The 62,590-nt window shown below is 40.0% G+C and overlaps 5 protein-coding genes across 6 annotated transcripts; 3 read left to right on the forward strand and 2 right to left on the reverse strand.

The window, feature by feature from the left end:
- The first annotated feature begins 3,878 nt into the window (after positions 1-3,878).
- On the forward strand, positions 3,879-6,642 carry PMT5 (polyol/monosaccharide transporter 5). The gene is made up of 3 exons (XM_077377184.1): positions 3,879-4,115; positions 4,620-5,161; positions 5,393-6,642. Exons 1-3 carry the CDS (start codon positions 3,962-3,964, stop codon positions 6,290-6,292), a joined length of 1,596 nt encoding a protein of 531 aa, XP_077233299.1. The 5' UTR covers positions 3,879-3,961; the 3' UTR covers positions 6,293-6,642.
- A 6,492-nt stretch (positions 6,643-13,134) lies between these two features.
- On the reverse strand, positions 13,135-20,385 carry PBRP (plant-specific TFIIB-related protein). The gene is made up of 3 exons (XM_077377185.1): positions 19,533-20,385; positions 14,012-14,170; positions 13,135-13,919 (listed from the first exon to the last, which is right to left on the reverse strand). Exons 1-3 carry the CDS (start codon positions 20,103-20,105, stop codon positions 13,266-13,268), a joined length of 1,386 nt encoding a protein of 461 aa, XP_077233300.1. The 5' UTR covers positions 20,106-20,385; the 3' UTR covers positions 13,135-13,265.
- An 839-nt stretch (positions 20,386-21,224) lies between these two features.
- Positions 21,225-21,737, forward strand: LOC143875669 (uncharacterized). Its single transcript, XM_077377275.1, has one exon. It carries the CDS (start codon positions 21,225-21,227, stop codon positions 21,735-21,737), a length of 513 nt encoding a protein of 170 aa, XP_077233390.1.
- A 3,087-nt stretch (positions 21,738-24,824) lies between these two features.
- LOC143875593 (uncharacterized) lies at positions 24,825-25,769 on the forward strand. Its single transcript, XM_077377189.1, has 2 exons — positions 24,825-24,967; positions 25,048-25,769. Exons 1-2 carry the CDS (start codon positions 24,914-24,916, stop codon positions 25,585-25,587), a joined length of 594 nt encoding a protein of 197 aa, XP_077233304.1. The 5' UTR covers positions 24,825-24,913; the 3' UTR covers positions 25,588-25,769.
- A 528-nt stretch (positions 25,770-26,297) lies between these two features.
- Positions 26,298-58,460, reverse strand: LOC143875592 (protein ESSENTIAL FOR POTEXVIRUS ACCUMULATION 1-like). Of its 2 annotated transcripts, none has more exons than XM_077377187.1 (10): positions 58,221-58,460; positions 49,504-49,592; positions 48,357-49,274; positions 48,139-48,253; positions 47,853-48,044; positions 46,713-47,561; positions 43,676-46,523; positions 27,404-27,600; positions 27,240-27,299; positions 26,298-26,995 (listed from the first exon to the last, which is right to left on the reverse strand). In XM_077377187.1, exons 1-10 carry the CDS (start codon positions 58,288-58,290, stop codon positions 26,607-26,609), a joined length of 5,727 nt encoding a protein of 1,908 aa, XP_077233302.1. In that variant the 5' UTR covers positions 58,291-58,460; the 3' UTR covers positions 26,298-26,606. The 2 variants fall into 2 exon arrangements, with proteins under 2 accessions (XP_077233302.1, XP_077233303.1); XM_077377188.1 differs by having other exon boundaries at positions 27,404-27,597; positions 58,221-58,459.
- Between the last annotated feature and the right edge of the window lie 4,130 nt (positions 58,461-62,590).

The raw sequence follows: 62,590 nt of genomic DNA on the forward strand, positions 1-62,590 counted from the left end.
ACCATTATCCTTCTCCTGATTAATGATGGTTGTCTTTACGTCCGACAATGTGAACAAATAAAACAAATGGAAATTGTTTCTTTATTAGAATTATTTAAATTATTCTATTTATTTCATGTATTTTTTGGGAGTACCCATGATAGTATGGCTGTCCTCCATTAAATTATTGATGAAATCATTCTAATAATAAGATGCAACAATATCATCTCCATGCATATGTGCATGGATTAACGATACAACTAAACATATGTTATATCAATTATTATTATTATTATTTGAATGGCTATTAATTAAATGAATAAAGAAACAGACCAGGAAGACTCCGGCGATCGAGATGATTCGAGATTATCAATACAAAATAATAATAATAATAATTAATCTTACACTCTTAGCTAGAAATGCTTAAAACATACTTATTAAACTAAAATTTCCTAAAATCTATAATAACTAATAATCTTTATTTTGGGGAGACTAAAAAAGATCTCTCTCTGTCTTTCTCCATAAGAAATCCACAAGAGGAAAAAAAATTATTTCCCTCAGTTGCACTCTCCAACGCCACAAAACACATCCAAGAGATATCCACTACACTTGGTTGTGCATTCAAAAAAGAAGATAAAGGTTTATTTTTCTTCTCTCATTCCATCAGGCAAAAAAAATGTGAGTCAAAGCCCTGCACTTATTATCATTTTTTTTTTTTCTCTATAATCTTACACAATGGAGCATGATCTAGCGTCACTATCATTCACACAAGGACTCAACTCACTTCTTCATCAATTCTTGGCAGATCCACTATCAACTATTAGAAGATTGTATTCCAAGGATTAGAGAAGTACTAAACTCTTTTTATTTATTTATATGTAATAAATCTTTATTTTCTTATGATTTCTTTAGTCTTATTTGATTCAGGCATTAATCATTCAAGAAAATTTTATTTATTTCATTATTTATTTATAAATGAAAGTCAATTACATATAGTTATCATTGAAACACATACATTTGCTTTGAATTTAATTAGAAATATTGTTTCGGAGTTTAAATATTCCTAACCATTTCCTAATATTCCTTGCATGAAATTAATTGCTTAAAAATCAATTAATTTTAAATTATTATTTATTTAATAAACCTTTATAAAGAAAATTTGTTTTTTTAATGGCATAAAGAAAATTTGTTACATTTAAATAAAGGAAGCGATATATCTGCCCCTTTTGATTACTAGGGACACCCAGTGCCAGTGTACATGGCAATCAGGCCCATTGAATTCTTCTTACGCCAAGTACATCAGCACCACTTTAGTCATTGATACACTGGCTCCGGGTGTCCATGGTAATCAAAAGGGGCGGATATATCACTTCCCTTAAATAACTTTTATTTTATTATATTTATTGTTAGATCATCACATAAGCATATTTATTAATATATTCATTTAAATATCTGTTTTCTTTTAATCATTGCTTATATATTATTCAGTAATTGATTATATCCGTGTTTAATTATCTTTAGTCTTTAAATATTGCTTTGTTGATTAATAAATACATTCTATCTAGTACTATCATCTATCTCTCTGTACATGTGCAATGTTATTGCTCATATATATTATTTTATTTCCTAATCACATTATAAGTTTTTCATTTGTATTTTCAATATTTGTGTTACTATCCTTTAGAAATTCATTTAACTCTTCATTTCCATCTAATTATCATATCCATTGTGTAATTAATTAAATTTATCTTACTTTTTACTCACCAGATAGAGGATATGTATGTGTTCTTTTAATAATGTTCTTATATTATAGTCATGCAAGATACTTTGGAATCCCTATTTGCTAATTGAAGGGTAACAAGAAAAGGGGAAATAAGATATGTTTGAAAATTTTAGTTGGAGGTTGGAGAAAAGGGTTCCAAAGTCTCTTACTATATAATCAGCTATTGAGAAAGGTCACATTGACCTCATCTCTCTTACTTTGTGTAGCTATAGATATGGTCCCATGTCTTTCTCACTTAGGAACGGTAGGGTCCACATTGAGATCGGAGCCATCTATTTTGACCATTGGTGAGAAATAAGACCACTGGGAGATGTTGAAAATCCAAGGAAGTATGTCCACGCATCACTTCCTTGTTTCTTTCTTACTGTCTTCTTTGATTCTTGTGATGCTTGGTCCTTTTATTTAGTCCATGTGAAGAAGACTGAGCTGGGATACATAAAGTTGTGGTCCTTCTGTTTAGCAAAATTACAATGATCTCCTTTGATGGGGATTTGATAGTTTCTCTCTCACCTTGCATTGTTTTTTTTTTTCCGAGACTTTGTGGGCCCAAGGTAAATGTGGCACATGTGCATGCTGGTCATGGGCATTGATAAGGGAGGCACCACAATTAAGTTGCTAAACGAGCTAGTTCCACACGAGTCGATTTAACCAGTCTCTTGATTAAGCTTCTAAAATAATTATTTTCCTTGTTAGCCGTTTGGATAGATGGATTTTATAATCCAGGATTGTAAAATCCTATACAAAAATCCTGGTTTTAGCTTGTAAAATTCAGGATTTTACAATCATGGCTTATAAAATTCATCTATCCAAAGGGTCTCTTAGTGATTTTCTTAATGAATTCTAAATTATTATTGAGGAAGATCATTTAAAGATTGAAAAAAACATCTTATCTTTTTTGGTTGGAACCAAGACAGAAGGAACCCTTTGGATAGGAGTCTCACCAAACCCTGCTTAAATAAAAGATTATAAAAATTGAAAAGGTAAATGGTATATCATCTCCCTTTTCTTCCCCAGGCCACCTCCAATTGTAAAAAGAGTAGTCATATATAACATTTTTTTTTGTGTGTGGACGGACGGGCGGGTGTGTGTGATAGTGGTCGGTTGGTGGGGGGGAGTCAAAATCACCCTTAAAAGCTAGCCTTTAAGGGGAGGGTGCCCAAACCCTTATAAGCCCATAGGTACACCGGGGTCTCCGAGACAAAGTTTTAAATTTCGGTTTCGGGGGTAATTTCGGACCTAGCTGTAACAGAAATTTCAGTCGAAATCCTGAAATTTCAGCCAAAATTCGGTAAAGATGCTCGAAATTTTGAATTTTTGGGCTGAAATTTGGGAAATGAATTAAAAATTAATATTTTTAAAAAAAAATTCGCTAAAATTGACGAAATTGACGAAATTTGGTATGTTTCGCCAAATTCTGATTTCGGTTGTTTCAGTTTCGGTCTTGACCGAAATCTGAAATTTCAGATATCGGATAAAATTTAAAACCTTGCTCCGAGAGTATTTTACCATCCCCAAAGGTACTACGGGGTTACCGAAATCTTCCCCGAGGGATTTTCTATCCTCAGAGGCACACCGGGGCTACCACGCCCCGGCACCGAGGCCGAGGTAAAACTCACCCTTAAAAGCTAGCCACCATGGGGAGGGTGCCCAAATCCTTAAAAGCCCATTCACATCCTTTCAGTTGTCCGAAATGGGATCTTTTGCTTTTGCGTGGGATCATTTGGTTTTGCATTTGGTTTTGCTTTGGCAATGAGTCAGAAAAGGATCAATTAATTAGAAGATTCTAATTATCTAATGATTCTAATCAATTAGTGAGCCGACCATCCTCCTGTCTAATACTGGAAGGTCCACAGTTGATATGATGAATGATTGCTTTCCTGGAAAATACTCTGGAAAATACCCTAACGAGTGACAACTCATAGTATGAACGTAACGTAAAGACAAAAAGGTACAGAGTGACAGAAATGTCTACACCTCAACTGCCTAAGTCAGAAAATTGCATGGACAAAGGGTATTTCTGTTAATGCACATTCTAATTTATCTAACCTTGCTTAAGCCTCATATTACGGTATATTAGGTTGAGTAATACTCCCACGAGTGACTTGAGCTTTGTCTATTTAAGCTCTCCAAGGAGTGGCCGTGGCTGCTTCAATATCTCCCCTTTGAAAAAAAAAATCTCTCTTTCTCTACAAGGAGATTATGGGAGACCGGAATGACCAGAAGACCGCCGATTCCGACGCATCTCGGAACTCAATTCCTGCAGGGAAGGCACCGGAGAAGAAGCCAGGAAGGAACAAGTATGCCATAGCATGCGCGGTCCTTGCTTCCATGACTTCCATTCTCTTGGGTTATGGTGAGTTTTTTTTTTTTTTTTTTTTTGTAAGGTGAAAAGAAATGGGGGCCGGGTTTTTTTTTTTTGGTGGTTGTAGAAGAATTCAAGCTTTGTAGCTCTAGAAGAAAAGTTTTTTTTTTTTTCTTTTGGTTTTCCTTCAAACAGGTTTTCTCTTTTATTTATTGAAGACTTGAAGCTGTATTATACAATGTTTCTTCTTTCTCTGAATCTCTTTCAGATCTCAAGGCTATTTATTCGTCTTTTATTTTATTTTATTTGGAAATTATTTTAGTATTGTACTGTAATATATGCCAAACATTTGAATCTCCGTTATTTTCTTGACTTACACCTATCTTTTTCTATTTTTCTTTTTGGTTCTTAATTTAATTTTTTAACATGGATTTCTTTTTAAGTAATTGTAAAATAAAACATACTTATTTTTTTAATCTTTTCCTTTTCTATGCTTATTTTATCATTGATACAAAAAAATGTACTGAATCTCTCTCTCTTTTTGGTATTGATCAGATATTGGTGTGATGAGCGGAGCTATATTGTACATCCAAGATAATCTAAAGATAAATGATCTTAAAGTACAATTCCTTGTGGGTAGTCTTAACGTCTACTCTCTATTTGGATCGGCAGCCGCCGGAAGGACATCGGACTGGATCGGCCGGCGATACACTATCGTGTTTGCGTCTGTAATCTTCTTTTTCGGAGCACTAATGATGGGCTTTGCACCTAATTATGCCTTCCTAATGGTCGGAAGGTTTGTGGCGGGCGTTGGCGTTGGCTATGCTCTCATGATCGCACCCGTCTACACTGCCGAGGTTTCCCCCGCCTCTTCCCGTGGTTTTCTCACCTCCTTCCCCGAAGTATTCATCAATGGAGGAATATTGCTCGGATATGTCTCGAATTATGCTTTTTCAGGCCTCCCAGAGCACATCAACTGGCGATTGATGCTCGGGCTCGGTGCAGTTCCATCAGTTTTCTTAGCCATCGGAGTCCTCGCAATGCCCGAGTCCCCCAGGTGGCTAGTTATGCAAGGCCGGCTTGGCGATGCCAGACAGGTAGGGTGAAACAACCAATTACTCCAAAAGCTTAAGCTGTTACAGTTGGTGTTATTTAATCATTTATACTTTTAACTCTCCCCCTCATGTGTGGCCCTCCTTTTTGGATTGGCCGTATGCATGGATTTTAATATCAAGGAATTGCTGGGTTTTGAACTTAGGACACAACCAATTACTCTGAAAGCTTAAGCAGTTAGAGTTGGTGTTATTTAATCGTTTATACTTTAACAGGTCCTTACCAAGACCTCCGACACCAAAGAAGAAGCCGAATTGCGGCTCGCTGACATCAAAGAAGCTGCCGGAATCCCTGAAAATTGCATTGACGACGTGGTCTCCGTCCCAAAACGAAGCCACGGGGAGGGTGTTTGGATGGATCTCTTGATTAGACCGACGCCAGCAGTCCGCCGGATCCTCATCGCTGCAGTCGGAATTCATTTCTTCCAACAAGCCTCCGGCATAGACGCGGTCGTCCTCTACAGCCCTCGTGTCTTCAAGAAGGCCGGAATTAAGGGAACCAACCACCTATTAGCTGCCACTGTGGCCGTCGGGTTCACAAAAACATGTTTTATCTTGGTTGCTACATTTCTACTAGATAGAATTGGAAGGCGGCCCCTCCTTCTAACTAGCGTCGCCGGAATGATTGCCTCGCTTGCGGGATTAGGGTTTGGATTGACGATAATCACTCATCATCCCGACGAGAGGATCATTTGGGCGATCGTACTTTGCATCGTAACAATCTTAGCTTATGTATCGTTCTTCTCGATCGGCCTCGGGCCAATCACTTGGGTCTACAGCTCAGAGATCTTCCCGTTGAGGCTACGAGCGCAGGGAACTAGCATGGGTGTGGGAACAAATCGTGTGGTCAGCGGTGTAATCTCTATGACCTTCTTATCTCTATCCAATGCCATTACTATCGGAGGGAGCTTCTTTCTGTTCACTGGCATCGCCATAGTTGCCTGGATTTTCTTCTACACATTTCTTCCTGAGACTCAAGGCAAAATCCTAGAAGATATGGAGTCCCTCTTTGAGAAGCCTAGGTGGAAATCAAACGTGAACAAAGAAGCAAACACTGGAGAAGTTCAGCTTGGAAACACTGAGGCTGCAAGCAACAAGGAGCATGTTCACCAGTAAAGGTTGAGACCTGTGAGGGTATTTTGGGAAATTTATGTACATTTTATATAAGGGGGGTGATATATTCGCCCCCTTTTCTTCCCCGGGCCACCCCTTCTAGTGTATTTATGACTCCCTCTTTACACTACAAGGGGTTGGCCGGAGGAAGAAAAGGGGTGAATATGTCATTTCCCTCAATATAATCATGCTTCACTTACATTATGCTTTTAGTAGTACTGAATGTCTGAAATTTATGAAAGAAGAGGCAAAATGGGAAATATATTCACGGGGTGGTAATGTGGTTTCATGTGAATGAAATAGACAGATAAACCCGCGTTGAAAAATGGACTAGAAATGGGCTTTTCCTCGTATTTTACCATCTGTTGTTACTTCCAGCCTCTCCTTCCTTATCTTTTCGCTCATTCATTGGTGATTGGTTCATATAAAATCTCAATAAAGAGATACCGTGGAAGAGACAAAAGACTTTTACACGTCTTTGGAAAATTGATTGGGCTTTGTCTTTTTTAAAATCTGTCCTCCAGGAAACTGTTTTATGGTCGATGATGGGTTTGCATTTCTCTTGTTCTACCATTCTTACCAAATATTAAATCAAGGGAAATGATATCTGTCCCAATTTCAATAAACATGCCGCAAGTGTTTCAATAAACATGCGCTCCACTTGTTTGTCGTGTAGCATTTAAAGGGTTTAAAGAACATTTTGAGAACCGTAATATCCTCTGAAATCCCTTAAAATACTACACCTTGTTTATCCAGACACTTGGGCGCAGATATCATTTCCCTAAATCAAAGTAAAATAACATAAATTCCTTTTCCCCCTTGCCATTTAATACTCACATGACAGACCTTCGACTGTGAATTAATCAAATTCGAGTTTTCTTCTATGACTTTTGACTTTCCTCACACATAAAGAAGAAAAAGGAAAGAAAAGAAACGGGAATATATTTTTCTTTGGAAAGTGACTTGTCCAGCGTTTGGAGAACTCATTTTTCATGAAACTGAATTCTGATGCCTCGAGCCCAATTGGGAATGGCATGAAACTGAATTCTGATGCCTCTCTCACCGGCTCAGAGGCATCCATTGGAGGGCTGCTTAGAGACTCTATGGGAAATATCATCACCATGTTTTCTGTCCCCCGAGACCCAACGACCATCCAAGAACTCGAGCTCCTTGCCATTCTTCAAGGTGTATCACTAGCTGGGTCCATGCAGGTTTAAGACCTTTGGATTGAATCTGATTCTCTCCATGCTATTAACAGCATTACTGGTCTGTTTCCTTGCCCTTGGAAGAGAAGAGGGGCCTTAGCTGAGATGCATCGAATCCTCTATAAATCTAAGTGGTGGAAGGTCACCCATATATGGAGGGAAGCCAACAGGGCTGCGGACATGCTTTCAAAAGCTATCTATCCTTATAGAGGGACTTCTCTATCTTCTTCGCATCTCCCCTGAGTTGAAGGCCATTGCTACTGAGGACCAGGCTGGGACCTCTTATGCTAGATTGTAATTTGTAATTTGTTTTTTCTTCTTTTCTTTCTCCTGTACCTGGTTGGGTTCTGCCTAACCCCACTCACTAATCAAAAGGAAAAAAAAAAAAAAAAACTCATTTTTCATGGTTTTTTCCATGTTTTTAAAGGAAAATTGCAAACATAGTAGACAATGGAATTTTATTTTCTATGGAATGATTTTCATAAAACAAATTATTTTTCGTACTTTCTTTTCGTCAGATTAAGATTTAATATTTGACGGGTCCATTGGCTATTGGCGATTTAGGTTTTATTGAATACTTGTCCACTAGAAGCACATTTATGTCCTCTGGTTGGTTCATTTTTTATGAAAAACAAAACTAACGGCAGTGAATTTCAATTTGTATCCATTTGAAAGCTTCATCCTCACTAATATATGTGTTTTCCATTTCATTCTGTTTTGCATTGCAAGAATTTTCTCGAATAAGTTTGAAAAATAAGACTTTTTCGGAATTTTCCGTTTCCATTGTTTGATTTACACATGAAAAAAAAGTGAATTGAACCATTGAGTTCACGTTTTATTTAGGACATTCAATTTATAATGGCATCCCTCAAAATAAGCCTTAAATCTACCATTTCCCTCTAAACTGCGGAATTGAAACAACAACGATCTTAAGAAAGAAATATTACATAGCAAACAATTTTTATCAAAGGAATTTATATGTTATTATGTTTTATATGGTGATATGCGTTTAATGTATTCAAATATATATTCTACAGATTGAAAAAAAATTCTAAATGTGGAATACCTTCTAAACCCAAAGATGTTTTTTTTTTCTCACATGTACGAAGAAACCTTGATAAGTAAGACATCTTTATGAGCCCGATAAAGAAGCTAAATTGCTAATTTGTCTTTATGGATCTTAAAAATGGCATATGCGGTGTGTCATGGGACTAGAATTATGAAGGTCGCTTGTTGATCAAACAAATCAATGGTCTTGATCATCCATGTGGGACCAAGTTTGATCATTAAGACCATATCATAACAATGATTATTTGTGTATTGATGGGTAAGCTGGGGTTAGGCAGACACCTACCCGATATGTTGGACTAAAATTGAAAGAACTACATCCGAGTGAGTGAAGGGTATTCCCGAGGAAGCCCGCATTATATATGGCTATGTATTGATACTAATGAATTAAATGATTTGAACAACATGGTAGTAACGCGGCGCACCCCCCCCCCCCCCCCCCAAGTTTATTTAAAACCTTATAAATACAAATCTCGCCATATACATTTATACTATACAGGAATCAATGGTGATGATCATTGGCATCTCATATCTCCTATTTTCATCATTTGAATTTCCTAAAAATATCATTCATTATACCAATTTGTATACATAGGAGATATGAGATTCCAACGGCATCTACCCTCAAGTAGATGTTAAATCAAAACTAAGAACCGCCCCCTCAAAGTATAATCTTATTTGTGTTTTCTCATGTTGAGTAATCAAAATTATAACCATCTACTTGAATAATTTTTTTGACCTATAGTATGACCTGCCCTTTAATTATTTTGTTTTTTTGTTTTTTAAGAAACCCTAAATTGTTCGTCATGACCTTTATTTCTTACAAATCACGTATTCTCAAAGAAGGCAAGCTCCCCATCAAATATATTGGTCTCCCCCTTGTGACTACTAGACTTACTGCAAAGGATTGCCACCCATTGATTACGAAAATCCGAAATAGCGTAGCTCTTTGGAAGAAAAATACCATGTTTGCTACATCATTGGCAAGGCCATCTGGAAACCCTCCCCTAATGGGCAGTTCTCCTCTCGTAGTGCATGGGATCAGGTGAGACTTCAAAATCCTGTAGTTCCTTGGGCCCATTCAATATGATTTACCATGTCTGGTGAGAAAGAAACAGAAGAGTGTTTGAACAGAAGGAGACTCACAGCAGCACACCCTCTGTGCCGTTCTTATCTCAATACAAGAGAGGATCCTCCACCTCGATGAGATCCCCTCTGAAAGGCATCGCCAAATTGCCTCCAACTTGGAGCTTCCTTACTTGTGCTCTCATTTGCTAGCAACAAGATGTAGGGATTCGGTATAATAAGATAGATAAATCACGCGGGCCCAAAATTTGAAACAATGTAGCTGGGTTCCTCCAGAAACTGAATTTGTCAAGATAAACCCAGATGCATCTTTGATGGAGAACCAAGCTTCCATCAATGTTCTACACTTCAACTTAACCTGTTCAAGATCTGAACCGTCCATCATGTAGGCCCTATCATATATATGTTTTGGGCTTCGATCAGCACTTCTACAGTCTTACGCAGCCCAACACTCCACGTCTCATTGGGACAGCCTCCAATAGTGTTGAAGAACATCTAGTCGATTTCGAAAAACTCCAATATTAGGCGTTACAACTTACAAATCACAAAAAACGAAATGATATTTCTGACCCATTTTTTTCCTTGGGACATACTCCACTAGTGTAAAAGAGTAGTCATATATACACTAGAGTGGGCTCTCTCTCTCTCGCCTTTCTTTTTCCCTCTCCTTCTCTCTCCCTCTCTATCTTCGACCCTCTGGCCGCACATCTCCACCTCGAGGATCGAAGAGAGTTTTCCCTTTCTTTTTTTCTGGTAAGTAAGCTGGGGTTTCTTTTTTCTTTTTCTTGGTATAGTAAAGTTTTCCCTTTCTTATCCCTCTTCTTCTTGGGTTTTTCTTCTTCTTCGTCTTGATGAGATTTTATAATTTTTTTTGACAGCCTAATGGTTTTTCTGCAATTGCATATTAAATTTATTTGTGTTTTACTCTGATCACGTTAGTTTCCTGTGGTCTCCAAGGCCTTTCTTTCGTGTCCTACTATGATCATGCTATTTTCTGAACTACAATAGACTTTTTTTTTTGTTAATGGTTCCGCAGGAACAGACATTGTTCATGGGACTCATTAATTTTCTGAATTTTTATTAGAACTATCATTTTCATGAATATGGATATCTTGTTAGAGTAATTAGGTCAAGCAAGAGGTTGCTTGAAGCATTACACCCAAGGTATCTAATTTGGAATACCAAGTTTGTTGCCTCCAGCCCCTATATATATTAGATACACTAGGATTTTAATAGGTTAGTGGGCTCTAGCCCAAATAGGCCCACTACACCGGTCCATTATCTTATTGGGCTTATATTAGAACATACATGGGTTATATTATATACCAAACAATCTCCTCCTATATTCTACATATAGCACAATCCAATAGATAGATAGTGTAATGTTCGAAACAAAATATTGAATCATCCAACAATCAATGATATCACTATAATACTAATGTTATCACCATATTGTTGCATAATACTAATGTATTATAGTGATAACATCACTTAATAAAAAATTAAAAAAACAATGATATCACTATAATACTAATGTTATCACCATATTGTTGCATGATTCTTTTCTTTTTAATTGCTCTTGAAATAATATCCTTTAATCTATTTCCATTTCCCTGAAAACCTGAAAGATCATTGCTGTCCTGCTACTTAATTTTGTTGATCTTCAAGTGGTTGGTCTGTCTAGTGTTCTATTTGAACCAGCCAAAAGGAAACCCGTTTCTAATTTTTCAGTGATTCTCATGAAGGATAAAGTTTTATAGCCATTTCTTGACATTTCAAGGATATATTTAGGGTGAAATGAATTCTCATGGACTAATAATTTTATAACCGCTTCTATTTTTCTGTCCTGGTACTTATTTGTTGATTAGGAAAACATGTTTAGGGTGAATTGAATTCTTAGATTTTTTCGTTATTGAATTCATCACTGATTTATCTTAGGTGTTTAGGTTATTGAATTCATCACATACCATATTCAAAGAACTCCGAAAGGTTGGGGCACTCGCTTTCCCAGCAAGTTGGGATCTGTCCCCTTTCCTGTTTTGCGCTGCACAAATACTCGAATAAATCATTTTCGCAATTGGCATCATAGATAGAACTAAAAAGTCATCAATTCGTAAAGCATACGGGGCTTCGTGGAAGCCTTTCAAACTCCCTGTTCTTAAGAATAATTGATAAATTAGTTTTGAACTTATTTATTTCCGAACTGAATTAAATCAGTTTGCAGCAGGTTTATATCAGCTTTGGATCAGGTTTGTTATGTTTTTAACAGGTTTAAATCAGTTTTATTACTTCTGTAGCCCGTTTAAATCAAGTTCAGTTATATATCTGATATAGTTTTAAGGTTTATGATGAATAAGGCCAACAGGTTTAAGATGAATTAAGACCGCAGGATTAAATCTGCGTTAAAAATCAGACCCAACCCGACACGTGAAACTATCTTGGGCTCAACATGTTTTCATCATTGTTTACAGAGATTTTAATTCGTCCTTCTGGTTTATTGTTTTCTTATGCGGCTTCTTTTTTTGTTGTTGTTGTTGAAAGATAAATAACAATCCTTATGCAGGTTCTTTGGAGAAGTCTATTAATTAAGATTGTTTGTTTCACTGTATTTTTTTTGTTTGGTAGATGTTTTTTGCACACCATCTTTGCTGCTTAGCAGCCCATTGCAGATTTTTCTGATGCTAAACTGACATTGTGGAAAAACTCTGATCAACAGGACTTGTTTTCACACCAAATTACAGCGATATAGGAGTTTCTGTTAAAAGGTCCTTGAGAGTCCAATCTTTTTTTTTTTGAAAAGGGTAAGAGTCCAATCTTATATTCCATTTGAAGAAGAAAGATGGAGATGGAGAAGAAATCGAAAGGAGAATTCCTCAGTTACGACATAATTGAAGTCAATATCCTTCCTCTCCTCCCGGTTGAGTCACTCTCCAGGTCCAAATCCGTATGCCAAAGGTGGAACACACTAATCTCTTATATCTTGCCAACTCCCCCAAATCTCATACACTATGACTTCAAAATTTTGACATTCCTAGGCATGCCGAACTTGTTTCTCGATTTCATTCCTAGGACTGCCATATAGTATCTCTATCCATTTAGGCCAGAAAAAACAATACTTCAAAACTGTTACACAATCAGAGACCACAAGCTCACAATAACAATACTTTAAAACTCTTACACAATCAGAGACCACAAGCTCACAATACACACTACAATTTTTTTTTGGGAAATGATAACACCCCCCCAAAAAAACCCAACGGTTTCTATGAGAATGGTTCACTGCTTGAGGATAAATTCACGCCCTTTAACATTTTTCTTTAACGGATAACGTTAAATGGGGGGATTTTATCCATCCGGGTGGGGGGGGGGTGATATCATTCCCCTTTTGTTTCAAGATTATGCACGATTGATGAGCATCTTACTGCAGCTAGGTACCCTAACGGACCAAACAATTGAAACACCACTACACAGGAAAAAAACAGAACGAGAGAAAACTAGAAAGCAAAAGATCAAATAACACCCCAAAAACATATAGACAGTGAAGCCATACAAACAGACATCATTGAAAACTTCAATGAAAGAGTCCTCCCTTATGTACCAGCAACCATTCGAGAAATTCAGGGACAATGTGAGTGCAGGTTAGTTCCATCGGACTCCTCGCCTCTGTTGGGAATCCCAACACCTTGAGGCCCCCCTCCAAAACTGGGCACCATCTGTGGCTGCAAGAACTGAAGATAAGGAGGTCTGGATCCCTGAGGAGCATGAAACAACCATGGGTTTGGATTCCCATCGGAAGCAGAGGAACAAGAAAATGGAGCTGCCTTTTGAGTACAATTACTACTATTTTGGTCTCTATCGACACGCTGTAAATCTGAAGTGTTAGACTGTGCTTCATTAATATCTATGCCTCGGTCAGTCTTCTGATTTTTATCTGGTTGAACACTCAAAGGAGAAGAAATTTCAAGTGTTTCAACTTTAGGAGTCGAAGAACGGCATGAAGGGATAGTAGTTGTGGGGAATGCCTTCTCTGGAGGAACGGCTGGAGTGTAGTTAGGGGGGAGCAGATCGTCCCAATTCTCCAACAGCTCTTTGTAGACTTTACGTAAAGTAACCTCAGTGAGACCCGTTACTTTGCAGATCTCAGCCTGGGTTTTGCGTTTGTCTTCTAGTTGGCATGCAAGATATATCGCTGCCGCAGAGATGCTAATCGGATTCCTACGTGTGCAGAAGCATTTGTTGATTACGACTTCTCCAATGTGTGTTGCAAGGTCCTGAGAAGATCATAATAGAGTTACATGCTTATATGAGCGAGGTAAACAAAACTGTTATGCATTTGCAGTGGAGTCATTCTTATGGGAGATACCCGAGCAGATTGGTTCAGTTGGAGAAGACTGCAAAAGCGCGGCATGTGAACTGATATTGAATTGCTATTAATGGGTTGGCCTAATTTCAGGGCTTCACCGAGTATTTTGATGTACTTTCCGATCTCCTTCTGGGGAAGGTTGGCCGCAGTAGAGATTTCCTGTTAACAGAGGAAGTGAGCTTGGATATATGGGGATTAACTAGGGAGTGGACAGTAGTGATGTTGAGATGCATCAGGTCAGCCACTAAGCTTCACAAGGATATAGAATAAATTTATGGCATGCTAATCAAATGAGAACCTTTCCTTTCTAGATGTAGTTCATAATTCAAGGAAAAAAAAAGATGTAGTTATGGTCCCATTCATACAGAGATGGAAAAGAATAATTTTGGAATCATTATAAATAAGATAAGAAGAAAAACTTTGGAGTTTGCCTAAAATCAAAGTTGAAGCCAAACAATAAATGCCAATTCTATCAGTAACAGAAAATGCCTCTTTGAATAATATATCGTGTGATTTTGTATACGTTCTTCAGAGAAAAATCATGAAAGAAAATACCCGGGATCTAAATATACTGCACCTCTGCACTCATTGGACAGTTTATCTATGAGGTTCAAACCAAGGAAGCAGGATTCTTCCTTGGGAGCCTACGATTCCCGCTTTCGATTCCCGCTCTGGCAACCTTGAGTAGGATTCTTCCCTGGGAGCCTTCGATTCCCACTTTAGATTCCCGCTCTGGCAACCTTGGTTCAAACAATTTCACAAGATAGGAGAAGAGGGGGGGGAGGGTGGGGTGCGTGGGGGGGTGGGGGGGTGTTCTCCTTTCCGAACTAGTTCTCAATGGTTTCCCCTTTGGCTAAGAAACGGGATTGAGTCAGTTTTTCGTCCAGGTTTCACTTCACCAAAAAAAAATTCCACTGAAATCTCTAATATTCAATATGAGATGGTGGAAAACTGAGGTGTTATATGATCTCCGGTCCCTTTTTTCTGAATGGCTGCAAAATTTATTAAGAAAATGGGACAATGCCCAAGACCGAGATGGTCACAATACAAGAGAAAAAAAGCACACCACAACAGTAAAAAGAGGAGTCTCCTCCCAGGGGCAGAGGCACATATAGCATGAGGGGGGGCATGCGCCCCCCCCCCCCCCCCCGATTCCCGCTATCAGAAGAGGAGTCTCTTCGATTCCCGCTCTGGCAACCTTGATTCAAACAATTTCACAAGGTAAATTCTTTTTGACAAAACAGAGGCTAATCTATACAGGTGTCCACAATTCTCCTTCACCCAATTTATGTCTTTGGAGCTTTGTAGCTAGCGCAAGAACCCACAAGAGAAATACTGAAATTGCAATAACCCAGAAGTTGGCAATGCATAAGGAGCAACCGTACGACCAAGGTTTTAAATCTCGGTTTCGGTTTCGGTTTCGGTCATCACTGAAACCGAAACGTTTCGGTTTTGGTACGAAATTTCGGACGAAATCTTGTAAAAATTTCACCATTTCCGAAACGTTTCACCGAAATTTCCGAAATTTTGTACTTCACCGAAACGTTTCACTGAAATTTCCGAAACGTTTCACCGAAATTTCCGAAATTTCACCGAAATTTTACCGAAACGAAACGTTTCGGCCGAAATTTCCGAAATGTTTCGGCGAAGTTTGGTACTTTTCCGACTCACAGTGAATTTTGTTTCGGTTTCCACCGAAACCGAAATATTTCGGCCGAAACGAAATATTTCGGCCGAAACGAAACGTTTCGGCCGAAATTTAAAACCATGCGTACGACTAATCAAGAAGTATATCCATAGGATAGGCCGTCAGCATACTCTGGCAGTTACAACCCCAGAAAGCTAACTCAGGAACAAAAGATCTTACATCTCCATATCAGACATTTCGGACTTCACCCAAAAAGAAAAGATCAAGGAATGCCGGAGAATAATCTAGTAAATGGTTGAAAAAGATAGAGGAAACGGTCAAGAAAGGTCTGAAAATCTCCAAGGCTAAAAAAAGAAGACGACCTTGTGAAGAGGCTGAGGCAGCAGGGAAGAAAGCCAAAGAACGGATATCAGAAGAAAGAAAAGATAGGAGAAGAGGGGGGCGTGGGTGGGGGGGTGTTCTCCTTTCCGAACTAGTTCTCAATGGTTTCCCCTTTGGCTAAGAAACGGGATTGAGTCAGTTTTTCGTCCAGGTTTCACTTCACAAAAAAAAAAAAATTCCACTGAAATCTCTAATATTCAATATGAGATGGTGGAAAACTGAGGTGTTATATGATCTTTGGTCCCTTTTTTCTGAATGGCTGCAAAATTTATTAAGAAAATGGGACAATGCCCAAGACCGAGATGGTCACAATACAAGAGGAAAAAAAAAAGCACACCACAACAGTAAAGAGAGGAGTCTCCTCCCAGGGGCGGAGGCACATATAGCATGAGGGGGGGCATGCGACCCCCCCCCCCCGAATGACTTGCAAAATCCCTTTATGCTTCATGGCATGTACATGCATTCTTGGTTAGTTGAATGGCCATGCCCACCCCCCAATGACCAATGGAGGCCAGTGTAAATTAGTCCGGCCCCTCCAAGTGTAAATTCCTGGCTCCGCCGTAAGATAGAGGAGGACAAAGAGACAAGTAAAACCATGGAGGTAGAAAATCAAATAGCTCGAGCCCTGACTTAAACACTCCTTCCCTGACTAACAGGTCAGCATCTCCATTCGCAAACCTTCTTATATGCTAAAAGACAAAATTAAAACCACGGGATAAGTCCTGGACCTCGTTAAAGAGAGGGGCGAATCTCCAAGAGAAAGAATGAGACCTCTTAAGCCAACGAATTACATTCAAGGCAGCCCCTTCCACCACCACATTGGCTAAGGAGTCTCGACGGAGAAGATTGATCCCCTGATGAACAGCCCTCACCTCCGCTTCGCTAGAGTCGGCTACTCCTATAGGGCCTAAGAACGCCCAGTTTATCAACCCCTCCTCATCCTTGAGCAAGCCTCCTATCCCCATTGGGCCAGGATTGCCCATGCTAGACCCGTCAAAGTTGAGTTTTAATAGTCTTGGGCCAAGCAGCTTCCATTCCTGGATGAATGTACTCCTTACCTCCAAGCTGGTGCAAGGCTCTCACCCATACCACAGGTCAAAAGCGGATACAAACCGGAAGGCCGACAAGATCTTCACCCATGATATAGTTGAGATAGTCACTTTTAGGAACACAAAGGGCTCTTCACCAATCCTTTAAACACTCTGGCATTTCTTTATTTCCAGATCACCCACATGGTAGCCAACATAGAGACATACTAGAGGATCTTCCCTTTCTTTTTCCAAGGGACCATGGACCAACCTTCTAGAAGATCAATGAGTTTCTCAGGGAATACCCAGGATAACTGAATCTTCCCAACAACTTACTCCACGCCTCCCTCGACATCGTGCAGTGAATGAAAATATGATCAACGGATTCCCCTGCCTCCACACAAAGCGAAGTGATTTATGATAAACATAAGCCGGCTACACAACAAATCCACCGTCTGGGCCGCATAGATCCTATTAAGAAGAGCTAACCATCCAAACACACAGACCCGGGATGAGCCTAGATCTCCCACTCTGACAAACGGATAGCCAGAGGATGCAGGTCCATCCACCAAGTGATGGTAGAACGATTTCGCAATGAACTCCCCTGAACAATTATTGATCCAAACCCTTTAGCTATGTTTGGTTGCGAGTGGATGGCTCGGAGAGTAGTTGAATAAGTCAAAAGGGAGGACACAAGCATTTGATTTGTCTAGAAAAATAGTGGGATAATGGTAAGTAGTGTTTAGTTGTGCAGTAGTTCTCTCATAGAGTAGTGGAAAAAGTAGGGGTGTTATTACCCAAAAAAAGAGTGAAGGGATAGATAGGGAAGAGAGAGAAAGGTATTAAAGACAAGACCTTTTCCACTAATCTCCTGCCAAAAATTACTTTTTGGAAGAATTTGGTTCGAAGATGAGTACAGGGGACATTATTGCCACATGGGAACTACATGGGCAGAAAAGCAATAGTGATGTCTAGAACATGTTGGGGAGTCAGAAGGAAGTTCAATGCAATATTGGCAACCAACAAGGAATCAGAATTCATTGGCATTTGAAATTCCAATGAATGCTGAGTGTTTGTGCAACCAAACATACCCTTTGGTCTTCCCCGGACTGTTTAATCTCTGGTCCCTGATAATCTGGAGATTCTCAAAGTCAGATTTTGGAGGTAATGAATTGGGACAAATTTCCTAAAACAAAAAAACCTTGCAGATAGTGATATCTGAAGCTACTCACCCTTGCGTTTCTGCCCAGCACCCCTCATCTTCATCAGCAGCTCTTAATTCGCATGATCTTTGCAGCTGGATCTTTGGTCACATCACTTTAAATATCAAGCAAGGAAGCAAGTTTATCACTCTAAATGCAAGATTACAACTCTTTCTTGCAGCTTGTAAGAACTAGTCCCGAACTTCTTCCCTTCCTCGGGCATACACATACCAGTTACACTGGCATTCTCCAACAATTGACACGAAATCCAAATAATTAGTGGATGTTCTTCTTTCCACTATTTTCGGGTTAATGAAACATTGACTGATCCCAACACCCATAAGATGTGCATCAAAATCACAAAACAAGGATGATGCACCGAAAAATGTAAGTAAGGATGTCTAAACATGTACCAACAATGCAATCTTAAACAGATAAGCAGAGTGTTAGTCCAGCAGACAGATGATGAGCAATTCCATTGAATCATACTATAAGATGCTGATTAATGGATATAAAAAAATATAATAGAATGGATCCATTATTTAATACATAACAAGTCATCATGAATTACAAACTTATCGCTATAGAGAAGGAGGAGCTCCATAATCCCATGCTTTTGCATAAAAGAGAAGGAACTGGGAATGCCCATATGAAATCCAGATTCCAGACCCAATTGCCCAAAATTCCACCTCCCCAATAAAACCTAGTTCTCACAAGAAGAAAATGTTAAAAATAAGAAGTAGAACCGTTATTAAAAGCTCAATATCTTGCCAAGACTTCAAAGAGACAACTCCTTGAACATAAATCCAAAGTTCCAAACTTAATCAGAAAACAAAACTACCTCTCAAACTTACTTTCTACAAGTTAGCCTCCAAGCTGCCATCTTAGACAAATTCCAAACTAAAAAAGACACGGGGAAAGGAAGAGATTGAGAGAAGGGGAAAAAACACACCAATTCCTCCATTTATACCTGCCCAAGTTACTACTAATCTTCAAAGACCCAATTTATAGACAAAAAAAAAAAAATTCCAAACTCACAAAAAGAAGAGAAGATGAAGAAGAACAATCATTGAATCTCTCATATAAAAATACCAAACCTCTAATAAAACCCAAATATAGGAAAAGAAAATAAATTCATCTACGTCTACCCCACTAATATACCAACCTTCAAATCCCCAATTCGAAGACCAACAATTCAAACTCACCAAAAGAAAGTGAGAGAGAGGGAATCAGAATAGCAATTCAAGAGAAAGAAGAAATACCTGCAGTGTCCTGGGCTCCTGGGCCTCTCGGATAGCCTGAAGGATAGCAGCGGTGGCGAGCGCCTCGACGTTGCGATTCCTCAAACAGGTGGCGGAGGAACAGTCCCTGAAGAGCTGGAACGCGTGGTCCGAAATGTCGTGGTCCAACCCTAAAATCGACGCCACGTCGATGATCTGTAAGTAGGCCCTGAGATTGTCTATTGAAACAGAAGAAGAAGAGGAAGAGTCTAGGGCTCGTTCGAGCTCGGCCAGGTGGCCCGAGTAGGAGAAGGAAGAGCGAGCGACGAGAGGGGTGGGCTCGAGGGACCAGGTGGAGAAGGCGGTGATGAAGCCCGTGGGCTTGAAGGGGTCTTCGTCGTTGTCTTCTTCGTTGTTGGGTTGGATGGCTAGGTCTGGGGTGACGATGCAGAGAGGAGAGTCTTGGGCCTGGAGGAGGAAGAGGTCGTGGGATTGGGCCTGACGCTCCTCCACCACGCGCCCGCACGACCTGCACTCCGTTATCCAACGCCCTCCTGACGACGTGGTGCCGCTACGCGCTTCCTGCGCACTCGAGCAGTACGGACATCCCCCCATCTCTCTCTCTCTCTCTCTCTCTCTCTCTCTCTCTCTCTCACTGTTGTTTTTCGATTTTGTCTATCGCCCCTCTGTTTCTCTCACTCTTCCAGGAAAAAAAATTCTGCACTAAATGTAATCCATCCACCAAAAGTCCAATAAGCATAAAAAAAAATTGTCAATGAATCTACTAACATCCTAAGTCATTCTCCCTATGGCTCATTTTGAAAGAAGAAAAAACAAATGCATCAACATCAAGTGCTAAGCCTTAGTTCTCCCTCTCTCGCATGTTTCAAGTTAGGGTTGTTTTTGTACTATCATTGTATCATCTTTCTCTTTATCAAATAAATCGGTAGCCCCCCCCCCACGCTAAACCTCAGCTTACCCATCAAAAACAAACATCAAGTGCAACTACTTATATCTATGCAATTATGCATGCAAAAACAAGCCACTATTACTGTCACACAAACAAATTTCCTATTATTATAGAAACAAGCCGCTATTACTGCAATAGGAGAAGCTAATGATGCAGGCAGAAACAAGCCAATTGTTAAGAGTGCACCGACTCTCTCTCTCCCTTTCTCTCAATTTCTAGAATCCTCTTTCTAGAATTCTCTTTCTCCTTTTCCAAGACGATCTCCACTCTAGAAATTTCTCCACTCTTCCTTATCCCCTTTTTTTAAAGCATTGCTCTAGATGTTTCTTTCTAGAATTATCTAATGCTAGAAGAGTGTAGCCACCATTCTAGAATAATTGGGAAGCATCTCTAGCAAGTATAAAAAGGAGGCATCCCCTTCCATTTGGGCATGTAGAGTTCAAAGCTTCTCTTCACAATAAGTAGAGAGTGAGTGTGTGTGATGCGAGCAAAGCGATTGTGGGTGAGAAACTTTTGAGTGTATGCAAGTTGTGTACTTTTGAGCTTTTATATTGAATAAAATTAGTTCTTCTACCACTCAAATTTCAACAAGTGGTATCAAAGCCAGGTTATCAGGGATCGTTCTATCCGGAAGTTCTGCAACTATACAGTCAGGGATTGTGAAGCTTATTGGTTTGGGACCAAGCTTACTTGGTAGAGTGCAGGGCATCACCAAGTCACGATGGCAAATATTTCTGGTTCGGCTAGCATCATGGAGAAGCTCAATGACAACAACTACAACAATTGGAGTGTTCGCGTACAATTTTACCTGCTTGGACAGGACCTGTGGGATATTGTCGGCGGCGAAAACACCACCTACTAATGCTGAGGAGTTGAAGAAATGGAAGATTAAGGCTGGTAAGGCTATGTGCGTCCTTACAGTAACTATTCAAGATGAATTACTGCAACACATTAAAAGCGTGAAAACGCCAAAGGAGGCGTGGGACACACTAGCGGCTCTTTTTGCACGAACGAATGATGCTAAGCTCCAGCGGCTGGAGAACGAGCTCCTATCATCTTTACAAAAGGATATGACAGTGAGTGAATATATCACAAAAATTAAATCTATTTGTGAAGAACTTTCAAAATTAGATCCTACAAATGCCATCTCCGAAGCACGAATGAGGAGAATAATTATTCACGGGTTGATGCCGGAATATAACGGGCTTATTACGGCAACCCGTGGATGTGCCAAAGAGCCAACTCTTATAGAATTGGAAAATATAGTAGCCAATTAGGAGGCCTTAGACAGACAAACGTCTACAACGTCAGTAAATGATGACAAGGCCCTGTTTAGCAAGAGAAAAGGATTCAAGAACAAAAATGCTATGAAATCAAGAACTGGAGGTGATCGAAAATATCAAGAAGATTGGAAAGGAAAGGGATCGCAGTAAGGGGGAGCTCGACAAGGACGAGACACCGAAGATAAGAAATATCGTCGCCAAAATAACCAATGTTACAACTGCGGAAAATGATGACACTTTGTACGGGACTGCTGGTCCAAGCGATGGAGGGTAATGCAGCAACCTCTACCCAAAATGAGAATGACAGTGAAAATGAGTGAGATTTTCAAGCATCACTTGCCGTTGAAGACCCCACAGAGCTTGCGGCCTCATGCGTCATAGAACCAGAGGAGGAGTCTGCACTTGTTACGGTGAGTGATAAATTAATTAATTATGATGATGATTGGATTGTGGATTATGGATGCTCTAATTATATGACTGGAGATATGGAGAAAAAAGTCAGATGATAAAGAAAGAGATGCCGAAAAATATTCCATGAAAAAATCAACAACAGATCTTCCAAAAATCTACCATGAAAAAATCCACAAATCCCCCATGATATACCAAAAATAAGGCATGTGGATATATCACTTCCCATTGCTTGGTGACATCTTATGTGGATAAAGCACAAATGGGTGCTACTATAAAAATAAGGGATGACATTATGGTAAGATATAATCATGGTTTTAAATTTTTGCTTAAATATCTAAATCATTACCAAAATTTAAAATTAAAATATTTTTACCAAAATTTAAACCAAAAATGAAATTGCCACCTAAATTTTGTTTTCAGCTCAGGCTGAAACCGTGGCTCAGGCTGAAACCGTGTGAAACTACCTATAACTCCAAAAGCTTAAGCTGTTGGAGAAGGCGTTATTTATTCTTTTATACTTTAACACTCCTCCTCACGTGTGGCCCCTCTTTCTTTGGGTTGGCCTACACGTGGCACATGCGGCCCCACTTCTGGGTTGACCATTGCATGTGGATTTTTGACATCAAGGAGGTTCGAACTCGGAACCTTTTGCTCTGATACCATGTTAACTTACCAACTTCTCCAAAAGCTTAAACTATTGGAGAAGGTGTTATTTATCTTTTACACTTTAACAAACCGAAATTTTAATCGATATAATTGTTGAAATCAAAGCTTACCGGCATGTGCCCTCTTTTAAGCATGGTATGTAGTGAACAAGAGTTACATGGTCCGTCCATTGAACAGTCATGACTTGGTCACTTCTTGATGACCGGGCGCTACGAGAGACGGTTTTTTGTTACCCTCTTGTTTTTCAGTCTTCCGTCCATTTGTTTTTTAGACGTGCAAGGAAAACACACCTTTGTGAGAGAGTTCCGTAACAGCCCACTTTAATTATGTTTCCCACTATTTTAACCAACCAAAAAAAAAAATAATGGGTGACAACGTCTAAAATATGAGAAATGCTAGACTGAAGGGAGCCCTTGCAAAAATGAGATGAAAGGGCTCCCCCATTAGCTGCAAGTCACTCTAGCGCATTTAACATTCATTGACGTTTACATTAGAATGACATGCAGCCAATGATGGAGCCCTTTCATCTCATTTCTTGCAAGGTCTCCCTTTGGTCTAGCATTCCTCCTAAAATATTTCTATACAGCTGGAAGCTGGTACTGCCACCACCCGCTTTGGTACATTTCCACCCAAGGCCTAATAATTGATATAATATTTGAGTCTTCCCACAAGAAAACTTAACCTAAGCGGTTGACTTATGTACATTAATCTTAAAGATTAGATGGCCATATGCACTGGGACTATAACTATTAACAGGGGGTGTCAATGGATCCAGACGGTCCGATGGACCATCCGAATCCGAACTTTAATGAACAGGATATAAGCATACCAAGAGGGTTCATGGGCATATTTCGGATTCCCAATCATATGATCCGAAGATTTTCGGATAGGATCCAGGCATGCTGCGAAAGTCCTTAGGGACAGTCACGATCTGAAATCATCTCACAGAAATACCCTCAAAATAATTACAACATCAATGTAAAGTGGGGGTATTCTCTTCAAAATAGCCATATTCTTTTAGTAGCTCTCAGTTTCCATCTTTATTGAATGAAATCTCCTTTTTCCTTTTCGAAATAAAACTCCTCTTCCTTCCTGTGTAAGTAACCATTCCCCATTTGTGGAACGAACATCTCATCTTCCTATCGGTAACTCTAACCCATCTACTCCATTGACACTAATGTTCTGTCTTTAGTCATTGCTCTCACCCTCGCCATCGCTAGTCATTGCTCTCTCTCTCTCTCTCCAGCAACACTTCTGCCGGTGAACCATAACACTTCGATTAGAAGAAGATGATGATACATGTCAGACAAAGTGCAGCATGAATAAGGGAAGTGACACTACCAATAACAAATATTGTCGAAATGGCAGCTGTTGTGGGAGTTTAGGCCATGTTGGCTTTGGATTTTGAGAACCGATTGCTAGCCCAAAACTGAATATTGGACTCAAATTTAATCGGTTCTCAAAATCCCATAATCCTGTAATTGGGTGGTCATTCTATACACTTAAGATGACAGGATGCATTAAATATGATACAATGAAAGAGCTCAATTCCTTGTATTTGTATACTTGTGGTTGGATACAAGATCCACTGCGTTAGGATTACAGGGAGTGAGAGAAACTTTGTCTCACAAATAGGATCTCTCGTAGGCCAATACATAGATAAACTGGGATATCGGGCTATCGGCTGAGATGAAATGATGCTTATAGCATGTATAAATCTTACAGAGTGACCAGTCCTTGATGGGCCCACTGCATAGATGCTCTAAATCGATTAGCAGAGTATCAATCAGTCTAATATATGTGAGTTGCACCCTATTATAGTGCGATAAAATTTAACTAATCAGTTTTCCTACAATTATTTCCGTTTATAAAGTAATTTTTAATATCATCCCATTTTCATGCCCAAAGAAGACAAGGTTCTTCTCCTATTTCGGCCACGAAAATTTCATGACATGGTGAGAGAACCAATCCATCACGCAAATTTATCAAAAAATTAAAAAAAATACTCCCCGTGCTTATACACGTAAAGAACTCCACGATTATAAATTAGAGAGGACTAAAGAAAAGATGGCAGCAGTACAGGAAAGAACAAAATGGCCTGCAGATTGACTACTTGGAGCCTCTTCTTCCATGTTCTAGTTTTATTTGTAAGTCTTCTTCTAATGTTCTTAAGCATGATTTGAATTATCTAACTCTCTAAGTTCTTGTGGTTTTGATCTTATTGTAGTGTACTTATGGGAGTGAAGCTAGAGATTCACCCAAATTCCCATTGACGAAACCAGTTCAAGACCTCGTCAACTCACAGAACCATGTAAATCCACCGCTAGATGACATGTATGATCCCATGGATAAAGATGTTAAAGATGATCAATCCCCATATGTCAAGGATACTCATCAATCACTACATATAATGGATGGTGCTAAGCATGGCCATGAAGAGGCAATTGAGATGGATATCACTTCTGAGTATGCAGATGATCTTAAACGGATGCATGATGTCCATGAAATGCCACATGTATCTTCTCTGAGTCCATCTGACCCCGATGATGAATCCCAAAATGCCAAGGACACCCATCAATCACTACACGTAACGGGTAGTGGTTCTACACAGCCAATTGGGATGGATATCGCTTCTAAGTATGCAGATGACCTTAAACGAATGCATGATGGGTATGAAATGCTACATGTATCTTCTGTGCCTCCATCTGACTCCGATGATGAATCCCAACATGCCAAGGACGTGAAGGTTTCTGTTTACCATAATTAAGGAAACTAAGGAACAATCTATGTTTTAGTTAATTATCTAGCTAATGGACTCTATCTCAATGGCTTTGCACTTTGTAATTTGTAGTCTCCAATATTAAGTGTGGCTCGGTAGTTTGTACTCTGTACCGCATTCGGTATTATATGGTGAATGCACTCAATAAAAGTTTACTTTGGTGTGAAACATATTCGGGGTTGCCATGAAAATCGTTAGGCATGAGATCAGATTGAGACCTGGGACACCTTTACTTCCATCAAATCAAATGACATTGATTAATCTAGTTATTCAAGAGAAACTAAGATCATGCCTGTATATGCAATCAAGATCGTCCATCATGGGGATTGATCATAGCGTTTTGAAAGCCCTTGGTTTGGAATAATATTTAATGATCGTGAGGAGATCCATACTTCGAGCTAAGTCATTGGGAATTATGGGCCCCAAGATAAAGGGTCAATGATTTGCTTTATTCATTTGTTTTTCCCTATACCCAAAAAACTTTTCCATATGATGATCCTTACGCTCCAATATGTTTAGTGTAAAATGGACGGCACAGAAACTTCAAAATAGTAGTCAGAATTCGGATCAGACTTTCCTTGTACGATCTATCTGCATCATGGGCCAACAAATGAATAGTTTAGATCATCCACATTGGCAGGCCCAAGTACTATTTTCAACCATCGATCATATAAAAAATCTTCGAGAACAGTTCCATCACAAAAGAAAAACAATGAGCCTTGAATTCAATCTCCACCTTCCCCACCTCTATGCCTGCATAGAAAAAAGAATGGCTGGAAAACACAAGCAGTTGAACATGATTATCATTCTCAGTTTTCCTCACATTTACCTTGCTAGGCCTTTCAATAAATAACCAAAACAAGATAGAGGGAACTCTACCGTTTAAAAACCTCTCCACAAAACCGCTTGAGTTGAAACTCAGTGCTGCTCCTCCAAAAAGGGAGAAAAAGGATATAAAAAATTTACAGATGTTTCAGAAAATGTATATACACTCTGCCTCTAACTTCCTACTCTTCTACACTCTGAATCTCGCCCATCATAATGCGGTTACTAACAACGTTAAACCCTAACACTGATGGACTAACCTTCTTCCCCTTCTTTACCTTTTTCTTCCCTCCACCCTTGTTGGATCCATCAGGTACTGTTGAGATGTCCGGGTCAAAGTCGACAGTGCCCATACCGTCAGAATTTACATGATCGATGCCAAACCCGGCTACCTTTCTGTCCTTCCGAGCTTGAAATGCAATTTCGATCACATCGGCTGGCAACATCTCCTTGTAGTTGAGGAACTCGTCAATGAATTTGTGGTCAGGATCGAATGAGCTGAGATTCTCTATCATAAGTGTTTCCGCCTCAGAAGTAGGTTGCTTCAAACAAAATTCCAGGAAACTTGTATCTGATATTGAGGAAGTTAAGAAAAAACAACAGACAAAATCAAAATTGAGAAATAATTGAACCAAATGCTAGGCTCATGCAATTGATAGATTTTCTGAGCTTTCCCTCTGATAATTATCAATTGGGATTAAAGATTTTGGCTCTGAAAATGAGTCATTAGTTGATAAAGTCAACCACATAAAAGGAAAGGAGAAAACAAGGGTTAGTAATTATTATTCATTATTTCAGAGAAGCGAAAAGGATACCCTTTGTTCCAGTTAGCCTAACGGACTCGCTCTCACACCAATCTCTGAAATCCATGGCCTCTGAAAAAAGAAAAGGAACCCAAAAGTTTAAATAGAAGCCTTAAATGTAACCATTTAAGAGATTGCCTGAAATGTAACCATTTAAGGGATTATGATGGACATACCTGCATATTTGTTTACAGCATCTTTCCTCCCTTTGGAAGATGACTGGGCGGAAGCAGGTGACAATGAAAGAAGATAATCGGCAGGCCTGCCGCTAGACGACTTCTGTCGACTCAATGACCCTCCGGCAGCTCCTTTCACAGGGGTGCCTTTCGAACCCCAGGTGCTAGGATTTGCAAAAGATGGGAAGTCTGACCTGCTTGTCAAAGGATAATAATAATATAAGCAATCACAAAATTACAGTTAACCATATAATAATGGCGAGGCATCGAAGTCCATAATTATCAATTTCTTAAGACAAATCAGTTCATTTTCAGAATTGCACACGTTGGTAAGTGGAAATAACACAAGCCTCAAGAATTGCATCATCAATGCACATGTTTAAAAAACACTGATCGACTCAGGATTCAGCCAAGTCAACTTGGGGTGTGCTCCAAATGCCATGTGAATCTGATTTTCATTAGAACCAGCTAGTTTTCAATGATATCAGAGCTCAACATGGAAATCAAAAGACCAATTTTAAGTCAAGCGTGAGCTTTTGAACAGTGTTCCAGGTATCAGTTTAGCTTCGACAAGGAAAGGTACAGATGCTATTCATAAAACAAGGAGCCACAGATACATGTGAAATGGCACCAGAAAATACAGAATATTTCATGATCATGCGCAACCTATTAGGGAATAAGGATTGCAATATTGTACCTCCTAATGTTTTTCCCTTGTTGCTCTCGAGAGCAGCCTCTTGTAGTATATTATGGAACCCTAGGCGAGTATTGTTTGAGAATGTTACCAGTTAACGAGGTTGTTGGCACACCCTGCATGTTTACTGGTATTTCTGGTCGATGTTTATTGTCTGGTTCCTTCAGCATAATGTCAACTAGTCCAATCGGTTGAGAATGTAATAAAGGAACTGGAGAGCAGCACCTAGTGGTGAAGTGCTTTTGGCATACTCAACAGAAACTGAGGATGTTCCAGTCTTCTAGCTGGGAGGCCATTGTGGAAATATTCGTGAACTATCTCATTTATTGTATAAGCGGCTGCATATTCCGCAGGAAAGAAAATTCAATATGAGTAACTTTTTTGTTGAAAGGCTTCCAATATAAAGTAACTTAGACCATATTGATCTGTGGATCTCAATGGCAATGACGAAATAGCAAGAATGGACAAAGTGATTTACTTGGAAGTGGAGCTCAACATGGAAGGAAGACATACGTTCAGTGATATGAAGGATGTACATGGACATAAGGAGATTTAAGGGTTAGAATGAGTAAAGGATTTTGCTTTGCTTGGAACAATGTAAAGATGAACTGGCAGTTTGGACACAAGAGGTAACAGTTGTGAGCAACTATGCAACCAACGCAAAGAGGTTCAAGTTTTTAGTGGAATGAAGCAGGTTTCTTGATGTGGCCTTGTTCGTGCCTTCAATTTTTCCTCAACGACAAACCCATGTGACACCTTAACATACCGTATGTTAAGGCCAGTCTGCTTCAATAAAGGGTCCGAAGACCCTACATGCCTGACACGTCTCGCGCCCTTATCGAAAAGCTCATAAACTACAAGCCACTCGAGCCTACCCGTGCTACTAGTGATGCAGATAATAGGCCAATAAGTGGCATATTTGCCCATTAGGATTTATATTTCCATGTTATTTAGTTTAGGAATTTATTTTCTTGTTATTTAGATTCTAGGATATTTATTTCCATGTTTTTAGTTGTTAGGACTTTTATTTTCCATTGAATTTTAGTTCAATTGCCTATAAATAGGCCTCATTGTATTAGGAATTTTAACTTTTGATGATTAATTGAATTGATCGAGATTTCTCCCCGCTAATATTCTCTTCTTTCTAGTTCTCTTCTTCCCTCTTCTCTTCTCCCTAATTCCTCCTCTTCTTCTCTTCTTTCTTCTATTTCTCTCTTCTTCTTCTCCTTTTATCCCCTTTCTTCTATTTCTCTTCCCAATCCTACATCAAATTTGGTATCAGAGCAAACGATCCAAGGTAACTCCAAAAGATTGAACCGTGAATCGCCTTCAATAGCCCAAGTCCATCTTTAACCCTAGGACAAAAACCCTCTTTGTTATAATTGGTTCACATCAACCCATCTTCATCTTCTTCTAACCCAATTTTTTCTTTTTTTTTCCTCGAAATCTATCCGGTAGCCAACCAAATTTCAATAAGACAAGAAAAAAATAAAAACTATTTGCAGACCATCATCTTTAGTTCTCGAAATTATCAGTCAATTACCAATATAGATTGATTGATTGAAAAGCCATCCCAACAAGTCTCACTGCCTTATACCTGTACCCGAAATCAAAACCCCAGCCCAAACATCTTTGAAAACTTATTGCATCAGCCTTTTTTTTGTCAGTCCAAAGCCCAACCAGAACCCATACCCTCTCTCTTCTTCTCCCTGAAAACCCATCCAACTTCCTCTTTTTGCTCACAGATCCTTAACTTTTGGCCCCACCAAAAATCCAGTCCATTTCCGTGAGGGAGAAGGATAGTCTTCAAAAGTTTCTATTTTTTGGGACTCTTTTATGCTATCTCAAGAAAGGCAAGTTTCCTGCTGAAGGTCATATCCGGTGAAAAGGTGAAAGACAGACTTTCTTTTATTTTTTCCATAGCAGTAACTTGTAAAGCAAGTTACCAAGTATCATCATTGTTGTCACTGTTATAAATACTTTAGAAAAAGTATTTTTTATAAAAGAGTCACGTGACCACAAAGGAAAGTATGTTACTTATTATTTTCTATAATAGTTAACTTGAGAAAGTAGTCACGTAGCCTTCTCCAGTTGTTAAAAAAGAAAAGAATATTAGAAGGGAGAAATCTCAATTAATTCAATTAATCATCAAAAGTTAAAATTCATAATACAATGAGGCCTATTTATAGGCAATTAAACTAAAATTCCATGGAAAATAAAAGTCCTAACAACTAAAAACATAGAAATAAATATCCTAGAATCTAAATAACATAAAAATAAATTCCTAAACTAAATAACATGGAAATATAAATCCTAATGGGCAAATATGCCACTTATTGGCCTATTATCTGCATCAACTAGTTTGACCTCATCATGACACCACTTTAAGCTCACTTCTCGTGATCTGCCTTCATCACGAGCCCACCAAACACAAGGCCCTCAAGCCTTCTGCAAATTCATCCAAGTATAAGGCACGCCCATGCCAAGCACAAATCCACCAAGTCTCGCAATCTAGCTGTCCAAGGTACATATGCCATGACTCAATCTGCTGGACCAAAGGTCCCGCACAACAGCTGATGTGATTTAGCCTTAGAATTATGTGAACGTGTATGTCTTATCTTATTTAGTGCCTTTATTTTTATTTTTTATAGTCATATTTTATTGTAACTAGATGTGGGGGATTTCAACATTAACACCATTAACCCTACCCTTACCCTTTTACTCAATGGTTCATCACCTACTATCCTAAAATCCATCCCCAATCCACTTACCGCATATCACCCACATAGCAATAACTCAAGCCCAAAACTAACTTAATCCCCCTAATATCCTATTGGCTCTCCCCATAGCCCACCACTTAAACTCCACAACTCAACTCCTTTAAAACCCAACACCCTCTCCCTTGACCTAACTTCGGACCAAGGTTACCTGGAACGCAGTTCATTCCGGTACGCGGTACGGGAACGGGTACAGGGTACGATGGTAGCCCGGTACGCGGTACAATGAGAGTAGGCTAAGTCGGTTTGCTATTTCGCCTCGTTGGTGGATTTGGAGCGCAAATCTGGCTCGGTCTGGTACTATATATATACATAATTTCATTCTATAGCCCATACTACATACATTTAATAAACAAAACCAAAAACCCCGTGTATGCTGTTCATATATATTATCAATGAAAATTCTAGATCCAATCCAATCCAAAATATATAAAACTCCATAATATATAAAATATGAAGATCTCCAAATATCACTAAATTAAGTACTAACATATATTGCATTCTCAATCTTAAATGAAAGCAAACAGAAAATAACTACCCAGTTCTTAAATAAGAACGTAAAAACATGAACAAATTAATAAACTATTGTACAACTCTTTTTTCTTAGTCCACTGAAGTGTTCTCTCTCTGTGCATCTCTCCCTATCCCTCGGGTCGCCCGGGTCGCCATTTTTTGCAATCCGGGTCGCAATCGACCCACATTTCGGATCGGCAACCCCGGATTGCGGGTCGGAGGGCAATCCCGGTAACATTGCTTCGGACGTGGATAAAAAATCCCCTCTCCTCCCCCTCCTCCTTTCTCCCTCTCTTCCTTGTCACCCATGTCTTCTCTTTGCCCACGGTTGTGCAGCCCCTCTCTCCCTCCTGCCAAGTGTGGCGGGCCTATTATTTTAGCAGTGGAATAACCCATGCGGCGCCTCAACATACGCATATGCTAAGGCCAGCCTTCAACTCGTGCAAGGCTCTGAAGGTCTTGCACACCCAACACCTCTTGATGCTTCATATGTGCACACATAGTTGCCGGAAACGTTCAAGCATGTCACGGGGCCAACTCCCTCCTATAAGGGAATAGCCAACCAACCCTCTCAACCAAGAGTGCCCACCAAAGATGGTGTTAGCTACGTGCCCTTGAAATTTTACATGACATCGATGGCCCAAAATGCCAATTGCGTCCCCGTGACACGGAGCACGCTATGAAGACTGGGTTGTGCCCTGAACTGTTTCCTCGTGACATTCCCCCACCTGATAACGTTGATGCCCTCGTCGACACTTAGCAATCTGCGAAGCTCAGTTCCACAATAGCAATGACTTCACAATCTTGAAAACAGCTGCCACTGGTACTTCAACAACTTGGCCCTCACTAGAGGTGCAACTCGGGTCGGGTTGGGTCGAGTTGAGGCCAAACCCGAACCCGAACCCGATTTTCAAATCGAGTCGGGTCGGGTTGGGTCGGGTTATGTGATAATGGTTCACTGCTCCAGGATAAATTCACCCCCTTGAGGCTAACGTTTCTATTTCCCTTGAAAACTTAACGAATAAGTAATGTTAAAGGGGGGATTTTATGCGTCGGGGGTGGGGGGGGTGGGGAATATCATTCCTTTTTAGTTTTTTGACTTTTAGCTTTTTAGGTAATATTCAAAGTAAAATAGAAAATCAAAATATTTAAGAGGGAAATCAGGAAGGCAAATTTGCAACTTTCATTTTTAGTATATTTTATTATTTTAAAAATACAAGTTGGGTTTTGGGTCGGGTTCCCGACCCCAGTGTTACGAAAAGCGTACGATTTGCGATTCAAATAGTACGATTCAAATCGAATCGTATGTAAAACAATTTGAATTGTTAACTTGAATCGGTTTTAGCTTGAATCGTACGATTCACACTTGAATCGTACGATTCAAGTGAATCGTACGATTCAATTTATGCCTATATTTTTGCAAAAAGTGGGCCCCACAGCAGAACTTAAAGCCCCAAAATCATTTTTTCTTCTCTCGACTTTTATTACGAGAACCAAAAAACCCTCGGTCTTTCTTCCCAACGACTTAGGGTTTGCAAAAACCCTCTTGCCGTCAACTTAGGGTTCGCCAAAACCCCTCCTCCATACAGTCCAAGACTCGAAGAAGAATAACAAGAAGAAGAAGACTCTAATCCTAGATATGTTATTTTATTTTATTTTTCTCCTCTTCCTCTGCTTCTCATTTCTTCTTCTTCTCTTCTTCCTTTCCCCTTCTTTTTCCTTTTCATTTTTGCACCTTTTGTTTTGGATTTTGAGAACCGATTGGACTCCAATCAGTTCTTAAAATCCAAAACAAATAGGGCTGTTTTTTTTATAATTGGAATGGGCTCTGTTTTTGTTTTTTTGGATTTTGAGAACTAATTTGGAGTCCAAAACTGATTATCATACCCAAATTTTCATTTAATTTTGGGCCAAATAATCTGTTATGGACTCTCAATCTATTTTCAAAATCCAAAACAAACATAGCCTTAATTTTGAGTTCAAAATCATCATTTTTGTAACTTATTTGGATTTTGAGAACTGATTTCGTGTCCAAAACTGATTATGAGACCTAAACTTATGTTTAATTTTGGGCCAATAAACTATTATGGACTCACAATCTGATCTTAAAATCCAAAACAAACAGAGCCTTCATTTTGAGTTCAAAATCATCATTTTTGTAACTTAATTTTGAGGCTATGTTTGTTTTGGAATTTGAGAACTGATTTCGTGTCCAAAACTGATTATTAGACCCAAATTTACGTTTAATTTCGGGTCAAATAATCTGTTATGGACTCACAATCTGATCTCGAAATCCAAAACAAGCAGAGCCTTAATTTTGAGTTCAAAATCTTCAGTATTGGATTGCTTTAATGTGGGGCACTGGGGCTATTGGGTTGCTTTAATGTGCTGCTATTGGATTGCTTTAATGTGGGGCTATTTTTCCTTTAACTTTAATGTGTCATGTATCATCATTCCTTTTGTCATCTGATTTTTATTTCAGGCATTGAATTTACAAGTTTGTATTTTCTTGAGAAGTTTGAAGTGTAGTATAATTGTATAAAGATGGTCAAAGTTAGATAGGTGGATGTGACATGGAAGTATTGTACGGCGGTCGTTCCCAATAACAAAACAAGATTACGATGTAATTATTGTGGGAAAGAATATTCTGGAGGTGTATTTAGAATGAAACATCATTTGGGACTTACAAAACAAAATGTAGCTGCTTGTACACAAAATTCGGACGACATTGCTGATAAGTTTAAGTTACTATTGAAGGAAAATAAAGAAGAGAAGGAGAAAAAAGATGATGCAAAGTATGATGTAAGGCGGTCGGACTTCTATTATCAAGATACGGACTTCTATTATCAAGATAAGGAAGAAATAGAGGATGCACATATTGCTCGAGGGAAGAGGAAAATGGATGATTTTGTGGTGAAGGGGGATTAAAAACTAACAAGCAAACAACTATCAATCAAGTTTGGAAAAAGGGGGATAGAGATAGAGTTCGCCAAAACATAGCAAGGTTCTTTTACTCGAATGCTTTGTCATTCAACCTTGTTAAATGCCCTTTTTTTACGCCATAGTTGAATCTATAAGTCATTTTAGACATGGATTAAAAGTCCCAAGTAGGGGTGTAAATGGATATTCGAAAATTCGATTACCGTCCGCATCCGAATCCGTTTAAAGCGAATATTATCCGAATCCGCTTCAAGCGGATATTATCCGAATCCGCTTCAAGCGGATATTGTCCGAATCCGTTTAGGAGATATCCGGTTCTTAACGATCCGAATCTGGTAAATTGTGCATCCGATCCGTTTAACATCCGAATCCGACAAGTAAATCCGCTTATCCCTAATATCCACATCTGTATCCGTATATCCGAATTCGAACCCGGATTCGCATGCAAACTCGGATATCCGGTTACGGATGCGGATATTCGCATTCAAATTCAACTTCAATTAGATAATTTTGGATATTTAACCAGTTGATTTAAAGTTACAGACATGAATCGAATTCGAATACGGAAACGAATTCGGATATGATTTATTCGAATTTGGATATTCAGATACGATTTGAATCCGGATAAACGGATACGGATAATATCCGAATTCGAATAATATCCGTCGGATGCGAATTCGGTAACGAATAATAATTATCCGTCGGATTCGGATACGGATATTGAATATTGTAATCGAATTCGAATTCGGATATAGCACTATCCGATTCGAATTCGATCCGTTTACACCCCTAGTCCCAAGTTACCATGAAATGAAGAATACATTCCTCAAAAAAGAAGTGGAGAACATAGAGTCTATGATGGAAGAATATAAGAAAGAGTGGAAGAAGACGGGTTGCAAGCTTATGTCAAATGGTTGGACGGATGGGGTGAATAAATCCATTACCAATTTCTTGTTGAATAGTCCAAAGGGGACAGTTTTTTTTAGACCAGTAGATGCTTCTGATATCTCAAAAATGCAAATAACTTGTTTGCTCTACTTGACTCGGTTGTGGAAGAAGTGGGAGAGGAAAACGTAGTGCAAATTATCATGGATAGTGCGGCTGCATATGTGAGAGCAGGACAGTTGTTGATGGAGAAGAGGAAAAAATTATTTTGGTCTCCTTGTGCCGCTCATTGCATAGATTTGATGCTTGAAGACATTGAAAAATTACCAACCCATGCAGAGACCATAGCAAAGGCCAGGATGATCACAGTGTACATTTACAATCATAGTCGGGTTTTGTATCTTATGCGCAAGCATACGAAAGGGGAATTGACAAGGCCAGTTGTGACACGTTTTGCAACATGCTTCGTGACACTGAAAAGGCTAAGAGAAAGAAAGGCGGGCTTGATGCAAATGTTTGCCTCAGATGATTGGCAAAAAAACCATATTCCAAAAAAAGCCGATGGGATCAAGATATGCGAAATTGTGTTGGGTGATTCCACATTTTGGCATAGTGTGTATTATTGTTTGAAATGCACATCACCTTTGGTGAAAGTCCTACGTTTAGTGGATTCAGATGAGAGGCCTGCCATGGGATACATTTATGAGGCTATGGACCGGGCCAAAGAGGCCGTTGCAAAGAATTTGGGCCACATAAAGAAGAAATATGAGCAAATCTGGCATATCATTGATGAACGCTGGGACAAGCAACTTCATAGGCCCTTGCACGCAGCGGGTTACTTTTTAAATCCGCAGTTTCAATATGAGGAGTCAAATGACGTGGACATTGAAATTAAGGTGGGGCTATTGGATTGCTTAGAAAGAATAAGTTCAAAAGAGAGGGTGCTAATTAGTAACCAACTTGATAAGTTCAAGAAAGCAGAGGGTCTCTTTGGACAGGAAATGGCAAAGTTAATGAGGACAGAAAAGCAACCAAGTAAATTCTTTACGTTAAATTTTTAATTGAATTCTTATTCTTTAGAAATTATCATAATTATTTTTTGAAAAAATAGGTTTATGGTGGGACACCTTTGGAGATGAATGTCCCGAGTTGCAAAATCTTGCAATTCGAATTGAAAGCCTGACGTGTAGTGCTAGCGGTTGCGAGCATAACTAGAGCACATTTAAGCAGGTAAATGTTAGTGAGTCTAATTTTTTTGTTCATATCTTTTTATTTGTATCCCTTTAATTTTTATTATTAACTTTTTATTTTAGATGCATTCAAAAAGAATAAACCGACTCGAACAAAAGAGGTTGAATGCACTTTTACTTGTAAAATACAATCTTCAACTTCGAGTTCGCAATTCAAATAGGAGGGACAAAAAAGGATTTGATCATATTTCATTATCTGACATGAACTCGGACGATGAGTGGATAACGGAAAGAGATGGACATGTGCTTCCCGAAGACACAACTTGGCTGGATATAGGTGAATGTTTTGTGGAGAAAGTTGCAGGAGATGAGACGGGCGCTGGCTCCAGTCATGCGCCTCAACAAAAGAGAAGACGTTAGCTATTTGTAATTTCTTTTCTTAGTAGTAAAGACATTATTTATTGATATTCATTCATGTAAATGTAACAGGCGTTAGAAACCTCAACAAAAGGAAGGGCAACAGTCAATTGCAAGATGAAGAAGAATTTGGCTCTGCTCCCGACACAGATGATGGAGATGAGGGTGTTAATGTTGAGGGAGGAACTACCAATAGGGGTGTAAACAAGCCGAGCCGGGCCGAGCTTGGCCAGGCTCGACTCGGCTCCTTAAGCTCAAAAGCTCGGCTCGGGCTCGGCTCGAACCAGGCTCGGGCTCGTCTCGGCTCGGCCAGGCTCGCGAGCCTTACCGAGCTCGGGTTATATTAAGTTCACACCCCTCATCTTCCCTAGACAGCCCTATCTAGTGTAATTTGACTACTCTTTTTACACTACGGAGGGTAGTCCAAGTAACAAATGGGGTTCCAAAAAATAAGTGACATATTTTGCCTCCCCCTTTCACTCCCTAGACAACCCTTTTAGTGTATATATTAATATATAATATATATATTTAAATATATTAAATTCTTAATGAGCCGAGCTTTTTCCAAGCCGAGCTCGAGCGAGCTTCCGAGCCCGAGCCAAAATTGACACCCTTAACTACCGGTGTCGATGACGAAGATGATGATGAGGATGTGAATGGGATCGACGACATCCACGATCTATATTTTATGCAATCATGATATGTTTCATGTTTCGTTTTGTGGTTCATGTGTGAGACTTTAAAGTTGTTTTTGTCTTTTTGAGATCATTATAGAAAGAATGAATGGATTTTGCCATTTTGGTAATGAATGGTTAATTAATTTTAATTATGACAGTCGGTTAAGTGGTTATCAAGCATTTCATGTTATTTATTTTAATGGTTTTGAATGGAAAATTGATAATTACTCTTTTTATTCTTATTTATAATTTTTCCTATTTTTTATTATTCTTTTCAGATTTTCATATATAAATCTGAAAACTCTTACGATTTACGATTCGACCCTTCTTACGATTTATGATACGATTCCGATTTTCAAAACATTGCCCGACACCCCAACCCAAACCCAACCCGAACCCAACCCGGATTTCAGAAAACCCAACCCGACCCGGCAAAAAATCGGGTTCAACCCAACCTGAGTTGCACCCCTAGTCCTCACTGACCTCCTTGCGTCTGCATACTACACTGCCCCAAGTTCTACCTACCACTGCCTTATCTCTGGAGTTATCCTCAACAACGATGGTTTTCTCGGACTCCATCAAATTATACGAAGGTTTTGAGGATCCCTACAAACGTTGATGATGGTTCTGAGCACTCCACCAAACTCCATAAGAGCAGAGCGACCGGACTTGAATCTTTCCCTCAAGCAACTCTCAAGTTCCTCCTCATCTGCACTCGAGCTTCCTTGGGAGCGGTCTTCCGATACGGGCAACTTGCACCCCTTCATTTGTCCCTGAATGTGCCACCACTTCCGGCACAGCACCTGCCACACTTTCGGCCAAGTGCAACACTTGCCACCAGCAAAGAACAAACCAACCACGGGAGCCACTAGCACTCCCAAACAAAGGGACCACGACATCAATCCTGCCTCCTGAGGCCAAACATCCCCTTCTGGGATCAACCAATACAACGCACCCGCTACGCTTGCCGGGTGTAAACCATCGCGGGGAGCAACCTACATCCCCAAGCCACAAAGGAACCATCTCAATGGTCCCGCCCCATCATGAGGCCAAGAGTCTCCCCACTTCGGGATCCTCCACTGCAACAATTAGTCTTGCATCCTTCGCCCAAAGCCAACTTCATCAGACATACCAATCCTTATGCCACCAATAGTCTCCTGGGTACCCGCAGCCAACACTCACACAGTTAACCGCTCAAATCTTCCACCATTCAAATTGAACTGCCCTTTCAGTTTTCTCCAACACTGAAGCTTTGAAGTAACAAGAAGCACACAAACAAACTATGTCATCCCATACCAACACAGTCTGCCCAAATGCCACCTGAGATCACCACACTGTCTCATACCAATACAACAAACCCATTATCAATCTAAGCTGCCCGGGTGCCCGCACCAAGGTCTTACTGACAAGAGCATCTCACATGCACAATTTCTAAAACTGAACCGCCATCCAAGTACTTCAGCCAACACAGCAACGGACCATATCCAACTTCCCATCTGCCACTTCCGACCTCACACATCGGTGGGTTGTTGGAATACGCCAACCCATTCATACCGACGATTGATGCTCTTTCACTGATTAAGCTTCAAGCAAATCCATTAACCAATGCTTATACCAACACTGACGGAACAAATTCTTTCCATGCCGTTGCGCCTCTGTTGCGCCACTCAAATAGAATAGAGGAGAGTTCAAACTTCCAAGCCGCCATACTTTGTGACCTCGTTTGCCAAGCTTACAAGATGACCTGTGCCACCAACACAGCTCAATGATGTCTCACACACAACATTGAGAAAGCTCTGCATCCGCTCCTTAGAAAGAAACATCCCCACACAAATTCAGCTCTTCTTCGGCTGACAAATGGACTTTCAAAGTGTTAGTTTCAAAGATATCCACGACTTTGCGCACCAAGTTGCCACCACTTGGCTAACATTCAAGTTCCTTCCAAATCTGCCACAACTGAAAGCGTTTCCCGTTCTTTTGTGCACTGCCACATTCACTAGAGATGCACTAACCATAGTCTCAAACACTGCCACTTGCTGCAACATGTCAGCACAGACACCGACTGTATCATAGCTCCTGGACAAGTTCTTGCATTCACAACTAGCTCTAATCTGCCACTTCATACCCATCTGATACCAACTATCAAAGCACACTTTGAATTCATAACTTGGACATTTTTGCTCTAATACCAACTGTCACAGGCCTATTGTTTTAGCAGCGGAATAACTCGTTCGGCGCCTCAACATACACATATGCTAAGGCCAGCCTTCAACTCATGCAAGGCTTTGAAGGTCTTGCATGCCCAACACCTCCTAATGCTTCATATGTACACACAATCTCTAAGCTGTTCAACAGGCTACTTGGCTAAGATCATGACATGCACTTCTAGATACTTTGTACACAACCACCAAGCCTTTCATCAAGCTACTGAGCTTGGCCTTGTTGTGCCCAAGGTTTAAAATTTCGGTTTCGGTACCGGTTTCGAAATCGACCGAAATTTCAAAATTTCGGGCGAAATCCGATACCACAAAGAAAATGGTATTTTATTCAATCTTAAATTTCGGCAGAAATTTCGGTAATTTCGGTCGAAATTTCGGTATAATATTAAAAAAAAAAACTGGTATTTGTGTGAAATTTCGGAAAAAACGAAATTTCGGCCGAAATAAATGACCGTTTCGGTTTTTGGTGGTTTCGGTGTCGGTCTCCACCGAAATCCGAAATTTCAGATTTCGGTCGAAATTTAAAACCATGGTCTTTTTTTTTTTAATGGCAATATATTAAAAGAATGGAACCGAGATGGTCCACAGAAATACAAAGAAAAGAAAAATTACATCAAGAAAAGACTAAAAATACATTTCACGGAAGGAGATGATCAAACCATTACAAACCCTCTTTATGGACACCCGATCTCGCAAGGGAATCAGCTTCACTATTGGCTGATCTTCTAACAAATTTAAACACTATAGATGAACCTGAAACAAGATCAGCGATTTCCTCAAAGAAGCTAAGAAATCGCCACGGTGGTGCAACCTTCCCAGATAGCCAACTGATTACGTTAGAAGAATCACCTTCCACAATCACCTTATCGAACATATCCCTACTCATGCGTTTTATTCCTTGAAAAGCCGTTTTAACTTCCGCTTCAGATGAGTCGCTTCTACCAATTGGGCTAGCAAAAGCCCAAGACACCACCCCTGCAGAATTCTTAGCAAGGCCACCAATACCAGCCGGACCCGGATTACCCAAACTAGACCCATCAAAGTTTATTTTCAAATACCCTTCAGGAGGAGCCTCCCATCTTTGAACTATCTTCTCTCTCCTCACCCCTTCCCAACACAGAATTCTCCATCCTTCCCACAGATCAAAAGCTGAAACAAATTGAAACTGAGGAAGACTCTTCTCCCAAAAAATCACCAAAGCAATAATTTTCATAAATAACCAGTAAGATGACTTAGCCACTCCATTGAAAACTCTCGAATTTCTTTCTTTCCAAATAACCCACCACAAAGCTATCAAACACAGCTTCCAAAGCAATTTCCCTTTCTTCTTCCAAGGCATAAAATCCCAACTCAACACAAGTTCTGGTATAGAGTTTGGGAAGATCCAACAGATACCAAACCTATCCAAAATGAGGCCCTTAATCTCCCTTGCATCCTTGTAATGAATAAACAGATGATCAATAGATTCACCATCTTCCATACAAAGCGAACAATAATCTACCAGCCACATTCCCCTTCTTCTAAGAAATTCAATGGTCTGAATCCTCCTACAGCAAACTGCCCAACCAAAAGAGGAAACTGATGGAGGCCCAAGAAATTTCCAAACGGCAACTGCAAGAGAGGAGCTTGAAGCATGTACCAACCAAGAATAAAATGACTTCACAGAGAAGAAGCCAGATGGGTCCCAAATCCAAATTCTTTTATCCACCCCACTTCTTTTTATATAGCAATTCTCAATCAAAAGAAATAACCGAGAAATAGAATTTAACTCCCTGTCAAAAAAATTCCTTCTGAAGCTAGGCTTCCAAACCACCTTGGAGTCCACCATCTCAAAACAATCACACACCAACACATCTTTCTTTAAAACCATGGTTGTGCCCAACTCTGAACCCACTCTCATGATTCAGCATGCATCATGAGTACATCGAACATCAGGCCTTCAAGCCCAATGCAAAGCCCATCCAGTACGAGGCATGACGATGCCACGCACAAATCCGCCAAGTCCATCGACCCGGTAATTCAAGGCACAGACCTATGCTAAGAATCAGTACACAAGGACCAAAGTCCGGCAAGGCAACTCCAACCTTCTTGAAGTAAGGCCAGGTCCAGCCATGCTCTGCTCCGCTAAACCTAAAGACTTAGGCTCTCACACCACCTGATTAAGGGACCACCTGGATAGTCGAACCCCACCAAGGAATGAGGCATTGTGCCACATCCCAATCCGCCAAGCACTAAGGCTTGGTCATCCAAGAAGCAAGATGCCCCATGGACTAATCCACAAGGCGTATACCTCGCGAGGGCAACCGAGGTCGCCCCAGCATGAATTCATGGAAGACCTAGAGATTGACCTATCCACAATGCAGAAGGCAAGTAGTATAGCTAGCCCCCTGTACCGTTCATACGCGCAATGCATGTGGAAACCCAACCCAACATGCACTGTTTTTGGCCCCCGTCCTCGACCAAAGAAACTGGACCATCCCTATGGATAACTCTCAGTCTGCACCCAAAGCTCCCTTAGGGAAAGCACATGAGCTGTAGTATGATTTCCTATTGTGTGCCTCACATGCACAAGCAAGTCCTCTTGCAACCCACAAGCAAACTACCAAGGTTCCGGCCTACACCTGCTAGGCCTATCGGGGGAGAAGTCAGCATGCTACGGGGCCAGCTCCTCCTATAAGGGAATAGCCAACCAACCCTCTAAACCAGGAGTGCCCCCCAAAGGTGTTGTTAGCTACGAGCCCCTGAAAATTTACATGACATTGATAGCCCAAAGTGCCAACTACATCCCCGTGACATGGAGCAAGCTGTGAAGACTGGGTTGCCCTGAACTGCTTCCCCGTGATACAAGGCATGAGGTAAACCCCGTTCCACGTCTCAATCTACCTAGTCCTACAAGCTTTCACCACGGTTCCCTCGTGCACGTTCCAAGTCTCTACATGGCCCTTCAACCACAACCAAAGTTTCTTCCCATAACCTGTTGGGCCTAAGGGGTTGAGGAAACCACTCATTTCCATTGGGGCCCAACCAAGTGCTTCCAATGCCCCTCCCAAGTGGCCAGCTAGCATGCGCAATGCACCCATCCTTGGGCCTAGTGTGGCTCTCCATGGCACCATTGCACGTTTGTGTGTCTAACACGGGAAGCCAACTAGTTTCCCCACGACACTGTAGCTTGGACATAAAACATGTGTCCTCATGAAACACAAGCAAGGTAGCAGACACATCGAATAACAAAACCAACCAGTACATATGTTTACAGTTGAATGATAAAATTGAAAGATTAATGTTATATAGCATACACGTTATTCAAGTTGTAATACATAAAATTGCATCTAGGCAGACAGAGAAGCATGAGTATACAAATAATATGATAAATAATAACTGAAAACAAGGAATTACAGAACTAAGCATGGAGTGATTGACCTGTAGAGCATGTTGGTGTATCTGAGATGGCAATTTCCTAAAACATGGCATCCTCGTTAATCGGTGATGTGCTTCCTAGGTATATTGAGATGCTTAAATGGAATAGTATGTTAATACATCAAAGCTTAGGATGGGATAAATGGACCAAGTGTTTCTGGTTAGATGTCTAGCACATATAGGTGCCGCTGTAGTCATGCTGTCTTCCTAACCTTTAGAGTTGACAAAAGTAAGAGGGTGAAATCCCAAGGACAACAGTCAAAGTAAAAACTGAAAACTGATCCAAAAACACTAAATCAAATAAACAGGATATTCAGATAATTGTACAACTATAAAATCAAATATAAACCACTAGGAAGTTATTAGCTTGCTACAGAAGAAAACATTTTCTTCTTGGAAACAGTTTATATAGACTCTTAATGCAGGAATAAAATTCATTTGAAAGCAGGAATACAATTCAGTAGAAATCAAGGCATCTTCATATAGATGAAACGAAAGTAGTTCCTTCAGGAAAAAAAAAAAAACTTTGAAATTTGGACATACAGCTTGGCTTCTTGTTTTGACTGATCAAGAGGTCCCCAAAACAGATCATCTTCTGTCTTTGATTTTGACTGAGCAGAAGCATTTGAACTGATTTGTATAGGAGATGCAACCTTGGAAGGTGATGAACCAGAAAGCTGCCATGAAGAACCACTTCCACGAGCAGTTCGATTGGAAGGGGCTTTAGGAGGAGTTGGCATTTGGATCTGGTGCTGGATGGATGGCACCCTTTTCTCCTGTTCCTTCTGAATGTCCCTTAATGATGTGGTTTTAGAAAGCTTCCCTGAGTCTGTAGACCATGCTGGAGCAGGCACAGTGTTTCCCTGATCCCCCTTCCAAAGAACAAAATCTCCTAAAGAAGGACCTGATGATGGAACAGGCAAAGCCTCCTTTTCCTGCTGTATGTGGCGGGCATTTTTTCCTTTCTCGGGAAGAATGGCTACATCAGCTAAAGCAACTGGGGATGAAGACTTAACTCCAACACCTTTACCCTTTGCAGACTTTTTGCGGCTCTTTTTAGTATCTTTAGCCTCGACAAAATCATCATCATCAATAGCAGAAACATCCACCTGTGAAGTTGTAACTGGCATGGGTGGCAGACTAGAACCCTTGTCAGTGCCAGTTGGAGCATCCAAAACCTTTTCATTTGTCTTCGCCAAAACTTCGTCAGCCAATAAATCATGTAATTGGCTCTTTTTGCTCTTTGGATTTGGAGTATTCACGGAGTTGCCTATGACAAATTGTGCACTGCCACTCCCTGCATCTTGATGAATATCTTTAACAGTCTTATGCTCTGAAGAAGTAATAACTCCAGACCAAGGAGTTAAAGATGCAGAACTTGGAGGGTTAACAGGCATGGCAATCTCAGACACAACCATGTCTTCCTTTGCCTTTCTCTCTTCCTCTTGTTGAATTTCTAACAGCGACTTTGCCTTGAGGCCAGGAGCAGGTTTCCAAGCTCGATGAGCCGAAGGTACCTGAGTGTTGTGCAACAGCTCAGGTTCAACTTCTCTTGGATCAGCTTTGCTTTCATCAGTTTCATTACCAGAAATGCTTCTGGGCAATGAATCCTGTAGTTGTTGAGAACTGTATGTTTCTGAAATAGATATCCCAGTTTTGATATCTCTGGTTCTCGAAGATGTCGCCTGAAGTGTTTCAACCGCTTCAAAGTTACTCTCAGATTTTGTGTCCCAAAAGTGCGTCTCCTCAGTGTCAAGTTCTTGTTTTAAGTGGTGAGAAGGATTTGTCTTTGTTGTCCCCTTCCCCTGGTCTGAAGAGGATTGGTTCTTTGAATTCCTTTGCTTTCTGGACTTCTTCTCTGAAGTTTTCTTTCCCTCCAAATTTTTCGCTTCTTTAACTACAGGTGATTCAGTATGGCATTGTCCTTTTTTAACTTGTGATTCATCATCAAAAGCTCCAGAAGGATCCTTCAAATCATTAACTTTTTCAGCAATAGAAATGTCATTGTTACCCGCGCCAACAGACGATATAGAAGCAGGAACTGTAATATCTTTTAAGTTGCCAACTACAATAGCTTCATTAGGCTTTGCAGTATCTTGCGGTGCATGTTCTTTAATTGTAGCTTCATAACTGTCGGTAACTAAGACATGGTGTTGCGGTACAAGAGGGTCTGGTGAAGACTGCTCCATCCCCCCAGCCAAGGGTAAGCTCTCTGCTAGTGATTGAGTTGGTAGTCTATTCATGTGCTGAATGTCCCCAATTTGTAGCGGCAGAGTGGCACTCCAACCTTTAGTATGGACGGTATTTTCAAAAATCTCGTGTGGAAAGTGTAGAGCAGAGGCTTCAGAACCAGCATTGTAGCCGGTATCCTCAGAAATTTGTGAAGACAAATTTGCAAAGTCAGATCTCTGATCATCCTGCAACTTAAGGGTAGGCTCCTGGACACGGTTGTTATGTGAGAAGGGAATATTTTGTGGCATCTGTGGATTAATATGAAATGCCTCATGTTGTTGCCGAAGCCCAAGATGATCTGTGGTAGCATTACCTGCTGGCAGAGCAGCCTGTAGATGCCCATATGACGGTTCACCAAAAGTTTGATGAGACTGATGTTCAGATAGAACCTGAGAAAGCAAATGTTGTTGTTGTTGCAACAACAATTGATGCTGCTGTTCTTGCTTCTGTTGCTGCTTAAGCATTAATAGTTTATCCAGAAGTGACATTTGGGACGGAACAGGTGCTTGAGAATGCAACTGAAGTTGGGAGAGCAAATACTGCTGTTGCAAAATACTCAACATTTGTGGATCTTGAGAGATGCCCGATGAGAGTAGATTTTCAGGAGATACGATGCCAGAAGGATGATCTACAGTCTGATTAATCATGTGAGATAAAGACGGAGGATGCTGTGGTTGCAGCCTCTGTTGTTGAACTCCATACCCAGCTGGTGGCATGAAATGCTGATTATGATGCATTTCCATCTTATCCTGAAGAATATTCATGCCACCCTGAACACTAGTGTTAGTCAGAGATCTAACATCCGGGACATTTGACCGCGTCGCAACTTCATTATTGACAGCAGGGGAAGAAGACTTATCTGCCACAACTTGTAGGATAGACATCAGGTCCACATGTTGAGGAGAATGAGGGATTTGATGAAGACCTTCTGCCATCGGAGGTAGTAGTTTCAAATGTGGTGCCGGAGATTCTGGGATGGCCACTGATTTTGATGCCATGGATGCAGCATCTCTTCCAGGCCAATATGGACGAGCATTGGGTAGAGACCACTGCCTTTCTAGCGACATTCTCTGGGCCATGAGGTAATTTAGATCACTCCCACTTTCCAGTCCCAAAGCGGGAATACCACCAGAGCTATTCCCTACATACCCTTGCATACCTACAAGTAACAACAGAACAGACCGTGTAAGTGATAGGCAATGCATGGAACTTGAAACTGCCACAATCTACAAGGAGCGTGAAACATGTATTGTATGCATATAAATGATAATTAAATGCCAAGAGTAAAGTAGCATTGAACACCGTAATTTCCAAATCTGAAAACAACATTTCTCATGAAGCAACTAACCTTCAGTGAAACCAAATTTCTCTACAGGGGAACTGCTCAAATTTCCAGACATCAATGACTCCAAAAACCTATTCTCAACTTCAGTCATTGACTCATTTCTATCCCTTCGCTCATTCTTTATAAGTTCAACCTCACTTGAACCTGTATGAATCTTTCTTGGTGCATCCACAATATCACTCTGTTTTGGTGCACCAAACCCAGGTGGTGGCCTAGCTTTCATTCTCAAGTGGGGCATAACATCCCCAAGTGATGAGAAAGGAGTGTCAACAGAAGCACCTGAAAGACGAACTTGCAAGTCTATGCCAAAATATCCAGCCTCAAACCATCCAATTAGATCACTGCCAGAAAAAGGACCTTGAATTGCACCTTGTGGATCTTTATAATATAAGGATAATTCCTCTGGAGAAGTTTGTGGCAAGACTGCTCTAGCAGCAACTTTATCCCTAGAAATAGAAGTATCTTCCCGAGCTAAAAAGATGTTGGCTTCCTGGTCCTTTTCTATGGATGATTGCCCTTTAGTACTGGAATCCTGGTTCATTTCTGAGCGAAAACCTTCACCAACTTGCCAGTTTGGTTCCTCTTTGTAGTAAGATGATGAGACACCCGTTTTACCCTCCCATTCCATACTCTGATCCTTAGGCAGATGCACCCAGCCCATATCAGAGGTTTTTGATCTAATTTCAGCAGAAAAACCTCTCAAATCATGTGATGACCCACGCGAGTGTTCTACTGATTGTGATCTCCAAGGAATGCTTGGGTGTGAGGAAGTATTTTCCTGCATGCGTACTTCTCTACTGCCAGCTGCCTCACCAGCTTTCTTCTGAGGAGCAATACCTTCTGTCCTGAAAGCTGCACAAGAGCATACAGAGAAAGTACCAACTAAATATCTACGAAATGGCAATCACTTAAAGTAAAGGCAATCAGGCGTAGCATCATGTTGACGAACTGCAAGATGAATGTAGAACAAATAAGACCTGAATAAAATACTAGATACTGTTAAATGTTACATAATATTACAAGATTTAATATGTATAAGATAAGCTTATATACAAGCAGATGAAATAAAATCCGGCCATTGATATCCAAAACACAATTGTACTAGAAAATAAGCAACTCAAGGTGTGGCAGTTGTTGCAGTACCTTCCACATTGAACCTATTTTCTTGGTAAGGATGAAGATTCTGAAGTGTCTCCACCTTTGAATCAGACCCATAAAGTTGTATTTTCTTTTCATAGGATGGGCTCTCAGAATAACCCAGATGATCACCCTTTGACTTGTTAGTAGTTTCGTTCTTAGATTCATCCATTGCAGATGATAAATCTTCTCTACTGCCTGCTTAACAATTAACAGGTATCAGAAAAGTTGTACCAAATAATCACAACGTAAGAAAGTGATAAATATGCAACATCCAGAAGTGGTCTGGTACCGAGTTTGGCTCTCCCCGGAATGTCTGTAGAGTTACGTCCAACAGAACCATCTTTAGAAACCTGAGGTGCACCACTGCTTACTATATCCCCCTTGTCAATTCCCTCCAAAATAACCTATCAAGCGGTAATTCATTAAAATTAATTGTCTTTTTTTAAATGAAAAAATTAAATTTCTATAATAGAATAACTTCACTAAATAAATTGTAAATCCAATTACCAATTCCTCAGGTGCAGGTGCAGAAAGTGCCAAAGGCTCCAAAGGTTCTGCCTGTGTCAGAGAAGAGACTTCTACAAATCCATCTAATGCCTTTCCACTTGTTCTCACATTAGTCATTCTATATACACCAAGCAGTTTGGTCCTACTGTATCTTAAAATGGAGGGATCTCCATGGGCACCTTCATCCTTGTCTGAAACAGTAGCTAGAGGAGAACTGTTATTCATAGTGCTTCCACTGGAGCTGCCCCTTCCACGGCCAGAAGAAAAGGTTAAAGGAACAATTTCCCCCCGCCCCCTACCATAGCCAAACATATGGGCTGGTTTGGTTGGTGTCAGAGTTTGATGATGAGGAGGTTCTCCCCTTCCTCGACTTTGAGAAGAGTTAGACCGCCATGGCCTGGAATAATGGTCCCCTTCTCTGTCCATATCCTTCGTATGATTAAGAAGAGGAGCCATTCCTTTATCACGAGACCCCTCACCATCTTTGCCAGAATCCAACCACTTCTCGCGCCAATTTTCTGACTCCTTATCATCGGGTCCCCAACGCGTGTTCCATTTGTTCTCACGCCGTTGCTCATAATTACTTTCCCTGTTACCTGAATCATTCCAGCGCTCAGACGGTGCACGGCGTGCTTCGCCAGCATGTTTGGTAGAACTATTGTCTGCCCACCGCTCCATCTTGCGAGTATCACCAAGCTCTTTGTCTCCCTCTCTCCAGCGATCTCTGCGAATAGCAGAACTGGTATCTCTTTCTTCATCACGCCAACGATCACGACGAATTCCAGTTTCTGCATCATGTAAGGATGGCCTGAAAACATCCCTTCCCTTTTCACTATCATGAAAGTCATCACCATTTCCCGGTGCTTTCAGGACATCTGAGCGACTGTTGTTACTTGGATAAGAGCTTAAATGAGGTTCCTGCAGGGCAGCCATGCACCAAATTAAAAAATAAACATGAGAATGTCGTTATATATCAATCCCAGCATTACTAAATAGGAGAGTTAAAGCTGGTCATACTAAAATGACAAATGCATCTCAAAACTTGAAAATATATGATGTAACAAGTTGACTCAATGAGGCACGTCAGGCATGATAAATATTAGGCCAGATTGATGAGGTCAAATAAGTGTGAAGTACAATTACTTACCCCGGTTACCAGTCCAGGCTTATTTTCCCCAGGCTTTGGTAAAAGCCATTGGGGCGAAAGAGGAATAGAACTATCAGATCCTTGTAGTTCTGCAAAAGTGAAAACAGACATAGATTACAAGGCCTCATACAGGAAGGAAAAGAAACCACTCGATGCTAATAGAAAGGACTAACTATTGAACTGGCAAGTGCAACATAATCATATCCACTCCTAATTAAAAAAACAAGTACAATTATAATCACAAGCCCATTTATTATGCTTCTCCCATTTCCATATCATTTTTTTCAGAATTGACGAGAGTCACTACTAAGGGATTTCATCTTTCTTTTGGTTCATTATTACTATGTAAGGAATGTGTGGAGAGGGCCTCTTTAGATTCTCTCAACTCTCAACTCAACAAAGCCTTTGTCCCAAACTAGTTGGGGTCGGCTAAATGAATATTTACATATTAACATATAAATATGATAAAGAGGGCCTCTTTAGATACCTTCAAAAAATATTTACATATAAACTTATATGCAAATCGTTTTGAAGTTGAATATGATAAATAGCATATAGTGGAATAATAGTTCTAGAAATGATATAGATAATGGATTCCAAAAAGGCCTTAATTAATCTTATTTGCAAATAAGGACCAATTCTGGTGGGCATCCAACGAGGCCCAAAGAATCGCAAGACAACAGGGCTTGCATACAGATTAACAATCAAATCAAGTATGAAATCTAAGATAATGAAATTTTATGAAAGAATAATGACTTGAGAGGGAGTAGCTGCATGGTGCTTGCGACTGATTGAGTGTCACCTTTCAAGTTATACAAAGTATAATTCATACCAGTGATTAGAGACAGGTAACCTCAAAAATCAACTTCTCGTTACGTAGCCACACGCGCTCACTTGGTCAGCGACAAAAGTAGAAGGGCATGGCAAAAATCAAGGCATGTTTGATTATGGCCTATTTTTTCTTTCTTTTCCTATGAATACAATTTTACAGGAGGAGTTTGTCTCTTCTCCGATAAATCATGCCCATGTTATCCCCCTCTTTTTTTGGATGATGCAAAACGGCCTCTTTGATGTTGTTCAACAGAATTCATGATCGTGATATTTTCTTATGTTTTATGATTCCATTGTTAGTGTTAGGATTTTTCCCGAATCAATTCGCAACGTGATTGATCTTCTTAGTAGGAAGAAACTTTGAGAAGGGTTAGTCTTCCATTGTGTGTAAAGACACAATTTTCTAGATAAATTTCTTCATTCATTTGTGTTAAGTTCCAGATTTTCGGAGATTTTTTAGCTGCGATTAGGAATCCCAAGTAATTTTCTCCATTCAGTTTGAAAAATGGAACTTATATATTATTTATACCCAATAGAAAACCCACTTGTGCTACGTCAGGAGTGGGGGCTGGCTGTATATATAGCACAAAGTATCGAATAGAAAATGTAAGGTACACTATGTTGCACTTTGATTAGCAATGTAGCTAAATAAAAAACATTTACAAACTTCTAATATCACAAAAATTAAGAGGTGAAAGCGAGCACCTCTGTACATGACCAAGCAACAAGTGGTACCCAAGTCTGCTGAGGGACCATGAGAGTCGAAGCTCTGTAGCAACCTACAAGCCATCCATCTGTCAGGTCGCTTTTGATCGCCGATGCAGAGTATGTGCCCTGCAGCTTGCTGGCCAACTGGCCTCCCTTTTCCCACTCTGATGGGCTTGCAGTCAATCAGGGGAGAGCCACATATCGCATTTGGTGGTCGTGTGGCGTGGGGGGTATGGACCTCCCCAATGACTTGCAAAATCCCTTTGATCAATGTCAAAATCCAAGTGTAAATTCCAAGTGATATGGCCACGGCCCCCCAGTGACCAATGCAGGCAAAGTGTAAATTAGTTCCCCCCCCCCCAAAAAAAAAAAAAAAAAAAACCCACAACACCCAAAAAAAAAAAAAACACCCCCACCACAAGTGTAAAATCCTCGCTCCGCTTCATGACGTGTGTCCAGACTCCAGAGAAAGGACTACATGCGCATTTCGCTGTGTGGTAGCGTCAGGGAGCTAGCTGCTCCATCAGGTTGCTTTCTACAATTGGTGAGGGGTTTGTACCCACCTAGTGAGCTGAACAGCTGTCCTCCACCCTTTTATCCTGAGAGTGATAGAGATCCTTGGATTTTATGTAGGGAAGAGTCATTGGGTCTCTATGGTGATCCTGACTCTGGGGGGTCACTTGTGGCCCACCAATGGGAACCATCATTCACAAGAATCAAGGAGTTAAGAGGATAGGGCCCATTTTCTTGTTCTTTCTTTTTCTTTTTCTTTTTTTTTTTCTTTTTTTGAATGAAAGAAGATAGGGCCCATTAGTAATGTTAAAAGAATTCCATTTAGTATTAAAGTATTATTTAAATCTTTGTTAAGTCGTAGGGGGTTGTAGTCTTTTTCCATCCAAATCACTTAAGTCTAAGGGTGTATTTTAAATAAGCTCCACAGATGTATTATGAAAATTCAAAGTGGAAGCAAGTATTTAAGCCATTATAGGGTATTTTAGTCCAAGAATTATAGGTTTTTGTTTTAGGGTTTTAGACTTTTCAAGTCACTTTTCTTTTATGGAATGATGGATGATTGAATAAAGATTTTGAAGCTTCTTCTCTTGCGTGGATGTGATGTCAGCTCTTCAAGGTGCGATGCCTAGGGTTCCCTTGGCACGATGCCTGGGGTTCCCTTGGCACGATGCCACAGGATTGCTACTGTGATTCCATCATAACCTTCTTTAGGGTGTGAAGCCTTAAAAACCCCTTCATGTGATTCCCTGGGTCTTGTTCGAGTGATTCCAATAAAATTGACCTGATCTCCTTCGGAATGATATCCAAGGAAAACCACTCGTGCAATGCATTTGGTTCCGTTGATGTAACTCCAACAACTATTCCTTCTATCTGATCTAAGGTATTAGTTCTGTTTTCTATTCAGCTCTCTTTTTATTATAGATTCCAATCATTGGTTCTTTCTTTTATTCCCTAACAATTCCATTAGAATTATAGATTTCACGCCATTTTCTTATTGGTAACACCTAACCTTGGTACTGCTATGAGAATTTCATATAAGATCTGGCATTTTAGATATGTTCGTCAATTTCTGGGAGCTTCCAAATTGCTAGAAGTGATGTTATTAACCCCAACCAATCCACATTCAGTCATATTGTAAACCCTAGCACAACTGAACCTAGTTCTCTGCCCAAATCCTTGACCACAACCCATTGCCATCGAGGTTCAGATCCTGCAAATCTTCGACAAAAAATCATTCCCATAGTTGGACCTACATCACCCACTTTTGCTTTGAGGTGCCAACTCGATCAAACACCCTAGAGCAGGGCTTTGCAGATCCTGACTTCTCTCTACTAGGGATTGGTCAGCTCTAGATCTGAAGCTTTCATTACCGCTTGGGTGGGGCCTTTAGAATGTAGGCCCTAACTAATTTTTGAGATCTTTGGTGGGCCCATGATTCCTTTGCAATATGTAGTGGTTGTTCAACTCTAAATCAGAAGCTTTCATTACCGCTTGAGTGTTGCCTTCAGAATGTGGGCCCTAACCAATTTCCAAGACATTTGGTAGGACCCATTATTCCTTTGCAACGGTGGATGGGTTGGGATCTAATTTCTCGATGGGCCTGGAAGAGGCTTGCTTTTAGCTAGTGGAGGTTCTTATGACAGTGGACAGCATGCGGGCCCTAACCAAGCAGTTGCGATATGCAGCAGGCCGTACTCATCTTTTGTAATCTGCAGTGGATGGTTCAATCTCTGATCCCACGTTTGGGCTTCATAGAGGCTTCTTGGTTTCAGGAAGTGGGGGTTCCGGTGCCGGAGAACAGCTCATCGAGGCTGAGCAGTTGATCATAGAGGTCAGCTTTTGCAAGGGAACTGGTGTTTTCTCCCTCTCGGGAGACCCTTTCAACTTCAGTTAGGCCTAATTGCATCTTTGCATCCATCCGTTGATTCAGACATATCAATACTTCTTGACCACCTTTCTAAGTCAATTCAACATCTCAAACCTGTGAGATTGGAGTTGGTCAACATGAGCCCTCTAAATATCCAGGAGTCGCTAGTTGGTTATGTGGAATCGACCCAGAGCTTGGGCCCTTCATACTCTGTCTTAGCTTGGTAGAAGAAACTGCTCTAAATAACCATCCTAAATGGCATGCGGATTAGAGGGGCCAGATCTCAATAGATTAGTTGCTATTCTGCTCAGGTAGCGGGAGGTCTAGGATTTAACCAACTCCTCTATTAGGGTAGACCTACTGATAAATTGGAGTCGGATCGATGGATCACTTCTACGAACTTGTGGAGTTAGTCAAAAATCACATGTTCAAAATGAGTAGGATTATGGGGCTAATCTTCGTAGGTCAGGGGAGGGAGGTGGGGCCTCCTTTATGGTTGTTAAAACACGGGAAACCAAGCAATGCCAAACAACTTTATAATATAATACCAACTATATCTAGCAATTCTTCAATTGATGAAAATATGATCAACAGTTTCCCGTGTCTCTATGCAAAGGACACAATGGTCCACGATGATAACATGGCAACTACAAATATGATCAACTGTCAAGCAAGGTTTCAGCTTTGGTATGCATTTCGGTCCTGTCAAACAACCAATTACTCCAAAATCTTAAGCTGAAGGCGTTATTTAATCTTTTATACTTTAACACTCCCCCTCATGTGTAGCCCCTCTTTTTACGGTTGGCCTGCACGTGGCACATGTGGCCCCTCTTTTGGTGGTTTGACCATTAGATGTTGATTTTTAGTGTCAAGGAGTTTTGAACCCATGCAATTTGCTCAGATACCGTGTCAAACAACCAGTGACTCCAAAAGCTTAAGCTGTCAGTGAAGGCGTTATTTAATCTTTTATACTTTAACAGGTCCTGATGGAAATGGAAACATGTCTGTTTCATATAGAAATTTCAGTGAAATCTTGTAAAACTAAGGAACCGATAGAAACATAAGTAAATGATGGACATTTAAGATGAGACTCCACAAAGTGCTAGAATAAGAACAAATATCCACTCGAAACCATCACATATGAGGCAAAAAAAAAGAAACCACCCATAATGACATGCATTGTCACGCATGTCTAATAATTAAGTACATACCACATTTCAAATGTAATTCATATAAATATTTATATATAATACATACACCATATTTGTCATGTAATAATATAAATATAATTATGTAAAACATACTGGTATAGTATAGCACTAATAGACTTACGATTCTGATTTTACCATGTGCTTTCGTTTCAGCAGGTAAATCGGTGACTGTGAGGATGGAAAAAAATTAGTTTGGTTGTTTCATGTATGTTTCCGTAGAAATTTAAAACCATGCCATTCGGATATTGTTAAGATACGTAGTCCGTCCAAAAGCACAGACTCTTGGTGGTGCAAGAGTCCTCCAAATTCTGTTTGTTGTCAGAGAGAAGGCATTTTGCGCAAGACGATGGTAGAAAGAATGGACAAAGAAAACGCCATCTCGAGACCACTTCCAAATCCTCGTATCCTTGCCCTCCCGTGTGATAAAAAAACTTCATCTAAGGTTTCCATAAGCAATGTTACCCTCTCTATGTCGCTGCAAAACTACTTTGAAACATACTTTAGATTTAATAAAAACCCAGTCTGCCCAAATATAGGAAACTTATTAACCAGATTTGATAATTTAGTTTATGGTTAGGCCTTAGCATACAATGGATAGAATAGATTATGTCCTTATGACATATGAAAAGTGTTATGAATCCTTGAGATGGCATGGAGTTTCCATTACTCGCCCTCCCCACCACAAGGTGGCACACATGCATGGCAATTAGGGCTATTGATCTGATGGGCAACATGGATGGCCATGGCCTAAATATAAAAAATTCAAACGACCTTAACAGTTTGAATACCATGACACTTTTGCATGACCTATCACATTTGCTTCTTAACTTTTTAAACCATCCACTTGCAGCCCACTGCCTGAAGGCTAAGATCAGTTGGAATGGTGTTGGCTTTGGCTTCAGCACATCCACTTGTTGGCTCACCAAACCAACAGCCTCAATCACCCATACACAAATACCACTATATAGAGGAGATAAACGAAGAGCAAGGCATGGAAGCCTCATGCAACTATGAGACTTACTAGATTAGCCCATAACATATTCAAGTAATTGAGCTGATTTGATGATATGAAAATGGCATGAGTGCTAACAGATGAAAATACAAGAGAATAGAGGCATTATTCAACATGTTTGAATTCTATAGTTGTTATTGTTTATTCCGTATAATAAAACGGTTTCCTAATGGAACGTTACACACCCACATAATTTAGTTTAACTAGAGAATGAAATCGGATCAATTTAATGTATAGAAACATGTGACTGGTAGTCAGTTTTGCAGAAAAAATGCCCAAACGGCAATTTTATCTTTTGGAAACCCAGGAGCATTTCTAGTGAATGTGGCCTTGAGCAGGCTACAAAGGATCCAAACGTGGTTGAATATGAAAAGTATATGTTGTATGATTCTAATACCCCTAGAGATGGGTTCTTAGAAAAATGCCTAAAACAGGGATAAAGCTCAATAAAAGTCAGAGGTCAAATCATGCGTTTCTTTTTTGAAAGATAATCACATCACGCCTTAATGAAAGATACTATAAGAAAACTAAGGGAATTGTAAGGTACTAAAAGTGGGTGTAGTGACGACCACAAAAAGATCATGCAAATCAGCAATTCCAATGACAGCACCATGCATCTTCTACCACAGTCGTGAACTTTTTATTTTCGACAAAGATGAAACACATTAATAAAAGAAAATTGAAAAAAAAAAAAAAAGCAAAAGCATAGGGCAACTTTAGCCCAAAAAATAGAGCATCCCTATAAATCCCCAATTTAGCCAAATCATTGGCACTCCTCGGAATATGAGCGAAAACAATATCTCTCCCTCTAAACAAACCCATGATCTCAGAAACGTCCCATGTCAACGGTCATGAATAAGCTCTTACAATTCAATGTATTCCAATCTCTTGCAATGAAGGTTCCATTCTATAATACTAGAATACCACTATTCATATAAAATATGTTCTTTGTAGATCCAATCTGTGTGCATCCGTTATGAATCAAATAAAATCATTTTAGTTATTTTTCTCAAGCTTCAAGGAGTAATATATTGCAGCTCGTTATAACAAATTTACTATAGACTTGGTAATAAAAACGTAGACATACGTTGGACAGCTATCAATAGCCACGGCTACATAAAACTGCCAAAGCATGAAGGAAGACGCCTTAAGCACACCCACACTCACCTCCATGACTAAGATCAGGTGTTCACTGATAAAATGCAAGTAGCAAGCACTACTTCATAAACCAAAGACCCAACCCGAGCTTGGTTCTGTATCCAATATCGGCCAACACATTCTTCCTCTAAAATATCATATTTCACTGTTCCTCTAAACACCATAGTCTGAACTCTCAATGCATTAGCACAATCGTCTTTTCCATATCTCACCAGATCATCAATGCAATGTTTCAGCACTCGGACTGGGACGAGAACTCGGCCAAGGTAAAAGAGAGTCGACATTCCCATGAAAAGCGATCAATTCATTTAATTTAAAATGTCATCTTCCATATCCAAAGAGACTTCAGTTTGAATCCACTGGTATCCGATCAGGGTTCTTATTCAAGAGATTCAAGCTTTTTTAAGCTTGTATTCAAATCCCTGATAATTTTCACTCCAAGACCACCATTTAGTGGAAGCAAAATATTCTTCCGGCACACAAAAGGTTGTGTGTCCCCTTTTCTTGTAGCATTTAAAAACTTATTTCATCGTTATCAGTCAAAGGGGAATAACTTACTTGACTTGAAAAGCGACTGAGACCTGTAAAAGAGACCTACATGTTAACTTTACTTCTTCGTGATTTTATTTAACATGTATCATGACATCAATAATTCTTTACTGGTTTCCATTGAGTGTGAAATCAAACCCAACTCAACCACAAGATAAGCTCAAATTTATCAACCACAGTTTGAACCACAAAAAGTCTAAAGTCTAAACAGGTTGTAACTATCGGTTATCTTGAAGGAGATGAATAGGGGAGTGTTTCCAGGATCAATAAGGTCGTAACCAAGGCACAGCATGTAGCTCCAGAGTACAGAATATCGCAAATTCCTTTTTCGCAGACTTAATCTACTTTCAAAAAAATGTGACCTCCCACAAAGAGATTTGCCAGACATTGATGGGCATCCAAATAAATTAATTTTTTTTCTTTGAATGGTAATGGGCATCCAAATAATAAAAATTTGAAGTCAAGTTTAACACTCCATATATTAAAGAAAAGATGCAAATGGCAACGCCAAAGCACCCACTCAGAGTTAAACAGCATGTAGAATACAGACGATTATCATATCCATAAAAGGATTAGAAAAAAAAAATCACACACAGAAATAGAAAAAGACTTGTTTAACATAATCGAATGACATATTACAAAATAACGGAATAAGTTATCACACAGACACAGTATCCAAAGAAAAACTCGAAAAAAAATTAAAAAGATAAACTTCCTTCCAACTTTCCAAGGCAAGAGAAAGGCCCTGATAAAACCCTAGACATGTCTCGCCAAAAAACTAGGGCTCTATTTGAGACCATAGGAAAATACAAGTTGCGGGTGAAAAGGAGAGGGTTTGAGAAGAGAATAAGAATTGAAGACGCAATACCTTTGGAGATCTGCTGGGGATTGGTGACTGAGAGATGGTGACGAGAATCGGCATTGCTTTTTTCGGCCATGATCGATCCAAGTAGCGGAGGACGGATATGCAAAAAAAAACCCTACTGCTTCTTCTCTCTCTCTCTCGAACAAAAACAAAGCGCAGGGGAAAAATAGGTTAGAGGCAAGTAGGGTAAAAGCGGATACGGAAGCGAAATACTTTGCCACCGGCTTATTTTAGCAATGACTCCGTAACCTACTTCTAACTTCTAAGCAAATAGTGCTCGGAGTTGGCCTAAGAATGGTTCTCCATCTTCTCATGGGCCCACTTGACATATGGGTCCGGTCATCACCACCGTTCATTTTGTGCACGATGCCATCCGTACGATCCTATATGTTTGACCATAAGTGGTGTTTTAGGATAGGGAGATGATATTTTCAACCCCCCACCGCCCCACCCCACGATTACGTGCACACCCCCTTATAACCTGATTTGACGTGAAAATTAGGCAACTTTATGTCAAATCACGTTATCAGGGGTGTGCAAGGGGGTGAAAATATCATCCAAAGAAAAATTGTCTCAGGGGCCAAATGGGCCACCTGTTAAATGATCCGAACCATTTTGTCTGTTCATTGGTGGACCGCCCCCAAAAAGCCTTTCCTCTGGGATGATCTGACCGTCCAACTTGTGTCCTGGAAAAATGGATGGCTTGTAAAACAAAGAGGCAATTGTTAAAAAACCTATAATGTGTTGTTACATGGGATGTGCGGTTACGAGCAAGAGCACACACGAAACAAACGTCACAGTTGGGCCCACGTTATTGGGTGATCCAAATTCCAAATTGATCATTTGGATTTAGATTGCCAAATATTGTGGGCTCATTGTAACGTTTTGGCTGCACTCGCAATCTAAACGCGGGCACGGACACCGTAAAAAGGGAAACGATATCGGCACCACCATGTTTTGAACTTTTGATATTACTACAAAAGCATATTTTCTTTAGCATCTAAAGAGCTGTTAAATACCTATAAAAAAAATAAAAATAAAAAAGAGTTGTTAAATGATTATTACAGTTCCCAAAATGCTCTCAAAATCCAATTAAAAAAAAAAATACAGTTGTGCTGATATCATTTACCCCTTTTTTTTTTCGGTAAGCTGGTTTAGGCGGACCCCCTACCAGTAAATAGCATTTACGGTTTACCCATATAAGAACTCCATGTATTTTGTTGGGGTTCCACGCAAAAGCCAAAAAAGTTCCCGCATCGGAAAAGAAATGGATGTGGATGGGTTATAAAGGAATAGGCACCCTCCCTCTAACGGCTAGCTTTCAGAAGTGGGTTGTACCTGATTCAAATCCCTTACAAATGGTATCAGGAAGGTTTTGAATGATGATGGTAGGTGTTTATCCAGGGAAGGAGTCGTGGTAATTGGTTCGTGTGGCGATGTTAGTTTGCATGTTAATGAGATGTCCCTTCGTATTTTCTATATTTTCTATCACTCTGACTCGAGTGGGGTTTCCACGAGCGTGTGCGATTCTGGTGTAGTATCTTGAGGTTCCCACGTTGCTTCTACGTAGAGGGCGAGGTTGTTAGGGTTCCACGCAAAAGCAAAAGTTCCCACATCGGGAACGTTGCTTCTGTGTGGAGGGGGAGATTGTTAGGGTTACACATAAAAGCAAAAGTTCCCACATCGGAAAAGTGAAACGGATGTGGATGGGTTATGAGGGAATGGGCACCCTCCCTCTAACGGCAAGCTTATAGGGGTGAGTTCTACCCGGTTCAAATCCCTAACATATTTCCTAAACTATAATATCATTTTTCCAAGAACCTTGCTTGATGGAGCCACTGTACACTGGGCATGGTGATCACATCCACTCATCTTTCGTGAGAGGAGATATAGTGCATGTGGTCCCAGTCCATACGTGATGATCAAGCATGATCAGTGCAAGTACGCCCGAAAAATCGCGGAGTCTACGTTATTGGATGATCCAAAACACTCATCTACAGATCGGAGGGTTAGAATCATCCTATGGAGAAGATTTTGGGGACACTTCTTATCTAAGTCAGGGCCCCACAAATGATTGGTTTGGATCTTCCAATAACGCGAGGCCAAGTTTATTTTTTTGGCAGGACGTGCATTTTATGTGGGAATACCGTAAAAAACTCTTGTTTATTGTAAACGATTATCTTCTATTAAAAGGAAATAGAAAGCATGATTTTAATCACATTTTTCACAGAGGAAAAATGATACAGGCACTCGTGTTGATAACGGTGCGTCTCATTTATCAAGCAATAGCTGATGGATTTGGGGGAATCTAAGTGACAGTCTTGACTCTTGACAACAAGGATCGGATAAGTGCAAAATGAAGAGACGAGTGGTGTTATAAAAACAATAGCGTGTGAATATTATCCCCCTGTCATTCAACTAATATATGGCGATTTGGGGGAATTCAAGCAAATAAACGAAGAATCAAGCTAGATTTAAAAAAAATCTTCGGAGTTGATTATGTCTCTTGCTGGCAAGTAATGTATGCTTATGTGGACCCCACCAATTTCATTATTAAGTGATAGTACGTGGATACTCGTTTCCACTGCGTGATTGACATAATCCATTTTTTAATGTGAGTAATAAATTTAGGATACTGATTTTGGCACTACCATGTTTTAATAATTGCACAAACTCAGCCTGTCTTTTCCCTTTTAATTGGCTTGTGAAAGATTTGGGGAACATAATAACCTTTGATGGCTCTTTACATAATATAAGATGAGATGACTTAGTGCTACTATCGAAGGACGGCCATGCTGATATCATTTTCCAAACTTTTTATTTGAAATGATATATTCACCCTTTTCTACATGGGACAAACCCCTGTTGTAAAATAGTAGTCATAGCTACACTAGAGGGGGCTGTCCCAAGTAAAATAAAATAGTTGAATACATCACTTCCCTTTTATATAGCTATTAAATACTATGTAAATGTAGATTTTATGTAGCGGGGATTTGCTAGGGTCCATTGCAAAAGGCATTTCACAACTGGTCTGTCGCATGTCAGACCAGCTGTTGTCTCCATTCATGAGGTGGCTGGTCTGACATGCGACATACCAGACGCGAAATGCCTTTTGCAATGGACCCTAGCAATTCCCAATTAAATACCTTATATGACAAAGTGCTATATTGGATGAATCTATAGATTATTGTAGTGATTCTTTCAGCTCCGTCGCCAGTAAGTGTGTCACCAAGAAATCAGTCGTTCACTATTTTTGTGGAGGGCTGATATTCTTCTTGTTAAGGAGGTGAAACAACCTTGTTATTGTATATTATATTATGATATGGCTTAAATATGCACAAAAATTTTAGGGAAGTGATATATCCGCCCCTTTTTATGACTAGAAACACCTCTTGTCAGTGTTTGTGGCAATCAGGGGCATTGAATTCTTCTTACATAAGTACAACAGCCCCTCTTTAGCCACTGATACACTGGCAAGGGGTGTTCCTGGTGATCAAAAGGGGTGGATATATCATTTCCCATATTTTATGGTGGCTGATATCAGCACTCATATTTTGACAATGACCAATCAATGCTTTATCATGCATACATATTAGTTTACTATGGAAGAATGTTTGTTCGTGGAAAATAGATTGTTTTTCTACGAGGATAAATTAAAGTTGAATCAGAATGGGCATTCTTTAGCCTATTTCACCAGAAATGTAGAACATAAAAGTACTTGTGAAAGGGAATCAGTAACATTGTAATACATGAAAGATAATGTTCATCTTAGGGCAAGCGTGGACAAGAAAAAGGCACTTGAAGCTCTTTATATGAACATAAGGTATACTCTTGAAAGATTGGGATTATTTTTTTAATTTTATGCCTAGAACATAAGAGTTTTCCCATGAACCTAAGTGACAATATGGGACAAGCGGGTGAATCTCAAAAACATCTCTTAAGGATGGTCCACATTACCTATCTTAGTCAATTAATTAGGATTGGACTTTTTCTAAGCATTGGTTTATAAGGCAATTAAGGTTTATCTCTCTCTCAAGGTCCAAAATTAGTAAGAGATGTGGCGAATGAGGCAGCCTAACCCTAATCCACGAGTTATAAATAAGAGTGGTTGCTTAACAAAAGTAGTGCACATTGACAAGTCGAGCGTGATTTAGGGTTTTTTTATAATCACTGGTTGGTCAGTGTTCGGTGGACGGAATTCTTCAGGAGCGTATTCGGCAATTGGATCACACGGCGTCACCATCTGATCGTTATGGCCAAAGGTACGATCAATTTTTGCATTTACATTCAACTATATATTAGTAACAAATATTTCTCCTTGATTCCATTCTTTTTTTTAACTAAATACTAAAATCATATAGACTCATAATAAA

This window comes from Tasmannia lanceolata, unplaced genomic scaffold (genome assembly GCF_043159265.1).
Source record: "Tasmannia lanceolata isolate RefF3 unplaced genomic scaffold, GAP_Taslan_0.1 ptg000004l, whole genome shotgun sequence".
Classification (NCBI taxonomy): domain Eukaryota; kingdom Viridiplantae; phylum Streptophyta; class Magnoliopsida; order Canellales; family Winteraceae; genus Tasmannia; species Tasmannia lanceolata.

Bases quoted from the DNA above. Each gene is read 5' to 3' on its own strand.
- PMT5 (XM_077377184.1), top strand. From the start codon at position 3,962: ATGGGAGACCGGAATGACCAGAAGACCGCCGATTCCGACGCATCTCGG. The intron at 4,116-4,619 runs GTGAGTTTTTTT...GGTATTGATCAG, and splicing joins TTCCATTCTCTTGGGTTATG to ATATTGGTGTGATGAGCGGA. The intron at 5,162-5,392 runs GTAGGGTGAAAC...ATACTTTAACAG, and splicing joins GGCTTGGCGATGCCAGACAG to GTCCTTACCAAGACCTCCGA.
- PBRP (XM_077377185.1), bottom strand. From the start codon at position 20,105: ATGGGGGGATGTCCGTACTGCTCGAGTGCGCAGGAAGCGCGTAGCGGC. The intron at 14,171-19,532 runs GTATTTCTTCTT...CTCTGTTAACAG, and splicing joins AGGAGCCCAGGACACTGCAG to GAAATCTCTACTGCGGCCAA. The intron at 13,920-14,011 runs GTATCTCCCATA...TGATCTTCTCAG, and splicing joins AACTGAACCAATCTGCTCGG to GACCTTGCAACACACATTGG.
- LOC143875669 (XM_077377275.1), top strand. From the start codon at position 21,225: ATGACAACAACTACAACAATTGGAGTGTTCGCGTACAATTTTACCTGC.
- LOC143875593 (XM_077377189.1), top strand. From the start codon at position 24,914: ATGGCCTGCAGATTGACTACTTGGAGCCTCTTCTTCCATGTTCTAGTT. The intron at 24,968-25,047 runs GTAAGTCTTCTT...ATCTTATTGTAG, and splicing joins TCCATGTTCTAGTTTTATTT to TGTACTTATGGGAGTGAAGC.
- LOC143875592 (XM_077377187.1), bottom strand. From the start codon at position 58,290: ATGGCCGAAAAAAGCAATGCCGATTCTCGTCACCATCTCTCAGTCACC. The intron at 48,254-48,356 runs GTAATTGGATTT...ACCGCTTGATAG, and splicing joins CACCTGCACCTGAGGAATTG to GTTATTTTGGAGGGAATTGA. The intron at 46,524-46,712 runs GTTAGTTGCTTC...TGTTACTTGTAG, and splicing joins GAAATTTGGTTTCACTGAAG to GTATGCAAGGGTATGTAGGG.